This window comes from Cibotium barometz, chromosome 26 (assembly GCF_041138505.1).
Source record: "Cibotium barometz isolate CiBa-2024 chromosome 26, ASM4113850v1, whole genome shotgun sequence".
Lineage (NCBI taxonomy): Eukaryota > Viridiplantae > Streptophyta > Polypodiopsida > Cyatheales > Cibotiaceae > Cibotium > Cibotium barometz.
The window spans coordinates 31,082,691-31,154,779 of NC_141071.1; the positions used below are offsets into that span (position 1 = coordinate 31,082,691).

General features: G+C 42.0%; 1 protein-coding gene across 3 annotated transcripts; it reads right to left on the reverse strand.

Annotated features, from left to right (window-relative positions):
• Positions 1-6,756: 6,756 nt before the first annotated feature.
• Positions 6,757-48,928, reverse strand: LOC147623875 (serine/threonine-protein kinase Nek5-like). Of its 3 annotated transcripts, none has more exons than XM_086820517.1 (15): positions 48,466-48,928; positions 48,227-48,366; positions 47,869-48,134; positions 47,437-47,503; positions 47,277-47,342; positions 47,068-47,114; positions 46,871-46,916; positions 46,576-46,656; positions 9,784-9,826; positions 9,624-9,673; positions 9,444-9,525; positions 9,295-9,344; positions 9,107-9,180; positions 8,906-8,957; positions 6,757-8,813 (listed from the first exon to the last, which is right to left on the reverse strand). In XM_086820517.1, exons 3-15 carry the CDS (start codon positions 47,964-47,966, stop codon positions 6,954-6,956), a joined length of 2,616 nt encoding a protein of 871 aa, XP_086676643.1. In that variant the 5' UTR covers positions 47,967-48,134; positions 48,227-48,366; positions 48,466-48,928; the 3' UTR covers positions 6,757-6,953. The 3 variants fall into 3 exon arrangements, with proteins under 3 accessions (XP_086676643.1, XP_086676644.1, XP_086676645.1); XM_086820518.1 differs by having other exon boundaries at positions 47,424-47,503; positions 48,466-48,907; XM_086820519.1 differs by lacking the exon at positions 48,466-48,928 and having other exon boundaries at positions 9,624-9,687; positions 48,227-48,431.
• Between the last annotated feature and the right edge of the window lie 23,161 nt (positions 48,929-72,089).

Here is a 72,089-nt window from a genome sequence, read left to right on the forward strand (position 1 = left end):
TTTGAGACTCACTTATAGCCTTTTGTTGGGAAGAAATCCAACCACAAAGTTTGGAGAAGCTCTGTGTAGCATAGCCATGACTAAATACTAGTGCTAACGGAGTGGTTTCTAGTTTGAGAATGCTATAGAACCATTGGTGAGCAGGGAGACTAGTATAGTTTCATGGTTGTGATATGTGGGGGATGCCCTACAACATTCAGGGAGTGTAATCTCAACTATATCCAACAATGGTGTTCATCTTTTAGCACATGTTTGGCTGCTACCATAGAAATTATGGAAGTATGGAATGACTTTCATAATTTAAAGAATTAAATTATTTGTTTTCTTGGGCTATATAGTGTTTTAAAGTTCATGTCCTTGTAGAACCTACTAGTTTGCAAGGCACTAGGAAATTTGTGGATCATTACCAGTATGTGATGGGGTTACTACCTCGTTAAAGTGACAAGTACTTCACGCCAGACGAGCATGGTTATTTATTGTCATTGGATCCAACATAGTTTTAAAAACCATGACTGTGTTTAATAGAAAGGATTCTAAGCTCGAGAGCTTAGCAGAGTATTCTAACATGTCTGGTAAGTTTAGGACTAAACATGGTGGTTCTGAAGTAAGCTCAAGGTTTAAACCACACTATATTTGGCATTAATGAGAGTGATTACACAAATCTTGATCTTGATGCTAGTACGGAATGCCTAGCAGTTATCTTGATCGTTTTTTATACTTTGGCATGGTATTGTTGTATGCGCACGCACTTTCCATCGCCTTCCTCCTTTAGAAAAGTGTGCTAATTCAGAGTGATTAGTCGAGGTTTCTAAGAGAAGAAGAGTGAGGCTAATGCAGAGCGATCACACGAATCTCTTGGGTTATGTACTGAGAGAGACGGAGTGCTCAAGGGTGGACCCTTCATGCTTGCTTGATCTTGTGTCAAATGGGGGTAGTAAATTTATCGAAAGAAAGGCTATGGAACTTGATATAGTTCTTAAAATTATAGCCATGTTGTACTTTGGAAGCAAAGAGTGCATGGTGCGACTAGTGCAAGCACTCACGGGTGCATAGACATCCATATGCTTGAGATGTTTTCTCAAGGAGAGGAAAAGAGTCTACTTGTGTATCACGGTGAGCTTCATGCTCATTTGATCGTGTGCGACATCAAATGTTCATGAAGATCATTGTGGTCTTGGTGGTATGGGACACCAAGGCTCGTACACTCAAAGGTTGACCTTTGATTGGTTATATACTTGTTCCGTAGTGATCAAGTGTTTGGACAAGATTGAGTTTGAGACTCACTTATAGCCTTTTGTTGGGAAGAAATCCAACGACAGCTCATAAAGGCTCTGTGTAGCATAGCCATGACTAAATACCAGTGCTAACAGAGTGGTTTCTAGTTTGAGAATGCCATATAACCATTGGTGAGCAGGGAGACTAGTATAGTTTCATGGTTGTGATATGTGGGGGACGCCCTACAACATTGAGGGAGTGTAATCTCAACTATATCCAGCAATGGTGTTCATTTTTTAGCACATGTTTGGCTGCTACCGTACAAATTATGGAAGTTTGGAATGCTTTTCCTAATTTAAAAAATTAAATTCTTTGTCTGCTTCGGCTATTTAGTGTTGCCAAGTTCATGTCCTTATAGAACCTACCAGTTTGCAAGGCACTAGGAAATGAGTGGATTACCAGTATGTGATGGGGCTACTACCTCGTTAAAGTGAGAAGTACTTCACGCCAGACGAGCATGGTTATTTATTGTCATTAGATCCAACATAGTTTTTTAAACCATGACTGTGTTTGTTAGAAAGGATTCTAAGCCCGAGAGCTTAGTAGAGTATTCTAACATTTCTGGTGAGTTTAGGACTGAACATGGTGGTTCAAAAGTAAACTCAAGGTTTAAAGCTAATCCATAGATATTAGAGGCAAACCACACTATATTTGACATTAATCAGAGTGATTATAGAAATCTTGATCTTGATGCTTGTACGGAATGCCTAGTAGTTATCTTGATTGTTGATTATACTTTGGCATGGTATTGTTGTATGCGCATGCACTTTCCAACAATCATCGCCTTCCTCCTTTATAAAAGTGTGCTAATCCGAAGTGATTAGTCGAGGTTTCTAAGAGAAGAAGAGTGAGGCTAATCCAAAGCGATCACACGAATCTCTTGGGTTATGTACTAAGATGGAGTGCTCAAGGGTGGACCCTTCATGCTTGCTTGATCTGTGCCAAATGCGGGTGATAAATTTATTGGAAGAAAGTGATAGATTCATTTAACCGATATAGGTGTTGGCTTCCAATGAGCATAATTTTTATGGAAAGTCACAAATATTAGGTGCTTGTTATTCTAGATAAAGCCCGAACCTTGTCAATTTGTTGCTAAACCAAATTGGTAAGAGTGTTCATTGTTAGTTAAGTATGTGTGCAATTGTTGTCACGCTATGCTCAGGCTTGGTAGATGGCCATGAGGTGGTACCACAAAGTTTTGAGCAACGTCTTTAGGGACTTTGTTGTTTATATTCACATTGAAAGTTGAAGTCTAAGGCTACTATCATGGCCTAGTAGGACTCATGGTTAGATGCTAATCATAGAGTTTAGAGATTGACATAGTTGTTGAGTGAATGTCTTTGAATCAACAACAATTGGGTGCTAGAATGCCCCATACATTGTGCCATAGTGCCAAAGGTTTTGAGTCAATCTAGATGAGCACTTCGCGCAGGATAAGTGGCTCGAGCGTCTTGTTAAAGACATCTATATAAATATCCCAAATTAAGAAGAGTATATTCTTGGGTATAGAGTTACTGTTAGAGAAGTACGGAGTTACTCAACCAAATCGAGGAAGATTTGGTGTTTTGATAGACAAGGTAAAGTGGATATTGTTCCTCTTTACTTCGCTAGCAAAAATAATAATCATACACATTTGTGTTTTGTAATATGTTTATGAAGTGCATGTAAGGAACCATTATTTTTTAATGACATCGATTACAGTTGGGTAGTATATTGCCACCTACTATGGGTAGGTAGTGCATTGCCGTTGTAATGAGTAGGCAACAAAGATTTGTTATACACCAGACTTCATATTGGTATTGAACACAAATTGGATGTTGTGTTATTCATGTCAAAGAAATCTCAAAGTACAGAGATTTATTTTTTTTGTCTATTAGTATAAGGTGTGTTGGAGGCATACCTAATCCACATATCATAGCATATGTATATACAGACTGAGTAAGTGATAAATAATTTCTCATTTATTGCTTAATAGTAACTCATTTTCCATAATTGAAATTGTGTGCGATATTGTTTCACATAGTAGAGGTGTCCAGTGAGACCACACTTGTAGTGGTGTGTCTAGATAGTGCTATTAGCTTTTGCCATAAACATGTCCGTAAATACATAGATATGTATTGCCAAGCAACCAAAGTGGTTGCATGAGTAAACATGTGGATAGGCATGTATCTACTTGTGGGTTGGGAGTGGTACTCTCATTGGTGCACGTTACTCTTGATTTTCTAGTAGTGCATAGACACTATACATCACATAGATGTTGTCTATTTGGAAATCCTCTTCGTGCAAGATGTGTAAACGGTTATCGGAAGAACGTAAGAACTTTTAGAGAGAGTAAGTGTAGCTTTCCTTAAACTCTGTGGTCAATTGAACTTTACCACATTATAGAACAATTTGCTAAAGACTTATAACAGTTGCACAAATTTGTTGAAGTAAAGTCCATGTGGTTTCTAACCACAAGAGGAAAGCATCTTTGATTTCGTAGAACGTGCAAAGGAGTTCCTTGCATGTCAGAGCACATTCATCTCATGAGGTTCTTGAGGATTTGAGAATTTATGGCGTATACTCAAGGCATGATGTTATTCGATGGCTTAGTAGAAATTTGTGTTTTATTGACATCCGTCATAGTTACAAGTGGAAACCACGGCCCAGCATTCCACATGAAATACGAGTGTTGCATATTTCCTTGGTCGTAGTACTTAAGGAAAATATGTGATGTGTGTCATGCTTTCCTTGTCGTATTATGAAGGAATTATAGACGTAGATGACTATATGGTCTACATACAAACACTTGTTTACAACTTTCTGAATTGTTTTTGCACACGAAAAACTCTTCTTTAACGAAAAAGTAAAAAAGTCAACATTTAAGCAATTAATAAGATGTGAAAACATATGAGCTCGCTAGGCTCTTTAATATCAAACATCTCTACGAACTATACGGCTTGCCCGTAGATATAGCATTGGGTAGAGATAGAAAGTTTGATAGTCGTCAAAGGCTAAATACCACTCTAAGTAAGAGTGAGGTCAACTATTCGTAGATTGATGGTGGTCAGACTAGAAACCCAACGAGGTTCTAGAGAATATGCTTGTGCATAGATGAATAATCTAGTGGAGAGGATTACCTCTCACCTTTGGAATCTATTTTTTGTTGTTCATGACTAGATTTGCTCCATTTACGTTGTTTTTTGGACTCTAGTTTAGATTTCCTATGGCCGTAGAGCTATGCAAGGAGAAGATTCAACAAGTTAGTAGCATAGCATGGTAGCATAGTCTACAAATATTTAGTAGCATAGTCTACAAATGGTTGGTAGCATAGTCTATAAACTTGAGTTGCCGGAGAGCTCTCGAGTATACATAGTTTTTCATGTCAATAGCATGTGAAAGCAATGTATCACTAAGACAACGTAGTTTATCTTAAAGTTGTAGTTGAGTCATTGGAGTCACCGCATTTCCACATGAACCAAGGAGAATTATTAGGTTCAAAGACTGGAACACAATACATGAGGTGTATTGTGTACCATTGAGAAATTGTAGAGTGGAAGGATGGGTCAAAAAATGTCTCAAATGAGAACAACTATATATGCTTACCAACAACTTTCCCCAATTTGTTTTCGCAGACGAAAACTCTTTAGAAGGGAGGGATAATGTCACGTAGCTTGTAATAGCATGTGGGAGCTCGACCGGATGCAGAGAGTATGTATGCCAGAGCACAGATAGTGAGTGGTGCATCCGGGGTGTAGGGCTGAGGGTGCCCAAGTCGGAGCACATGGGCGATCGGGTAGGCTTATGTGCAGGCAAGCCCCTATAGGCGTCCGGGAGTATAGTGTTATTCATATTCTCCTCTATGGTTGGGTGGTGACTAGAGCTCCTTGCCCTCTTGTGCTATGGCGGCGATTACGACGATGTAACAGTGGGTGAGTGGGTGGGTGAGGAAGGTGTAGGGAAACAAACCTAGAGAGTGGGAGACAAGCCTAAAAGTTGGATCAATGAGCTTTGAGACTCCTTTCCAACTGTGGGTAAAATGTGCACTCTACCTCCCCTCCCCTTGATCCACCTCAAATCAATGTTCATTAGGAGATGGATTAAAAAATAAGCCATTCTTAGTTCATATCTCCCCTATTATAATGAAGTAGCCTTATATAGTCATTTTGAATGTAGAGATATATGAGAGGAGTTATAGTTTCTTGAAGAGTCATTGAGATGCTACTTCATTTTAGGGTATTTGAGGGTAATTGTGATCCACCTAATTTGTGAACCTTTTCAAGTTAGTTAATTTGTTAATTTGTGAACCTTTTCAAGTTAGTTAATTTGTTAACCTTTTTTTAGTTAACGTCCACCTCTAACATGACATTCTACATATAAAAGGGAAGAAGACAATAAGAAGAGTGCTTAATATAATATTGGTAGAATATGCATCACCTGATGGTTGGAAGACATGTCTATAGAGCCTTAGGATATTATGAGGATTTTAGCATTTCTATTAAGAACCCATGCGAAAGCTTATATGACGCTTGGAGCTAGCTATTGAATTAAGCTTTCAACATTTGAACTTAAGAAACGTGCATATAGTGAGGTTCAAGGTGAGTTGCATATCTATTCGTTTAAAGCTTGGTCATTACTTAGAGTTTAGTGCCCCCTTGGTTAAAAAGTACTAAATGGCACGGAAGGTTAATACTAATGTATTTGATGAATAAATAATCACTTGAAGATGATGATTAAGAATTTATGTTGACCCTACTCTCTAGGATCTACAAGGTTTTGAACTCGTGGAGATGAACTTATTTATGAAAATAATTTTCTTATGTTCGGATTCTAAAGTTATTTAAATCTAATCTTGGATGAGTTTCTGATTGTGTAAATTTTTGGTCACATTAAAAAGGGTAAAAGATCAACCTAACGCAGTTTAAGGATCTTTGCTTCATCTTAACCTGTCCATTTGTCTTTTTATCTACGCATTGAGCTCCCACACCACCCCATCATAAAATGGAACTATAGACTAACAAGAAAAACGAGAGTAAAATGAAGACAATGCAGGAGACATCATTGTATATAAAATACTGAAAGGGGTTTGACACAGAAGAAAGGGCATGAATGCTAGAGTGATTGAATACTTACCTATATTCTGTCTTGGAAGAAAGAATCACCACCATAGTGATCAGAGCTCTTCATCACCACTCCATCCCAGCTAGGATATTTCATGTTCAAAGTATGATATGTCGGGTTTTCCAATCAATGTCCAGGAAAATACTCGCTATGCTCTGCACCAGTAAGAACTCCAAGAAACGCAGGCCAACCTATGGGGTGACAGCAATATGTCTTCTGCAACCCCATATTTCCTAACACGTTAAGATCCATGGGGTGGGATTGTTCACAGCCTCATATTATCCACAAACAGTTGATTTCTCTCTTGTAAAATTGGATTGAATGGCTAGTTTTATGATGAGCTTTCAAGCAGATAACAACATATGTAGCTTTTCCTGGTTCTTTAAAAGAAAGAAGATAATATAGCTTTTCCTGGTTCTTTAAAAGAAAGAATATACTATGTACATGCTGAGCTGATTACATGGTACCTGGTCTGGTGTAAAGAAATCATGAACTTTTACTAGGGTGACAAAATCAATCTGCTGTGGAAAACATTACTCACCATGCCCATGATGCATGATCAGCTGATGCATACAAGATCAATGCTTCTTGGATTCTTGCATGACAGATGCCAGGCTTTTGGTAATCCATATGGCAGTCTCCCTAGATGACACATTAGATTGGTTGGGACCAAAAGGCTGAAGAACAACGCCGAGCTCAGGCAGGCGCTGCTGCTGCAACAGCTGTGCGCACAGCTCCAGAAGGCCCTCCAATGCCTCTGCTCGTTGCTTATACCAGCTGGTGTCCTTTTCTGCAACTTGGCATAGCTCATGCTGGTCCATCCCCTGCTCAACTACCTTCCCCACCATGATTTCTTGCTCCTGTTGTTGTTGCTGCTGCTGCTCTGATCCTAGTCTGAAGGTACTGTGCCTTATCACATGCACTACATCATTTACCACTGGTGATGTATGGACCGGCTGTTTCTCATCGACCCGAATTGTCCCCTTCTCTTGCGTCCTAAATTCATGTTCAGTGCCCTGGTCTATTGATTCATCACAGCTGCACATTAAGGTGTCTGATTGACTCAAATCAAACTGTGAACATTGATAGATGTTTGCACTTGTGGTCATTCCAGAAATGTTGCCTGCCTGTTCTAGCACCCTTTCTTCCTGCAAAGGAAACTTATTATGATATGCCGACTGCTGCTTACATAAAGAGTTGCCTGCTGAAAGAAAGAAATGTGGTATCAAGTCTAAGCGTGGAGCATTAACAGATACATCAGGGGATTCAGAGTAGATAGGGTCGCTTGATGTTTCTATATCGCCTGCCTGTGTTTGTACGCCAGTGCCTTTTGTCGCAAAACTGTCATCTTTTACGTGTTTGTCCAGTTCCTGTTCCGTTTCATAGCTCTGAAATGCTTGCCCATTTTTGACATCACTGTGAGCCATAGCACTGCCCTGGGTGTCCAAATCAAGGAGCAACAATTCACTTGCAGTCTCAGACGACTCTAAAGTGTTGCTGGGCTCAGTTTCTTTTATCTCACATGAATACAAGGAGCTTGATGTGCCTTTCAAATCAGCAATGCACTGAGATTTACATTGTTCAAGTGGGGAAGACAAAGTTTGAGTGTCAAGGCTATACCGTGTTAAGCATTCAGTGGCCTCTGATTGATTCAAAACAGCTGCCTTTTCTTTCCCATGCTGCCTTTTCTCCTCCAATGCTTGATAAGAAGAAATGTCTGAAACTTCTGTGTTTCGTGCTCTTGCAGTACCAAGTGACAGTTCAGTACCTGATGACTGCAGAGATGTGAGTGTATGAAAAAGTTTTCCATCTTTCTCAGAGACTGGACTACGGTCATGAAAGAGATGGTGGTCGGACTGTTCAAGCCCAGTAGAAGGCTTCATGATTGAGATTACAGGGCATTCACTGTCATTTTTATCCCATTTGATGTCCCTCTCTAACAAATCTGCATCCATTCTAAAACGGGAGCTTTTCACTGGTATGTTAAGACGTGCATCTAGATTCAACCTGTTGCTTTGCAGACCCATGCTGCAATGCTTCTCTGAAGCTCTTTCACTTTCCCAACTAGAGGTTGCATCCGCTTGTGTGTTTGTTTTTGGAGAGAGATCCTGGCTGCTGCATTCAGAGGATGCCTGTTCACGTCTGTTGCTTAAAGCCCAAGTAGCATCTTCTGGATGGCTGACATTTCTGGCTGTTTTTCCTGTTCCACCAATTCCTTTCAGAACCAATGCTGTCAATTGACTATCTTTTGGACTCGTGTTGAAGCCACCACTTTCACCACGTGATTGCCTGCTATTAGGGCTTTCAGATCTGCTCTGCCTGTCAAGAAAACGCTTTCTGATGTGAAGGTTGGGAGAAGGGCATGTAGAAAATTCCAGGTTCTTCTTTGATTGGGCAACATAAGGTTGTAAGTGGGGATGCTTCAGCAATTCTGCAGCCTGTATTAACGATTGTGGGGGGGATCTTACGGTGTTATCAATGATCAATCATGTACGAGATTAGCAAAGATACAATACACCAGACAACTTACAGTAGGCCTGTGCTCTGGATTCTTTCTAAGCATAATCTTGATAAGTCCTTTGCTGAGAAGATAGTCACAGAAACTCATCATAATACAATTGATATAAATATGAAGTAAAGAAACTAGGATTTTACAAATGTGATTCCAAATTGGTCATATATCATATCAAAGAGTGAAAAAAAAAAAAGCAAGGACTCATGAGGCGCTTACAGAGCAGGGGAGTAGCCACTAGGTAGAGGGGCAACTGTTGATCTGTTGATTTTAGAGATGAGCCCAGTCATATCCTGAGTATAAGCCCAATATGCACTCCCTTAGATCCTTAAGCTACTGAGATAACAAATACTAAACTTCTAATTAAGAAGGTTTAAAGCAATCATATATCAGAGTATGATACTTACAAATGCTTTGAAGGCAGGTTTGTGGGCAGTTATTTCAAACATGCAGCATCCTGCACAGTAATTCAAAATCCCGTATGGTTCAAGTAAACAAAAGTGCAATACCAAAGTGCGTGGCCTTATCATTTACAAAGCTGCAAAGATGAAGATACCTAATGACCAGATGTCCGATTTGAAACCATAAGGTATGTCAGCAAGCAGCTCAGGACACATGTAATTCGGAGTCCCCACAACCTTTAGTGACAAAAGAGAAAATTGTTTATTGCATTCGAACAGCACGTGAGTATGCAACACATGCATAAACATGCTTCCAGAGGACACAAGTGCCTTACCGATGAGGCCAGATCATCATCCTTCAGCAGTTTTGCTAAGCCGAAGTCTCCTGCAGAGTTTATTCTTACATCATACACATGTCAGAAAAGGCCACTTCCAATGAGTGGCAAACTAAAACAGCCAAAATGTCATGAGCAAAGTAGAGAGTGTACTCCTTACCTAGTCTTATGTCTTGCTCTTTTGTGAGGAATATATTCGAGCACTAAGTGTATGCACAGCAAGGAAAAGACGGACTATATGTAAGTAATGCAAGCTTACTCTTGGATATTAAAACTGAGATCTCATGCAGCCAATGTATTTAATCTAATTGGTAAATATTCCAGTTAAAGGTAATTCTTCATGTTTTGTCAGCACATTTGCATCAGATTCAATGCTAAGAAAAAATGTTTGGAAAATAGAATCAAGTAAAAAATAAAGCTGGTCTCTACAAGATACAAAGCTTCTATATATATATATATATATATATATATATATATAGAGAGAGAGAGAGAGAGAGAGAGAGAGAGGAAAGTTATATCAAAGGACCAAAGGGTCTATGAAACCAGAAGTGCTACAATACATCAATGAAGTAAAGCAACAAAGATGACCAGGAAAATAAAGCAATCTAGCTTTAAAAACAGAACATTCATGCGTATGAATGTTCCGTGTATCCATGTAGTAGCTGAAACATGTAGTGAGAAAAACTGCTTAGCTAAACGGAGGGAGGTCTCAGTATAAGCGCTATATCTGGCCAACAGGGATCAATGTGTCTCCTCCGCATCTGTGACATCTCCACAACCACCCCCTGTGGGGTAACACTCTTGTGTCTCTGAAGGATCTCTCAGATCTAGAGCTGTCATTGAAGGGAGAGAGTTAGGGTTTCATGTGGGAGACACACACATAGAAGAAGGGGGAGAGAGAGAGAGAGACATGTGGGGATAAGTCAACTCACAGTATGAGTGTGTGACTCCCCTATCACACATGTATATTTGCTCTAGTACACATAGTGCACTTAGTACATTAAAAGTACTAAGTGTACTATGTACTATAAAACTTATGGGCTAGTACACACTATAAGGGTGGGCATAATGCCTTTACCCCAACAACCTCCCACTTAAAGGCAAAGTGCCGTTAAATGAAGGAAAAGAAAAAAATCAGCATGTACATGATAATATACAAGGCCACATCAAGGCTGAAACTGGCCTCATCCAATGCCCATCAAGTGTCTGCAATGAGCAAACCGCTCTGGAGGCAAACTCTTTGTCAACAGATCAGCCGGGTTGTCATCCGTATGAATCTTGACAAGCTGAATCAGCTTGTTCTCTATCACCTCTCTGATGAAGTGATACTTCACATCCACATGCTTCGTCTTTGCATGAAAAACAGGGTTCTTTGCCAACTGGATGGCACTCTGACTGTCACAATGCAACAATGGAATATCCCCTGTATAACCCAAATCAACCACTAACCGAGATAGCCATAATGCCTCCTTGCAAGTCTCTGTGGCTGCAATATACTTGGCCTCTGTAGTAGATAAGGCAGTGCACTTCTGCATCCTGGATATCCATGACACAGCACCTCCTGTGAATGTAAACACATAACCGGTAGTAGACTTCCGGTTATCTGGATGACCGGCATAATCCGAATCCGTGTAACCATGCACTAATGCATCCTGTTTGCCAAAGCAGATGCACATATCCTGTGTGCCCTTCAGGTATCTCATGACACCTTTCACTGCTTCCCAATGCTTCTTGCCACGTTTGGCCATGTATCTAGTAACCACTCCCACTGCAAATGCAATGTCCGGCCTGGTAGCAACCATGGCATACATCAGACTGCCACAAGCTGAAGCATACGAAATCTTGGCCATATCAGCCCTGTCACTATCCGACTGTGGGCTGTCCATAGCACTGAGTTTCACATATGGAGGTAAAGGAGTACTAGTCTTCTTCCCCCCTTCCATATTGAACCTCTGCAATACTTTGCCAATGTATTCCTTCTGAGACAAATACAGCACATGCTGATTTCTGTCCCGAAGTATCCGCATATCCAAAATGTGATTTGCATCACCCAAATCCTTCATATCAAAGGTCTGATGCAGCCTCTTCTTCAAGGCATCCATCTCTTTACGAGATTTCCCGGCAATCAATATATCATCAACATACAAGATGAGGATCAAGACTGCCATCCAAAGCTTTCTTGGTGTATAAGCAGTGATCTATGTCACTCCTCCTGAAATCCTGCGATTTCATGAATGTATCAAATTTATGATACCATTCCCTTGGTCCCTGTTTGAGCCCATAAAGACTCTTTTTCAGCTTGCATACAAGCTTCTCCTTTCCATTCACTGCATAACCCTCTGGCTGTTGCATATATATCTCCTCATGGAGATCACCGTGAAGAAAAGCAGTCTTCACATCCATCTGAATCAAATCCAGATCATCATGAGCAACCAAAGCTAATACAGCTCTAAGTGTGGTCATTTTGACCACTGGAGAGAAGATCTCATCAAAGTCCACACCATATTCCTGCTTGAAGCCCTTAGCCACTAACCTGGCTTTGTATCTTGGCTTTGCATCAGGTGCAACTTTGAGCCTGTAAACCCACTTGCATGGCAAAACCTTCTTGCCTGTAGGCAAATGCACCAACTTCCATGTTCCATTTTTGTGCAGAGAATCCATCTCTGACTTCATAGCACGCTCCCAAAGAGCCTTGTCTGCCCTCTGTAAAGCCTCCTTATAACAAGAGGGCTCCCCACAGTCAGTGAGCATCAAGTAGTCAACCCCTGGAACAAACCTGTCAGGGGGTCTGGAGTGTCTTGTGGACCTCCGTACCCAATGATCATCATTTGCAGGTTGCTGTCCAGCCTGCATATCACCTATTGGTGGCTCCTGTTCCATGCCATAAGGTTGAAAGATCATGCCCGGTATCTCCTCTAACTGTGGGATATCCATCGGGATATCTTCTGCCATCTCTGGCTGTCCATTTGGACCATTTTCAGCACCATGTAAGGGCTGGTTTTGTTGCTGTAATGGCTGATTTACAGCCCTTGGTTGTTGTCCATGATGTCCATCATCATCAAAGATGACTCTGCCAGGCTCCTGTTGCCTTGCAGGCTCCTTATACATGCATGTTTCATCAAAAATGACATCATTGCTGCGTATAATCTTTCTATTCACTGGATCCCAAAGTCTATACCCCATTTCACCTCTGTCACCATATCCTAGGAATATGCATTTGTGAGACTTACGATCAAGTTTGGTGCGTATGCGTATTTCCCTGCGTATGTGCACGTACGCAACACAACCAAACACTCTCAAGTGCTTGTAAGACGGAGGCTTCCCTGTCCATACTTCCTCTGGCACTTTCCCACCAAGCCTCGTGTTAGGTGACCTGTTTATAAGATGAACGGCTATCATAACAGCTTCAGCCCAAAAACCATGAGGTAACGCAACATGTGACAACATAGAACGGACCTTCTCCTGAATGGTCCTGTTCATCCTCTCTGCTGTCCCGTTTTGTGGAGGATCATAAGGAGTAGAGAGCTCCCTCTTGATGCCTTTAGCATCACAAAAGTCCTGAAACTGTTTGGACATATACTCTCCACCATTGTCGGAACGCAAAGCCTTCAGTGTTTTGCCAGTTTGATTCTCAACATGAGCAACAAACTTCTCAAACACTGAGAATGTATCACTCTTCAAACGAAGAGGATAAACCCACACCTTGCGTGTGGCATCATCAATAAAAGACACAAAATATTTTGCCCCTCCCAAAGAAAGCTGAGGCATCTCACATACATCTGTATGCACAAGCTCTAACTGAGCATCTTTCTGTCCAAGAGCTTTCTTGTGGGGGTACTCGAGTTGCCTGCCATATATACAATGCTCACAAAACTGAAAACTTGAGAACTTTAGATAAGGCAAGTAACCAAAACGAGACAATTGCTCCATTCCTTTGACACTCATGTGTCCCAACCGGCTATGCCACATAGAGATTTCCGGCAGCTTGGTTGCATTTACATTAGCATGGTGACAAACATTAGCATGCATGAAGTAAAGAGTGTCCACCTTAGAGCCTCTGGCAACAACGAGTGAGCCCTTACTAATCTTCCACTTTCTACGACCAAATGTGGTAACATAACCAGCATCATCAAGCTGTCCAGTAGAAATCAGGTTCTTCTTGATCTCAGGCACATGCCTGACATCATGGAGCATAAGCTGTGAGCCATCTAAAAACACAAGCCTCACATCACCTCTGCCAAGAATCTAGCATGCATGATTGTCACCCAAATAAACTACTCCTTCATTGCCAGCAGTATACCTGACAAACAAGTCTCTGCAACCTGTGACATGAAAGGAGGCACCTGAATCAATGATCCATGAGTGCATACCATGACCATCTCCTGCATGAAGTGAATGGGCATCAAGTGAAGACATGAATAGGACTTCATCCTCACTGTCACCTGCATGTGACACATTGACTTCTTCAATCTTGACTCCACTTTTGCCCTTTGGCTTTGCATCTTTGGCTTCATCTTTGTCTTTGTCTTTGCCTTTGCCCTTTCCCTTTTGATCATTCTTCCATTTGTAGCATTGCTTTTTGAGATGTCCCTTCTTGCCACAATAATGGCATTCCAAGTCCTTTTTGGAGCGGGACTTGATCCTTCCCCGTTCTTGGCTTTTACCCCTTTGCTGGGATCTCCCACGTGCATTCATTGCATTGGACTTTCCAACAGAGTTGTTCTTCCTGTTCATCTCCTCTTGAAGGAGAGCACCCTCCACATCTGCATATGACAGCATAGCATTTGAATTGCTAGTGGCTGTCCTGAATGTGTCCCAACTCTCTAGCAAAGTGCATAAGAGAAAGGTGGCTTTGAACTCATCGTCCATTGCCAACTTTGGATTGATGACCTGGCTGACAACACCATTAAACTCATTTAGATGGGCTGTCATAGACGCCCCTTCCTTCATTTGAAGACCTATGAGTTTCTTCAACCAATACACTTTGCTTGAGGCACTTTGCTGGGCATACAAGTCCTGCAATCTTTGCCACATTCCCCAAGCTGTCTTCTCTTCACGTATGCTGAAAAGTAAAGTGTCTGACACAGACAACATGATGGTGGATCTTGCTAGCTCATCCATATCTTCCCATTCTTCAGCAGTAAGAGAAGCGGGCATTACACCCCTTTCTTTGATGGGCTTGTGCTGCTTCTTCTGGAGCAACACATTATACCACTGGGTTTGCCAAATGTCATAATTATGTGAGCCTTCAAGCTTTTTGATGTGAAGCAATGAAGAGCTCTCACCTGTGGTTGCCATAGCAATATGCAACCTTTGACACAGTCAAGGCCTGACTCCCTGCAAGATGTGCAAACACTACACCAAAGCACACAAAGTGCTCACAGTTGTTCTCCCAAAGTTTCTCTCCCACTGCGGAAGCACGAATGCAACTCTCCTCCCACTGAGTGTGATAAAATCACCAAAATCTGGTTGCTGCAGATTTATGACAGCACCTTAGATGTGCTCTGTTTTCCTTCCAAAATACTGTACAACAGTTCTAAGTGCTCACCAATGATGTACCAAATCTGTACCGGCAAGTACAGCAGCTGAAAATAAGCCTTTTCCTCACTCAAATCAATGTACAGCCATGCCAAAACTTGTACAAAGTTGTACCAAATCTGTACCAACAAGTACAGTAGCAATAAATGCTCTCCTGGCTGTCCAAATGAGTGAAAATCAGACCTTGACAGTCCCCACCACTGCATACAACAGTCCCGGATAGAAATTGTGCAAAAGCCCCTTGACTGCAAGTGGATTTCTGAGGGTTCAAGGCATAAAAGTCTTCCCTGCTGCTTTGCCAAGCTCAACAAGCATAGAATCTTGAAAAGCCCCTTGATTCAAGATCAATTTCTGATCATGAATGGTACATTAATGCACATGAAGGCATCCAGAGTCTTCACAATGCTTCCCCTTGACACATATACATCCAATACATAAAAGCCCCTTGATTTACTGGCACATTGAGTGCTTGACAGGCATCAACACATTGCCCAAACCATCAAATGCCAATGCCTGCATGCAAATCAACCCAATTGGCACAAAAGCCCTTTGATTTGCACTCCAATTTCCTGCAATTTTGCCCCGAATGTGAGATTGCTCACATCATACAGCATGTATGAATGCCCAATGGCACAATTACATCAAAAGCCCCAAATGTTGACACCCAATTTCCTGCAAATTGACCCGGAATGTGACCAATGTCACCCAATGTTGCCAATTTTGCTCAAAATCTAAGCCATTTGGACCTGTACCTGCTCAATTGATGAAAATGGACATGCAAATCCCAAAATTGAAGCAAATACCTCTGAAATCAGCTGATTTCTGTTGCAGAAAAGGAGGGGCGTCAAATTTGCTGCTGCTGTGCAGGTACGGATGCTGTATTCGTGTGTTGTACGGCTGTTGTCTGAAAACTGGTGCAAAAGACATCGGGTCCAGAGGCGTCAGATGGCTTGCTGGTCGGGCTTCTACAGTTAGTGCAACAGGGCACAGGTGGGTTGCTGCAAGAGCCACAGGAGGGGGGAGAGGGAGAGCTTCAAACCCTAGCAAGCAAACACACACACACAAGAGAGAGCAAGACACAAGAGAGAGATGGATGGCAACGACAGTCACAGCTGGCGATGGTGGGCACAGCGGCCACAGGTGCAGGCAAGGTAGTGGGCGACGGGACCTCCACGGGGACACGTAAACGTAAGCGACGGATACTGCTGCCACGCTTTCTTTGAAAACGGCGATCGCAAATTGGAGCTGCTTTTACGTGTTCGCCTGAGTATGCATACCCGCTTGCCTGCATGCGTATATCCGCCCACCTGCCTGCGTGCGCTTATCCGCCCACCTGCCTGCGACTGGTTTAACGCAGGGACACATAGTCGCTGCCCAACGTAGGGACACACAGTCGCTGCCCAACGCAAGGAGACACATTGGTTTCAACGCAGGGACACACAGTCGCTGCCCACTGCACACACAGACTGCGCCTTACACACACGCAACCTCTCTCATGGGACTGCTGCACCAGACCATGCGTTGACTCTACACCTGACAACACACAAGGCTGCAAGGGTACTACTGGAAGACGCCTGTCCTGCTGTCTCAAGACCACACACAGAGCTCTGATACCAGTTTAAGGGAGAGAGTTAGGGTTTCATGTGGGAGACACACACAAAGAAGAAGGGAGAGAGAGAGAGAGACATGTGGGGATAAGTCAACTCACAGTATGAGTGTGTGACTCCCCTATCACACATGTATATTTGCTCTAGTACACATAGTGCACTTAGTACATTAAAAGTACTAAGTGTACTATGTACTATAAAACTTATGGGCTAGTACACACTATAAGGGTGGGCATAATGCCTTTATTACCCCAACAGTCATGCGGAGGGTTGCCTCAGTCCAGTAGTACTTGGATGTTTGGCACATTTGTAAGTACAGTACTCTCTCCAATATCACCCTTGGGAGGTGTGGTGGTCGAGAGAGATTATCCACCACCCATGGTGAAAGGCTCTTGTGTGTCTGAAGGATCTCACAGGTCTAGAACTGTTGTAAGGAGTGGTCTAAGTCCAGTAGTCCTCAGATGACTGGCATATTGTAACTAGCACACTCTCTCCAGTGTGACCCTTGAGAAGCATGGTGGTTGACCTATGAGAAGGTAAATGAAAAGATCCTAGTGTCTGACAGCATGTGGCTGTCATGTCCTGTAAGTACTTTGCAGTGAGAGACCGAGCAGATACTTGTTGAGAATGCCCAGGTTTTCCTAATATTCACGCATGCTTGCCTCACATCCTTGAGGGATGTGTTGACATCCATACATTTCTTTTTGCATAAGGGGAAGAACATTGGCATAATCCATTGCCACCTTTATCAAGGAAATGTTGGAAAGTGTCCACCACTTCCATTGGCTGATTTTGATAGTACAGAGAGGCGAAGCCTTTTCAGGATTTTTACCAGCATCATTTTTTGTCTTCTGCACATTGACCACGAGTCCATTGTGCATTCCGTGACAGACATTGTCCTCTAGGAATATCTTCATAGCAGTGAGTCGAGAGTGAGTCATGAGGCAATTGCTTGGGCCACGGAAGTGGGAAAAGCTCTACTTTACAAGGATAGCTTGCCCTTCAGCACATACACTTTTGGATTTCGGCAATCCCTACCTCCTTGGTCTCGGTGCCCCAGGGAGCAATGTACCTTAGAGTCCCATGTGATCCAGAGTGAGGTTGTTGGGTAGTAGTACATGTTAGAATATTGTGCATCTCAGTGTATTCGGATCTGTGCCTTTTATTGGGGTTTTATGTATTTTCTCACATTTATGCAAGCCGTGTGCAGTTGGCCAGCTCCATGGGGCCAGTCATTCAGCTTCCTTGCATCCCTATATAAAGGGCCTCCATCATCACACTTCTTGTATCCAATCCCTACACATTGTATTGTATTGCCTATTTGCTGGCTATTGCCATTGTAAAAGCCTCTTGCTTAATAAAGGTGATCTTGTCAACAATTGCTCTCTCTTTCCTTGTCTATGCTTCCGGCTGTGCATACTCCAACATGGCATCAGACGACTAGGTCCCAGCTGCCCATCTGTGTTTTGATCCCCTTCTCTCTCCTGTGTTTCTGGATTCAGTAGGTGGCTGCGTTTTCTCATCTACTGGCTGCGTTTTCTTCAGGAGATGTTGCTGCGTTTTCTTTCTGTGCCTCTTCACATGAGCGTTCTCTCCTATGGTGCTCTTTCCCCGTGCAACCCTTGCAAGGCGACAAGGTGCAAGTACAAGGTTGCTGCGGTTTGCTTTTTCTAAGCATTTTCTGCAGTGGCTGGTGGTGTAGTGGCTGTTTTACACAGTCAGGACAGCTTCTAGAGGTGGTTTATTCGCATGTGGTACAACCCACCAAGCGGCCCCAACAACCCTGTTTGTTCCACGGCTTCCCCTCCCTCTGATTGGGTGTTTCCGGTGTGTTTTGGTGGACTGTTTTTTCTGCTGTCCAGCCTCTTTCTCTCTCAGATTTGAGAGGGGGCTGATTGATCCTCGTGCTTCAATCTGTTGGAAAGTCCGAGAGACGTCTTGGAGAGCTGAGATTTGTATTTTTGCGGCGTACTTTGTTGCTATGGATATGCCTCCCCCCTGTACGAACAAGGAGGACAAGTTGGATGGATACCAACTATGCCCATTGGAAGTTGCATATGCCGATCTGGTTCATCCGTAAGGGTTTGTGGGAGATTGTTCACGGCAATGAGAAAAAGCCTGAGCACCCTCAGAACTCGTGACGCGTAAGGGTTTGTGGGAGATTGTTCACGGCAATGAGAAAAAGCCTGAGCACCCTCAGAACTCGTGGCGTTGGACCTAGGTTCAAGCGGATGAATTCCTTACAGAATTACAAGACTGGGAGGATCGTGATTCGAAGGCGCACTCAATGCTTGTGCGGAACATTACGAAGGAGGTCTCACCAGCCCTGCAAACTCTTGCCAATGCACACAAGTTTGGTCCAAGTTGGAGGATCTCTATGCTCGAGATTCATCGATGAGGGCAGTTACTTTGCAACAGTAACTCTACAATCTGGTATTTCCTATTGGTAGTTCTATGGAGTCGTTCCTTATGAAGGCCAAGGTTATCCATGACCAGTTACTGGCAATGGGTGTTGCCTTGTCCTCTGCTCAATTGATTGCAGTTATCCTCACCAAGCTTCCCCGGAGTATGATTTGAGGTGCCAGGTCACAACAAGTCAACTAGATTTTGATGACCTTAGCTCCCTTCTCTTGGAAGAAGAGTATGTCCTCGTTTCTCAGGGTAAGATCAAGGTGTTTCTCATTAGTCCAGATCAGGCACTTGCTTCAAAAGAAAGATCAGAGTCGTTGCATCTCATGTGGGAAGAGAGGGCATTTGTCTAAGGACTGCTTGTCAAAGAAGAAGGACAAGACAAGGGTAAGTCTTCATCTCAGAAGAAGGGCAAGGACACAACACAGGATAGTGATACAGATACTTCTAGTGACTCATCTAGGACTCCCAAGGTGCTTCCGGCTTGGGAGGACTCTAGTTATACAGATAGTCTTCCCCGTGTGCTTCCAACCAGAGGACGCTTGTGGGTGCTAGAGAGGGCTATTAGCAACTCCATTTTTTGGTGCATGGGAACCATTAGTCGGAGTTCCAAGAATTAAGAATCTGGCACGACAAGCTCAACTTTGGTGTAGCAGAGACTATGAATTGGATGTTAGAATATTGTGTATCTCACTGTATTGGGATATGTGCCTTTTATTGGGGTTTTATGTATTTTCTCACATTTATGCAAGTTGTGTGTAGTCCAGTCCACCAGCTCCATGGGGGCAGTCGGCCAGTTTCCTTGCATCCCTATATAAAGGGCCTCCCTCATCACACTTCTTGTATTCAATCCCTGCACATTGTATTGCCTATTTGCTGGCTATTGCCATTGTAAAAGCCTCTTGCTTAATAAAGGTGATCTTGTCAACAATTGCTCTCTCCTTTTATCTCTCTCTCTTTCCTTGTCTATGCTTCTGCCTGTGCATGCTCCAACACATGCCCCTATGTGGCTCTTTCCTCCCCCTCCCCCAATGTAGCCTCCTTCTAAGAGCAACCAGCCGAAAAGGAATCCCTCCTCTTACTTTTGTTTTTTGGGTTTCTTTGGACCTAGCATAAGAGACCATTGTATCTTGTTGCCTCTATTGAGGATTGTAGTCTGCATTATGCAAACATTTTCTTTCGACTTAAAGAAGGATCTCTTTATGGAGAAACCCATGCATGACCTTATATGTTCTCTTGCCTAGCATAGTCGAGCACCATGGCTTCAAGTCTACCAATGCAGAGATCAAATGGGCTTTAAGGCTCTGAAAAGAGGGAGAAGCATATCGACCTTTGGATACAAGGGCAAATATACCAACACAGACGTTAACAAGAAAGTATCACCATGTAAGACTTTGCATATGATTATTTGTTTTGTTGGTGATGGTCCAAAAGGTGTGACGCACATCTGGATTACCAAAACCCAAGCTGTCATAGACAAGCTAAAACCTCCCTAAAAACCCTATAAAAATGGCTTGTCTTTTGACATGTGAGCAACTAACTAGCTGTAGGCTGGCCCAAATTTGGCCGCTTTGGTCTGCACACCTATTTACTGCTCTTGTCTATGTGCTTGGCTATTGGCTAACTTCTAATGTCCAATACTTGTCCACGCACGACCGGTGCCGTGGGCAGCCAGCGGACTAGCCCACGACCTGCAATAAAACAAACAGCCAGCACCTGACCTGCAAAAGTGAGATGATTATCTACCTATAATGTAACATGTACCCATGGCACTTGGGTGGCATCTTGGCATAACTATACTATAAGTGCAAGTATTGGGTTAGACATGTGCGCACTTTGCATTTTGTGAGCCTTAGTTTAGAAGGACTACCATGAGTCGCCATCAGGGTAGGTCAACCAACCACACACGCACCAAGTATCTATGCGTAACAACCCGCACAATTTTTTAAACCATCTCAAGCTGAAGTGTGTACAATGTCCTAGGAGACCAATTAGGCCAACTGTCGAGTGTGCCAAACAATACTTTAAATGAGTTTGGCCGCCTTTTCATAAGTCCCAATTGTAGGAAACTGGGGTGCACCAAGATCTATGGAGGTCCGAGGATGGAAGATCATCATCATGAAGTGCAATAGAGAGATGAAGATTGATGATTGTGCTTGCAGTACTGATGGCTAAAATCGTTTTTCGCACAACGGTGGCCAAGGTAGAGGACCCGAGGAGAAGGATAAGCTTCTCCATGTTTCTTTATCTCAAAAAGTTTAGGATACAATCAATGTAAACCGGTTATTGTGGCTATTCCGAAGAAGCACAACGAAGCACCCAAAAAATAGGGAAGCTTTAGGATTATGATGACCTTTGTACCTTTCTTGATGATGTTAGACCGTTGATGATGTGGATTTGATGCTCTCACTACTGCTTAAATATTCATTTTTTTGAAACTATGAAAGTTTGTAACCTTAGAGTAAGAAGGTTTGAAACAATGGTGAGAAAACACTACTGTGTAGAACATGGTTGTTTCTCGTACTAGTACGAGCCAATTCGTACCATACGATCGTACAGTACGGTACCGTACAATATCGTATGGTACGATAAGTCCCCCCCCCTCCTCCTTCCTTGAGAAATAGATCCCAAATGCTCAACAAAAATAGAAATCCTGTTCAACAATTAAAGACGCAAGATCCCAATGCCTGCAATACTTCGCAACTTTCGTATCCACTCAACATTCCATATGGGGTTGTCGAGAGACCCAAGAAATCTGGCAAGGTAGAGTAGTAGTGTACACTTGATTGGTAGAATGAGGAGAGAATCTTGCTACATCACTTGGAGATCCCTCTAGACAGTCAGATCCTCAAGTTATGCACGAGGTAGAAGATTTGGACAAGGCCATTTTGTACTATATGAATATATGAATATCCCTGATGGCGACTCATGGTAGTCCCTGATCAACCATTTTGTACTATATGAATATACTGAATATACAACCATCTCTCACTCTTTATTATCTGTCTATGTTGATTGTTCTTGCATCAAGAGTTCCTATGCAGTGCTTAGGACTAAAAGAAGACTACCCATAGCTTCCGCATGTTACAGTGGTATCAGAGCATCAGGTTCAGCTATGCTTAGTGCTGTCAGTGTTCCAAAAGAAGTGCACAGGTCCAAGGAGAAACTCAGCATGTGTCAAGACCCCAAGAACCCCCCCAAAAGAAGTGCACAGGTTTGCTGTTGGTCGCCTGCCTCTTCCAGGCGCTTCTCCATTGCAGCCCGAGGTCACTCCATTGCAGCCCGAGGTCATCCTTTACAGGTTTGATCCCTTCTTCACCTGTCGGCTGCTCTGTTTTCAGGGCAGCAGCACCTTGGAGTGCTGCATTTTTCTACAGGTGTTGTCTACAGCAGTTTTGCAGCAAGTCTTCAACTTTCAGCAGCATCTTACCCCCCCCCCCCCCCCCCCCCAATGCTGGCTGCCTATTCTGTGCAGGACAGCAGCACCCTACATGATGCGTTTTTTTTCCTACAGGTTTTCTGATGCTGATTTGCTAATTTGAGGCTTAGAGTTTGCCCTTTCTATTGCCCCAAATACCTCTGCATTTTCAGATATGCAGCCATGGTTGCTGCATTTTTCTGAACTGATCTTGCTAGTAGGTTCACCTGGGCTTCATCCGTTGGACCCGAAGGTACCTTCTCTTCAGCGTTTTTTTCCTCATAGGAGGTGTGGACACTGGTTGGCCTAAATTTTCAGGTTTGTAGCCTCTTGTTTGGCTGCGTTTTCTTCTCCAGTGGACACACATCACTTGCAGAGGGGGTTTTTTGTTTGGATTGTGGCTTTGGAGGCAGTTTGGTACTTGACGTGGATACTGAATTTCTGATTTCAGTCAGCGTTTTGCTGATTTTGCAGAATCTATACCTGTGTTTTGTTCCTAGCCTACACGTTTCCCGGTTTCTTCATGTTCCTTGCCTTCTGTTGGCGATGCAGTGCTGTTTTTTGCTGGACAGCAGTGTTTTGGCTGTGTTTTACTTCCCAAAGGAGTTTTCTACACTCAGAGGGGACCCATCTCCAGCTACTTCACTTGAGGATCAGTTTCGGGAGCTGTTTTGTTTCTGTGGAGACTTTCTTTTGTGACAAGAGTTTATAGATTTTGGAGGAGAGCAGTGATCTTTTCAGAGATACTGAGCAGAGTTTATTTTTTTCGAGCTTGTGTTCTTTGCAGTGTTTGCAGAACAAGGAGGGTGTTTTGCCTGAGAGGTGTGATCAGGCGTGATCCTTTCACATGGATCACTTATTTGTTACTAATTCTTGGGATCTGATTCTCCTTATGGAACAGTCTTCTGCTATCAGTGATGCTTTTGAGGACTTTGTTTCCACTGCAGTTTATATTCATGCTTCCCTTCCTCATTGTGAGGAGTCTACCTCTGCCTCTCTTTATGATGCTTCAGAGGATGCCCCTCCCCCTACCTGTGGTTGCTAACCGTGTCTAGGGCACAGTGGTACTTGTTTTTTTGGATTTGGATCAAAATTAGGTTGGGCTTGTGTACTAGTCCGACGACATCTTTTTTCAGAGGGGGATGTGGATTCCTTTCATCTTGCGATGCCCACCTCAGTGGACTGTGCTCATGTACAGCTTTGGGCAATTCATGGTACGGAGTTTGAGCAGATGGACCCCATCTTTTCTAAAGAGTCTTTACATCTTGTGATGCCGATCTTTTCAGAGGATGCTTTTGCACAGCATTTGGCTACTCTTGGTACAGAGTTGGAGCAGATTGACTCTTTCTTTTGAGGGTTCCAATGAGGATTGATTATCTACAGGATCTGATCTTGGTTGGTTATGAGGTTTTTCATACCTTCTCTAGGCTAGATACACGACATTCGACTTCGGGGAGTGTTCTTACACTTGGGTTTGGAACCATTATTTGGAGCAGCACGTCATAGCCTACTTGGTTGTTTTCTTCCAGAGGAGCGGTGTACCTGGCAGCTTGTTCTCTTGCTTTTGTAGTTGAGTTACTGAAGAGATTGCTTGTGGAGCTTTCTTGGTACCTGTTTCTGCAGTCTTTTATCTTTAATCAAGGACGGCGTCTCTGGCTTCTTGGAGTTCACTCAGCATCCGCTGCTGAATGTGGGTGTTAGACATCATCTCCTTGTTGCTGGCTTCCTGTTTGGTGTCCTATTTTAGCCTCTAGGGCTGACCATGTTAGCTAGAGGGGCTGGTCACCCCTCACATATTTTTCCTCTATTTTATCCCCATTTTTATGGTGTCTTGGTGGATATTTATCCTTTTCGTGGACATTTACCCAGTCGTGTGGATGCTAGTCAGCTGCCTACGTTTGGGCATATATATAGCTGGCTTGCCTCCCTCAATTCTTCACTGCTTGCTTAGCATTGTTTGCTGCAGTTCCTCACATACAAGGTTTTCTCCCCTCTTGCTCGGGACATATATTCCTTTTGTTGATGATATTGAGAGCAGGTTGTCACCTGTGTTTCCTCTCCATCTCTCTCTCTCGCTTTCTCTCCTGTGTTTCCACTTTCCTTTCTTCCGCTGCACATTCTATCAGCTAGTCGGCAGTCTACAAAGGCCTCCATAGTGCAGTCAAAAGCATTAGGGCCCCTTTTCATCAATCGGCCAACATGTCTTGCAAGCAACAGTAAGTCGGCCATCATCCAATCCATCAGCATGTAAGTTGGCCAACACCTGCCAATCGGCCAAGCATCAGGGGCAGCAAAGAAATTATGCGCAACATTTAATGCTGAAAATTAGCATTTTTTGTCTATGATAACTGGCCGACAGCAATTGTGTGGGCCGACCAGCAACAAACAAACATATATGTTGGGGTAAAGGCGTTATGCCCACCCTTATAGTGTGTACAAGCCCATAAGTTATAGTACATAGTACACTTAGTACTTTTAATGTACTAAGTGCACTATGTGTACTAGTGCAATATACATGTGTGATAGGGGAGTCACACACTCATGCTTTTCATGAGTTGACTTATCCCCACAACTCTCTCTCTCTCTCTCCCTTGCTTCTCTGTGTATGTCTCCCATGAATGAACTCTAAACCCTAATTGACAAGTTTCTCCCCATCAACTGGTATCAGAGCATAGGTTCCCTCCCTCTTGCACCTTCATGATGGCTGCACCATGCTCATATTCTACTGCACCTGTTTTGCTTGCCCTAATCTGATTTGTGAGCTGCTCCGTCATTCAATTGCTGATTTCTGTGAGCCCTCCATAGAGCTGGTCGTTTTGCTGGTCGCCTGTGTATGCACAGCTGCTGGTCGTTTTGCTGGTCACCAATAACTGGTCGTTTATGCTGGTCGCCTTGCCCTGTTCACGTCGCCTGCAGCCCATAAGGCAGCCACGTGGACTGCCACGCTGCCATTAGGCAGCCACGTGGGCTGCCACGCTGCCAGTAGGCAGCCACGCTGCCCAACTAGGCAGCGCAGGGGCTGCCCAGCAGCAGCAGCAGCAGCCACACGGGCTGCACAGGAGCCCTACGGTACAGCAAATCAGCACGTACGCAATCAGCCAGAGCATCCCGTATCTGCCCAGGTCGTGCGTAACCAGCCAAGCGCCTTCTGTCATACAAACACGTGTCAGCACAGCCAGTACAGCAGGAAAGAGGCAGCCCGACTTCTTTTTTTTTGGAAGAGACTCGTGGTGCAGCAGCAACAGAACAGTGCCCCCCCTTTTCACCTGCAAGGATCAGAAATCAACACACACAGGAAGCATCAACAATCAACAAATCTTGCAACTGCAACAGCATCAATTGCCCTTTTTTTTTCAAATTCAGCCCGAAAAAATCAGAAATTTCAGAGGTATTTGCCTCTAATTTTTTGCGAATTTCTTATCAATTTAATCAATTGAGCAGGTACAGGTGCCCAATTGCTCAATTTTTGAGCAAAATTGGCAAAATTGGGTGACATTGGTCACAATCAGGCTAAATTTGCAGGAAATTGGTCAAATCAGGATCAATTTGCAGGAAATTGGATGTCGAAATTTGGGGCTTTTGATGTAATTGTGCAATTAAGCATTCATACATGCTGTATGATGTGAGAAATCGCACATTTGGGCAAAATTGCAACAAACTGCAGTGCAAATCAAGGGGCTTTTGTGCCGATTGAGTTGATTTGCATGCAGGCAATCGCATTTGATGCTGTGGATAATGTGCTGATGCCTTACAAGCACTCAATGTGCCTGTAAATCAAGGGGCTTTCATGTATTTGATGTATATGTGGCCAGGGGGAAGCATCGTGAACACTCTGGATGCCTTTACGTGCGTCAATGTACCATGTATGATCAGAAATTGATCTTAAATCAAGGGGCTTTTCAAGTTTGTATGCTTGTTGAGCTTGGCAAAGCAGCAGGCAAGACATTTATGCCTTGAATCTTCAGAAATCAGCTTGCAGTCAAGGGGCTTTTGCCCAATTTCTGTTCGGGACTGTTGTATGCAGTGTACGGGACTGTAAAAGTCTGATTTTCACTCATTTGGACAGCCAGGAGAGCATTTTTTGCTATTGTACCTGCTGGTACAGATTTCGCACATCTTTGTGCATGTTTTGGCATGGCTGTACACTGTTTTGAGTGACCAAAAGGTTCAATTTCAGCTGCTGAAATTGCCGGTACAGGTTTGGTACATCATTTGTAAGCACTTGGTACTGCTGTACAGTACTTTGGAGAGGCAAAAGAGGACATTTAAGGTGCTGTCCAAAATCTGCAGCAACCAGATTTTGGTGTTTTCATCACAAAAAGTGGGAGAAAAGTTGCATTCTTGCTTCCGCAGTGGGAGATAAAGCTTGGGAGAACATTTGTGAGCACTTTGTGTGCTTTGGGTGCAGTGTTTGCACATCTTGAGTGCAGTGTTTGCACATCTGCAGGGAGTCAGGCATTAAAGGTTGCATATTGCTATGGCAACCACAGGTGAGAGCTCTTCATTGCTTCACATCAAGAAGCTTGAAGGCTCGCAGAATTATGACATTTGGCAAACCCAGTGCTACAATGTGTTGCTTCAGAAAAAGCAACATAAGCCTATCAAAGAAAGGGGTGTGATGCCCGCTTCTCTTACAGCTGAAGAGTGGGAAGATATGGATGAGCTGGCAAGATCTACTATCATGTTGTCTGTGTCAGACTCATTACTTTTCAGCATTCGTGAAGAGAAGACAGCTTGGGGAATGTGGCAGAGATTGCAGGACTTGTATGCCCAACAAAGTGCCTCAAGCAAAGTGTATTGGTTGAAGAAACTCATAGGCCTTCAGATGAAGGAAGGGGCTTCTATGACAGCCCATCTCAATGAGTTTAATGGTATTGTCAGCCAAGTTATAAATCAAAAGTTGGCAATGGACGATGAGTTCAAAGCCACTTTTTTGTTATGCACTTTGCCAGAGAGTTGGGACACATTCAGGACAGCCACTAGCAATTCGAATGCTATGCTGTCATATGCAGATGTTGAGGGTGCTCTTCTTCAAGAAGAGATGAATAGGAAGAACAACTCTGTTGGCAAGTCTAATGCAATGAATGCACGTGGGAGATCCCAGCAAAGGGGGAAAAGCCAAGAAAGGGGAAGGAGCAAGTCTCGCTCCAAAAAGGATTTGGAATGCCATTATTGTGGCAAGAAGGGACACATTAAAAAGCAATGCTACAAATGGAAAAATGATCAGAAAGAAAAGGGAAAAGGCAAAGAAAAAGAGAAGGATGAAGCCAAAGATGTAAAGCCAAAGGGCAAAAGTGGAGTCAAGATCGAAGAAATCAATGTGTCACATGCAGGTGGCAGTGAGGATGAGGTCCTCTTTACGTCTTCACTTGATGCCCATTCACTTCTTACAGGTGGTCATGGTATGCACTCATGGATCATTGATTCAGGTGCCTCCTTTCATGTCACAGGTTGCAGAGACTTGTTTGTCAGGTACACTGCTGGCAATGAAGGAGTGGTTTATTTGGGTGATAACCATGCATGCAAAATTCTTGGCAGAGGTGATGTGAGGCTTGTATTTTCAGATGGCTCACAGCTTATGCTCCATGATGTCAGGCATGTGCCTGAGATCAAGAAGAATCTGCTTTCTACTGGACAGCTTGATGATGCTGATTATGTTACCACATTTGGTAGTGGAAAGTGGAAGATTAGTAAGGGCTCACTGGTTGTTGCCAGAGGCTCTAAGGTGGACACTCTTTATTTCATGCATGCAGGTGTTTGTCACCATGCTAATGTAAATGCAACCGAGCTGCCGGAAATTTCTATGTGGCATAGCCGGTTGGGACACATGAGTGTCAAGGGAATGGAGCAATTGTCTCGTTTGGGTTACTTGCCTTCTCTAAAGTTTTCAAGTTTTCAGTTTTGTGAGCATTGTATATATGGTAGGCAACTACAGTGCCCCCACAAGAAAGCTCTTGGACAGAAAGATGCTCAGTTAGAGCTTGTGCATACAGATGTATGTGAGATGCCTCAGCTTTCTTTGGGAGGGGCAAAATACTTTGTGTCTTTTATTGATGATGCCACACGCAAGGTGTGGGTTTATCCTCTTCGTTTGAAGAGTGATACATTCTCAGTGTTTGAGAAGTTTGTTGCTCTTGTTGAGAATCAAACTGGCAAAACACTGAAGGCTTTGCGTTCCGACAATGGTGGAGAGTACATGTCCAAACAGTTTCAGGACTTTTGTGATGCTAAAGGCATCAAGAGGGAGCTCTCTACTCCTTATGATCCTCCACAAAACGGGACAGCAGAGAGGATGAACAGGACCATTCAGGAGAAGGTCCGTTCTATGTTGTCACATGCTGCATTACCTCATGGTTTTTGGGCTGAAGCTGTTATGACAGCCGTTCACCTTATAAACAGGTCACCTAACACGAGGCTTGGTGGGAAAGTGCCAGAAGAAGTATGGACAGGGAAGCCTCCGTCATACAAGCACTTGAGAGTGTTTGGTTGCGTTGCGTACGTGCACATACGCAGGGAAATGCGCACCAAACTTGATCCTAAGTCTCACAAATGCATATTCCTAGGATATGGTGACAGAGGTGAAATGGGGTATAGACTTTGGGATCCCATAAATAGAAAGATCATACGCAGCAATGATGTCATTTTTGATGAAACATGCATGTATAAGGAGCCTGCAAGGCAACAGGAGCCTAGCAGAGTCATCTTTGATGATGATGGACATCATGGACAACAACAAAGGGCTGTAAATCAGCCATTACAGCAGGAAAACCAGCCCTTAAATGGTGCTGAAAATGGTCCAAATGGACAGCCAGATATGGCAGAAGATATCCCTATGGATATACCACAGTTGGAGGATATACCGGGCATGATTTTTCAGCCTTATGGCATGGAACAGGAGCCACCAATGGGTGATATGCAGGCTGGACAGCAACCTGCAAATGATGGTCATTGGGTACGGAGGTCCACTAGACCCTCCAGAGTCCCTGACAGGTTTGTTCCAGGGGTTGACTATTTGATGCTTACTGACTGTGGGGAGCCCTCATGTTATAAAGAGGCTTTACAGAGGGCAGACAAAGCTCTATGGGAGCGTGCCATGAAGTCAGAGATGGATTCTCTGCACAAAAATGGAACTTGGAAGTTGGTGCCTTTGCCTGCAGGCAAGAAGGTTTTGCCATGCAAGTGGGTATACAGGCTCAAAGTTGCATCAGATGCTAAGCCAAGATACAAAGCCAGGTTAGTGGCTAAGGGCTTTAAGCAGGAATATGGTGTGGACTTTGATGAGATCTTCTCTCCAGTGGTCAAAATGACCACACTTAGAGCTGTGTTGGCTTTGGTTGCGCATGATGATCTGGACTTGATTCAGATGGATGTGAAGACTGCTTTTCTTCACGGTGATCTCCATGAGGAGATATATATGCAGCAGCCAGAGGGTTATGCAGTGAGTGGAAAGGAGAAGCTTGTATGCAAGCTGAAAAAGAGTCTTTATGGGCTCAAACAGGCACCAAGAGAATGGTATCATAAATTTGATACATTCATGAAAACTCAGAAATTCAGGAGAAGTGACATAGATCACTGCTTGTACACCAAGAAAGCTTTGGATGGCAGTCTCTTGATTCTCATTTTGTATGTTGATGATATGTTGATTGCCGGGAAATCTCGTAAAGAGATAGATGCCTTGAAGCAGAGGCTGCATCAAACCTTTGATATGAAGGATTTGGGTGATGCAAATCACATCTTGGGTATGCGGATACTTCGGGACAGAAATCAGCATGTGTTGTATTTGTCTCAGAAGGAATACATTGGCAAAGTCTTGCAGAGGTTCAATATGGATGGGGGGAAGAAAGCTAGTACTCCTTTGCCTCCATATGTGAAACTCAGTGCTATGGACAGCCCACAGTCGGATAGAGACAGGGCTGATATGGCCAAGATTCCGTATGCTTCAGCTTGTGGCAGTCTCATGTATGCCATGGTTGCTACTAGGCCGGACATTGCATTTGCAGTGGGAGTGGTTTCTAGATACATGGCCAACCCTGGCAAGAAGCATTGGGAAGCAGTGAAAGGTGTCATGAGATACCTGAAGGGCACACAGGATTTGTGCATTTGCTTTGGCAAACAGGATGCATTAGTGCATGGTTACACGGATTCGGATTATGCCGGTCATCCAGATAACCGGAAGTCTACTACCGGTTATGTATTTACATTCACAGGAGGTGCTGTGTCATGGATATCCAGGATGCAGAAGTGCACAGCCTTATCTACTACAGAGGCCGAGTATATTGCAGCCACAGAGGCTTGCAAGGAGGCATTATGGCTATCTCGGTTAGTGGTTGATTTGGGTTATACAGGGGATATTCCATTGTTGCATTGTGACAGTCAGAGTGCCATCCAGTTGGCAAAGAACCCTGTCTTTCATGCAAAGACGAAGCATGTGGATGTGAAGTATCACTTCATCAGAGAGGTGATAGAGAACAAGCAAATTCAGCTTGTTAAGATTCACACGGATGACAACCCGGCTGATCTGTTGACGAAGAGTTTGCCTCCGGAGCGGTTTGCTCATTGCAGACACTTGATGGGCATTGGATGAGGCCATTTTCAGCCTTGATATGGCCTTGTATATTATCATGTACATGCTGATTTTTTTTTCCTTTACTTAAGGGCACTTTGCCTTTAAGTGGGAGGTTGTTGGGGTAAAGGCGTTATGCCCACCCTTATAGTGTGTACAAGCCCATAAGTTATAGTACATAGTACACTTAGTACTTTTAATGTACTAAGTGCACTATGTGTACTAGTGCAATATACATGTGTGATAGGGGAGTCACACACTCATGCTTTTCATGAGTTGACTTATCCCCACAACTCTCTCTCTCTCTCTCCCTTGCTTCTCTGTGTATGTCTCCCATGAATGAACTCTAAACCCTAATTGACAAGTTTCTCCCCATCAATATATAAGCAAGCGCTTATCATCCATTCACAAATTTGTCTACGGCAGAGGAGTGCGCCTAGAGCCACAGGTTTTCTTGTGCGTACTTTTAGCACTCAGCACTTCACTGTGCTTCAGTCCCAAGGCTTCCACAAGGAGTTTCTTCAGCATTCAGCCAGCATATGTGCATCCCTCAGTTTTGGGCTTGCATAGTGGTCATTGAAGAGCTATTCAAAGGAGCTTGGACAGCATCTAGATTAGCCTACATTCGGTCTACTTTGTCCTTGCGTTTGTCAATCCTCAATCATCATTCATATTCATTCTAAAAGTTCTCCAAAGAAATATAAACAAATACTCCTGCTTGCAAGGGCAAGGAGGGGGCGCTTTCAGTGGGTAATTGGGACCCAACATTGTGTCGACTACTATCTTCTCTCCCTCTCTCTCTCTTCTCTACTCTCTCAAAGTGGAATTGAATAAACTCACACGTATAAAGAAGGCCTTCTTGCGCATTACGACAATCAACCTATTGCATGCTACATTGTTATCATAGCTGCAGGTTGGAACCCAACTTGGCTACCCTAAAGTGAGAGCATTTCGTGGATGGCAAATTTGCGGTCAAGAAAAACCACCCAGGCCTCCACAATGTCAGGAGAGACATCGTCAGCAAGCTACAAAGAAGATATGGAAGAAGAGATCAACAAGGAAGACACAACCACTACAAAAACACTTCCGCAAAGCAGTGAAGACTTCATCAAATTGCTCTTGGAGAAAAACAAGTTGCTAAGGCAACAAATAGAGGCCAAACAAGATGAAGCGGCCAAAGAAAAAAAAAGCCAAAGCGATAGCTAAAAAGCCAAAGAAGAAGCATAAAAGCCAAAAGAGCTCTCAGAATTGGAAAATTTGTTCCTTCTCATGGAGCAACAACGACAAAAAGAAGACGCCAGAAAGACGGAAGAAAGACGGGCCAAAGAAGCTCAACATGAGGATGAACAAAGGGCCAAGGATGCTAAATGCAGGGCTGAACAAGTCCAAAGACGGGCAAACCAAGCTACCAGAGAAAGGCTTGAACATGAAGCTATGCAACTCCAAAACCAACACTTGATAGCCGCTTGAACATGAAGCTATGCAGCTCCAAAACCAACACTTGATAGCCGCTATGTAGGCAAATTTGTTGTCTCTTCTCCCTACAATAGCGAACCAAGGAGCGAGTTCCTCCAACCACCACCGTCATATGAGCTCAACTAAACTTCAGTAAGTATGATGGTAAGTGTGATCATGCTGCAATAATGCAATTCATTCATCAGTACGTAGCATATTTTCCATTGGCTAAGCTTTCAGATCCTCAAGATCGAGTCCACCTAGCGGCACCTCATCTTTCCGGTGAAGCAGTCACTTGGTGGCAGCATTGGTCGAGTCTACATGTAGACCCATTCACAGGGGCTCCTTAATATGTATGAGACACCTTTGTGTCTGACCTAAAAAAATAGTTTCTATCTCCACAGTACATGACAAACCTTGAGGATGAGTTTTACAAACTCTCCCAAAATGGGTCACCTGTATTGACATACTCTAATAAAGTAATCACGTCAACACAGCAATTAGGTATATCCGAGGAGGATAAGTTGAAACAGTTTATTAGAGGTCTAGATACTAACATTAGGTTTACCGTACGTATTTTTGAGCCATAGTCCTATGACAAGGCTCTCACTCTTGCTCAGAATCAAGAAATGATGCTAAACAGAGGTAAGTCCAAGAAACTCCAAGCTAGCTCCAAACCCCAACAGCAATCATCCACCACCCAATAGTCATCATCTCGGGGGGAGGTGGGGGGGAAGGGAGCTCAGAATAGCAAAGATACTAAGAAAGAATCCTAGAGCACCTCAACAAGCAAGAAGGATAAAATCTTCACGCCTAAGAAAACACACGAGGAAAAGGCCAAGGAGGGCATCACTCGTGGATATCTCCAACCAGAAGAGTAAAGGGTATAAGGGCGAGAACAGATGTTTCTTCTGCCACACTGTTGGGCATGGTAAGAAAGATTGTACCAAGTGGCAAGCTCCACAAGCTGCCAAAGCCTCTGCCTCTACAATAGCCACCGCCACAGCTACATCTACACCTCTCGCATCGGCCACCAACACAATCCAACTCTTACTTGCCTTAAGTGCAATATCCACAGTGGTATTTGACAATAAGCAGGAGGGTGAGGTTGAGAAGCAAAAGAAAGCCCTAATTCGTGCTTATGGCAAAGCAAAAGGACAACAATTCATTGTTCTCTTTGATATGGGCAGCTTTCAGGATGCCATTTCTTCTCTATTGGCTATGAAGATCAGTTGTTCACTTGTACCCCATCATCTGGACGTAGATGGGTTCGTAGTTGGTCTTCGCACTCACAGATCTCATAAGGCTCAACAATTCTCATCCATGGTTCAAAAGGACACATTTCGGCGAGACTTCATTGTCTCACCTCTTTTGGGGTGTGATATGATTCTCAGCATTCAGTGGTTTAGGGATTATGCCCCCATTCCTGATTGGAGGTAGGACACTTTCACTATTGTTGATGGTGTTCCTGAGCCTCTCCTAATTCGCAGGGATAGGAGCATTCAAGGTATTCCCCTAATCTCACACATCCAAGCCCAACGAACTATCAGAAAAGGAGACGAGTGCGCATTAATTTATGTACATAGCCAACAATCTATTGTTCAGTCGGCAACCCCATTAAAGTTAAAGGCTGGACGATCTCCTAGCATAATTTCAAGACCTCATGTTAAAGGATGATCTTCCACTGCAACTCCCACCCAATCGTCCTGAGGATCATTGCATTGAGTTAGTCCTTGGGACAAAACCGCCTAGTAAGTTCCCCTATCGCCTTTCTAAGGCATTGGAGGACGAACTGGAACAGTAGCTTTCCCACTTACTCCGAGATGGATTTATCAGACCTTCATCCTTGCCCTTTGCTGCACAAATCTTGTTTGTGCAGAAGAAAGACAAGTCCGCACGATTATGCGTGGACTACATAGCTCTTAACAAGCTCACAGTGAAGAACACATTCCCAATGCCGAAGATTGAGTATATCCTTGAGCGCATCAACGGTGCAAAGTTCTTTTCGAAGATAGGCCTCAAAAGTGGCTATCATCAAGTTCGGATCTTTACAGCTGACATTCCAAAAACAGACTTCAAGACTAAACGTGGCCATTACGAGTTTGTGGTGATGCCATTTGATCTCACCAATGCCCCAACGACGTTTAACAAGATGATGTCTCCAGTATTTTAAGGAGCTCAAAGGAAAGTATGTGTTCATCTTTTTAGATGATATACTCATCTTTTCTGCTACTACAGAGCAGCATGAACACAATGCCGAAAAGGTCTTACAACTTTTGCAAGACAATGCGCTCTACATCAATGCCAAGAAGAGTGAATCTGGAGTAGAAGAAATACATTATCTGGGATATGTTCACAATCAAGGTTGTTAGAGGCGTCAGAGGCGTTTGGTACGAGGCGGGTATGGTACGCACCTCGAAAGACTCGTATTTTTTAGAGACGTTAGAGGCGTGTAAGAGGCGTCTATTTTATATATATATATATATATATATAGTGATAGATAGATAGATATAATATATATAGCGAAAGTTGAGAGAGAGAGAGAGAGAGAGACTAGAGTGAGTCCCTTCGCCTACTTCTTTGGCTCAATGGCGCCCAATCTCACTTATGGGTATTATGTATAAAATCTTTACAAAGATTTTTGCCAATCGCTTGCATAAGGTGCTTCCCACTCTTATTCATCCATATCAATATGGATTTGTGCATGGCAGGAATATTTTGCATAATATTCTTAATGTTCAAATTGGAGTGGATTATGCCAAGGCAAAGAAGCAAGAGATTGTGATGGTGCAGCTGGATCTTGAAAAAGCTTTCGATCATGTCAGCTGGTCTTTCCTTTCTCAGTTAATGACAGCCATGGGCTTTGGTCCCAAAATGGCTAATTTGGTGCATTTACTTGGCTCTGGCTCTATCACGCGGATTATGCTCAATGGAGGACTTTCGGATGGTATTTCTCTCACCCGTTCTCTCCGGCACGGCTGTCCTCTTAGCCCTCTTTTGTGATGGTGCAGTTGGATCTTGAAAAAGCTTTCGATCATGTCAGCTGGTCTTTCCTTTCTCAGTTAATGACAGCCATGGGCTTTGGTCCCAAAATGGCTAATTTGGTGCATTTACTTGGCTCTGGCTCTATCACGCGGATTATGCTCAATGGAGGACTTTCGGATGGTATTTCTCTCACCCGTTCTCTCCGACAGGGCTGTCCTCTTAGCCCTCTTTTCTTTGCCATTGCCGCTCATCCTATGTTATCTCGCCTAGATGCTATGGCATCGCATGGTGAAGTGGTTGGTTTGCATCTCCCTCATGGCAAGCAATTGGTTGCTCAAGCCCTTGCGGATGACACTTTTATGTTTCTCAAGGCCGAAAAAGCCAATATAGATCGAGCAATGGAAGCTTGGAATAATTTTGCATTGGCTTCTGGGCTGAAAATAAATTCAACAAAATCAGTCCTCATTGTATGCACGGAATTTGATCTTGAGGCATTAGGGTGGCAAGGCCGTGTGGTGCATACAGGAGACATTGTTCGTCATCTTGGGTATCCGGTGGGTGTGGATGTGGACCCCCAAGCGCCTCTTGCTTGGATTTCTGCTCGGATCTCGGATAAATTTGTGTATTGGAAAGCTCAAGGGTGGCCTATGCACGTGAGGGTTAAGGTAGCTCACGTTATTATGCTTAGCATGATTTCCTATTTTTTGCCTTTGCTACCTTGGACGCACAAATCTCTTCTCCGTTTGATTGCTCCCATTCGGTTTATGCTGTGGAAGAGGCAAGGAAATATTATGGGTCAAACAAGGATAGCTTGGAATCACATTACGACGCCCAAAAGAATGGGTGGGGCTGCTTTACTGGATGTCCGCTTGCATATGGTGGCGCGTAGGTGGGCGCTTTTTCAGGATATGTGTTTGCAGGAGCAGCCTTGGGTATTCATGACTCGTGACTTGATTGAGTTGGAGGGATTGTCACATGGGACGGACACATGTGCAGGCTTCATGGTGGGACATTGTGAATGCGGCTCATCCTGTCCGTATTCGCTCATCTCACATTTTATCGCATATTCTCCTTTGTTGGCATGAAGTTCTACTATTGGCTCGGTGGGATCCTGGTCATGAAAGACTACTTTTGAACTCTTTTCAGTTCGAAACATTTGTGGAGTCGCGTGTCATTGTTTGGCCAGACAGAGATGCTTCACGCATACGACTCAACCACATGGTCAGGTTAGGCTTGGTTAGAATCCGAGATGCTGTGATACTTGGTCGTTGACAGGCCATATTCGTTTCGTCGTATTCGGCAGCACTTTAGGTTCCTCGGACATTTCAGCCACTATGGGTTGACATCATGCATGCAGTTGAGCCTTTTACTCCATTGCCTCGGCCATCTGCAGATCAACCTTGGCTTGATTGGGCACTATGTAAATCTGGTGACTTGATATCACTTTCAGCTAACCAGGTCTATCATAAGCTCGTATCAGAGAAAGATTGGGTTTCAGCCAAGGCCAATAAGGTGTGGGGATTGCACAAGTCTAAATCATGGTGGCAGAAAACTCTTATGCGTGGTTGGCAGTCTAAACTCCGTTACCAAGGTAAGGTTTTCATTTGGAGGATGTTGGTGGGAGGGTTACCTACACAGGATCAGCTCAGCCATCGTAAAATTACATTGGCCTCTTACTTCTTCTGCACGACATGCACTGAAACAGTTATGCATCTGTTTGTGAGTTGTCCAGTGGCCCGTCAGATTTGGTCTTTTGTCTCTCGCGTTTGGGAGGCAATAGAGAGGTCTACTCTTTCGGCTCATCAGTGGACATTTGGGATTTGTCCTCAAGTCATTACTTCGGACAGTCACCTTGTGATATTCCATTTCCTTAGATGGACAGGACTTTGGCATATTTGGACTACACGGAATGGGTTCATCTTTGATTCCTTGTCTGGAATACATGGGCACATTCTACGTATCCGCGGTTTGCTGCTTTGGCAGTTTTCTTCTCTTCTCTTAGCTCAGCTATTGGATGCAGATGTTATTTCGTTATGGTCTACGGCGGCTCGGCTGGCTCATCTTTGATTCTTTTATCTGGGATGCTTATTTGGCTAGGAGGCTTTCTTATTAGTGTACAGGTTTGCATGGTCATGATCCTTTAGAGGATCTTTTGTGGGTTTTTTTTTTTTGGGGGGGGGGGGGGGGGGAGGCCATAGGTTCTGTGTGAGCCATGTGGCTGATGTACATTTTTACATATAATATAAAACACCATTTCACAAAAACAAAAAAAAAAAGAGAGACTAGAGTGTGTATGTATGAGCCTTGAGGGAGGGAGAGAGAGGGTGTGTATGAGAGGGAGAGAGAGAGAGTGTGTGTGTGTGTGTGTGAGAAAGAAAGCTGTATTAAACGTCTGCAAAAGGCCAAAATGACCTATTTACATCATCAAGATTCAAGGGTACAAAGTAAAATAAAATGAATTGAAATGAACCGGTAGAGTATAGAAGAGCTCCCAAAGTGGGTATAAAAAACATCATCATCCTAGTGTGTTTGAAGTTTGAACTTTGAACTTTGGGTCTTGAGAAAGGCTTAAGGGAGGGAGGGAGAGAATGAGGGAGAGAGAGAGTGTGTGTGAGAGGGGCTGCCTTGGGCCCTTAAAGCTCCCGTCTAAAGACTCAAACTAGCACCCAAAAAAAAAAATGTGGACGCCTCGATCAGGCAATCGTACGCCTCGAACGCCTCTAACCGTTAGAGGCGCACCTCGTAACAACTATGTTCACAATGCAAACGAGATTAGCCTCGACCCTGAAAAGGTAAGGGTAATTCTCGAATGGGATGTTTCCAAAAATGCTTAAGAAATCCGCTCTTATATCAGTCTCTACCAAGCATACAGTACCCATATGGACAAATTTTCCAACCTTGAAGCACCTCTTACAGATCTTCTCAAGAACGTGAAGACGCATCGATAGCAGGTGTTCGTCATGGACAAAGCACTCAAGGCATTTCATGCAATGGAAAGAGTTGCCTCTGAGTCTCCAGTTCTCAAATAGGCTTCATAGGATGATCTTTTCGAGGTAATCACCAATGCCAGAAATCTAGCCATAGGAGCAATCCTCCAACAGGAACGGCGCCCAATGGCTTATTACAGCCGAAAATTAAATGATGCAGAAAAGAACTATTATGTGTATGACTAAGAGCTATTGGGGGTGATGACAATGCTTAAGCCTATACAAGAGCGATTTCCCAATTCAGACAGATCATCAGGCACTTCAATGGTTGCAAACCATGCCTAGTGCCCAATGGAGTGACAAACAAGCCAAATGGAGTCAGATCTTACATCCCTAACTCAAATAACTCCCTTGTCGATGCTCTCACAATTCAAAATTTGCAAGAATCCACTGTGCTTCAAATACATGGAAAAGATCTTGACAGTATGAAGGCACAATACGAGGATTCGTTGGAATTCGGAACTTAGTATAGATTGGCCCTATAGTCAAAACCGGGTGTGCATTCTCAAAGAAAAGCGATAGGCACTTCTCCATGATGCCCATGACTCAACAGATGCATAACTGTTTCAGTGCATGTCGTGCAGAAGAAGTAAGAGGCCAATGTAATTTTACGATGGCTGAGCTGATCCTGTGTAGGTAACCCTCCCACCAACATCCTCCAAATGAAAACCTTACCTTGGTAACGGAGTTTAGACTGCCAACCACGCATAAGAGTTTTCTGCCACCATGATTTAGACTTGTGCAATCCCCACACCTTATTGGCCTTGGCTGAAACCCAATCTTTCTCTGATACGAGCTTATGATAGACCTGGTTAGCTGAAAGTGATATCAAGTCACCAGATTTACATAGTGCCCAATCAAGCCAAGGTTGATCTGCAGATGGCCGAGGCAATGGAGTAAAAGGCTCAACTGCATGCATGATGTCAACCCAAAGTGGCTGAAATGTCCGAGGAACCCTAAAGTGCTGCCGAATACGACGAAACGAATATGGCCTGTCACGACCAAGTATCACAGCATCTCGGATTCTAACCAAGCCTAACCTGACCATGCGGTTGAGTCGTATGCGAGAAGCATCTCTGTCTGGCCAAACAATGACACGCGACTCCACAAATGTTTCGAACTGCAAAGAGTTCAAAAGTAGTCTTTCATGACCAGGATCCCACCGAGCCAATAGTAGAACTTCATGCCAACAAAGGAGAATATGCGATAAAATGTGAGATGAGCGAATACGGACAGGATGAGCCGCATTCACAATGTCCCACCATGAAGCCTGCACACGTGTCCGTCCATGTGACAATCCCTCCAACTCAATCAAGTCACGAGCCATGAATACCCAAGGCTGCTCCTGCAAACACATATCCTGAAAAAGCGCCCACCTACGCGCCACCATATGCAAGCGGACGTCCAGTAAAGCAGTCCCACCCATTCTTTTGGGCGTCGTAATATGATTCCAAGCTATCCATGTTTGACCCATAATATTTCCTTGCCTCTTCCACAGCATAAACCGAATGGGAGCAACCAAACGGAGAAGAGATTTGTGCGTTCAAGGTAGCAAAGGCAAAAAATAGGAAATCCAGATCCGAGCAGAAATCCAAGCAAGAGGCGCTTGGGGGTCCACATCCACACCCACCGGATACCCAAGATGACGAACAATGTCTCCTGTATGCACCACACGGCCTTGCCACCCTAATGCCTCAAGATCAAATTCCGTGCATACAATGAGGACTGATTTTGTTGAATTTATTTTCAGCCCAGAAGCCAATGCAAAATTATTCCAAGCTTCCATTGCTCGATCTATATTGGCTTTTTCGGCCCTGAGAAACATAAAAGTGTCATCCGCAAGGGCTTGAGCAACCAATTGCTTGCCATGAGGGAGATGCAAACCAACCACTTCACCATGCGATGCCATAGCATCTAGGCGAGATAACATAGGATGAGTGGCAATGGCAAAGAAAAGAGGGCTAAGAGGACAGCCCTGCCGGAGAGAACGGGTGAGAAATACCATCCGAAAGTCCTCCATTGAGCATAATCCGCGTGATAGAGCCAGAGCCAAGTAAATGCACCAAATTAGCCATTTTGGGACCAAAGCCCATGGCTGTCATTAACTGAGAAAGGAAAGACCAGCTGACATGATCAAAAGCTTTTTCAAGATCCAGCTGCACTATCACAATCTCTTGCTTCTTTGCCTTGGCATAATCCACTCCAATTTGAACATTAAGAATATTATGCAAAATATTCCTGCCATGCACAAATCCATATTGATATGGATGAATAAGAGTAGGAAGCACCTTCTGCAAGCGATTGGCAAAAATCTTTGTAAAGATTTTATGCATAATACCCATAAGTGAGATCGGGCGCCATTGAGCCAAAGAAGTAGGCGAAGGGACTTTGGGCAACAAACAAAGTATGCCCAACTTCCAATCGGCAGGCATATATCCCTCATCCCAAACCCTTTGACAAATAAGCGTCAAAGGCTCTGCAAGCTGATCAGCATATTTTCGGAAAAACTCATTTGTCAAACCATCCCAACCAGGGCTCTTTCCCATGGGAAGTTTGGAGAGAACAGCTTCCACTTCCCCTTGAGTAACAGGAGCATTAAGCTGAACCGCCACATCAAGGTCAACTTGATATTCATACTTCAACAAATAATGACTCCCTTGCAGCCAGGACAGCCGGCGAGACATCCTCTCGAGGGGCAAGCAAATCTTCATAAAACCTGATGCAATGCTGAATAACCTCAGAAGGTTGAGTAACAAGGTTTGCCTTGGGCATCCATCAGCCTAACAATATTCTCACGCATATGTTTTTGATGCAACTTATCATAGAAGCGATGAGATTGACAGTTAGCATCCCGCAAAGCATCAAGACGTGCAAGTAGTTTAAAGCGAACATATTGTACTTCCTCCACCCTAGATAGCTCCTTTTTCAACCATTCTATGGCAACCACAACTTCAGCATCCATAGAGTCAGTAAACATGAACGCCTGCAAGCCCTTTAAAAGCGACTCAAGAAGAGCCACATGCTATTTTTGTATAGAGACATTAGCAAGACCATAATACCGCGCTGATTTCCGAGTGTTGGTAAGGAACACTGGCCAAGCATGATAATCAGCCATGGATACTCTTGTGGAGAAATGTCGTATCAACTAACGCATATAAACATCAAAAACTTCATGCTCCAAAAAAGTGTGATTTAAGCGCAAAGGCAAGCGTCCCAACAAGCCTTTATATGCATCCACAGGATGATAGACCATTTCAAACACAAGCGGCCAATGATCCGAGAAAACCTGTTGCTGATCAACCATCATTGTAAGAACCTCTGGCAAAAAGAGATCTTGATGTAAAATATACATCCTATCCAATCTAGCATAAGTGCCCCGAAACTGTTGTGAGGCATAAGTGTAACCCCTTTCATCTGGATGCAACCAAGACCACATGTCTTGTTTTAGCGACCTTGCTGCAAAAGCTTCCCACGCCATTCTCTCCGGGCCATCCATTACAAAATGAGGCGACGTGGCTTGCTCCCTGGAGACACATATTAAAGTCTCCCGTCACAAAGCCAAGATGAGAGATTGAAAGAGCACACAAGTCATTCCATAGCAAACGGCGTGCACGAGCATTATTTGGAGCATACACCCCTAACAACCATAAAGGTGTATCATCCCAAACAATCTGTATCACTAGAAATCTTCCATGTACATCTTGAATCACAAGAGAAGGCTGAAACTGCGAACGAATAGCAAACATAACACCTGACTGCGAGGCAAGATGTCCATTGTAGAAAACATGAAACCCCTTATATACGCCAAAGCTTGAACTACTTTATGCGCGAAGAAATACCCTTTACATTCCATTGTACAATTTTCATAGGCCTTCCCAGAAAAGGAATCAACAAGGCCGTGTACTAGGCCCAGGACAATCTGCCAAATCACGAACCTTTTGAAGCATTGCATTTTTAGACATGGTATTTGTGATCTCAGACTGCCCTTGGAGTTCCCGAGCACGTGCCGAAGGGTAATGACCATCCCATGGCGAGATGACCTCACCCTTTGAACCAAACACAAGAGGCAATTGTTGTTGTGCTTCTTTTGTTAGGCGACTTCTAATAGGATAGCATTCTACTCTAACAGGATAGCATTCTACTCTACCCTGAGAAAGTTGGCCTCCCGGCCTCTCAATCCTGGTCTGTTGCTGGGCACCTCAACCCAAAGGGCGACGAGCATATGTATGTAAGGGCCCCTGATGAGTACGCAAAGGCCCCCACCAAACAGCATCTGAGAAATCCCCCCACGGGACAACAAATCGTGTCTTTTTACCACGTACTTCCACCCATGGCTGCTCAACCTCATTCTGAACATCCACATGTACATCCATGTGCTGGGCATCATGTAAAGGAGCATCATGCTCATCTTCCACGAGCAACTGGCCATCAACGATATCCTTGGTAGCAACAACTTGTTCTTTCTTAGGACATTCGAAGACAAAGTGGCCCATCTCACCACATTTGAAACAGTGGCCAGCAAATATATCCCACCTCAATTCATACATTAAAGGTTGCAGCCCAGCCATATTGACACGCAAATGTGTCGGCCTAGGTCTCCCAGTATCCCACAACATGCATAGACGATTTCAGTTTCTAGATGTCATTCGAGGCACCACCAAGACATCACCGATACCTCGCATGAGACCTGGTAAAACACGCCAAAACATTGGTGGGAATTGTTTCACTTCAACCCAAACTGGGCAAGCCTGGCGCAACATATCTTGGTACTCTGCCATAGGCTTCCACGGAACCACATGAACCAACTGCCCATCCAAAAAGAGTGCCACCTGCTCCAAGACTGCCCTACGGGATTCTGAAGTGCGAAAAAGTATTCATAAAAGCCTCTCGGACCATCATAAATCTCCTCAAGTGCCTCAGGCGACACCAAGTGGCCCAACCATGCTCTAAGACGAGGCAACAACGGAATACGCCCAATAAAGAAGAAGATAGCAGCACGATCATGAAAATTTGCTAGCTATTGTAGCAACAAAGGAGTCTCCATGCATACATCAACCACACCACCATTATCTACTGCAGCCATTTGCACGCTATTTGCCTTCACATATTCTTGCAGAAGCTCACCAGTGATCTGCAGCAAACGTGCAAACTCCGGAGAAGGTACCTAAGAACTTTCCTCTGCATTCTCTCCAACATTCACCGGAGTGTAGCTTGCATCAACATCAATCCTTTGACGTTTTTGTTGCTCCGAGGCATCTGAAGCATAACCCACATCCTTCTCGATCATCTCCTCAATAAGATCCATGTTAAGGTTATTGGCAGCCATGCCACCAACAGCAGCAGTCGAGTCATCCAAATCCATGTACAAAAGCAAAGAAAACCCGTTCTCTCTGAAAACCCTAATTCAGCACCTGAAAACCCTAATTCAGCACCTGCAAACCCTAATTCAGCAATTGCAAACCCTAAATCGGCACCTTCATAGATCGATCCACGTTTTGGTCTCTCTCTCTCTCTCTCTCTCTCTCTCTCTCTCTCTCTCTCTCTCTCTCTCTCTCTCTCTCTCTCTCTCAAAGTGGGCTCTAGTGTCTTCCAACTTTATTTGGTTCGCACGGCTGATGGGTGTTGCGTTCTTGAGGTGGGAAGGCCACCTTCGACATCACGCCATGTCTTGCTATGGGGAATTGCCACAAGGCAGTTCTAAAGCAGTTTGTACTGGTGGATTACCAATTTACCATCAAGTTCAAGCGGCAATGGGAGTGCTTTGCTCAAAAGCAATGTGAGCAGGTAACTGACTACATGGCCCGTTTCTAGATACTCCGCCCGCCTCTATGACCTCTCAATTGTGGTGCGTATGGTTGCTACCCACAAGAGGTAGGATAGTTCCAAGTCTAGGACTCGACAAGTCCAGCACCAAAGGGGCAAGGATATTGGGTTGTTAGGGCCATGGAGGATAACAACAATTCTAGTGGGAGAGTGTTGCGGACACGACTCTCTCGAAGAGTTCCAAGCCAAGCGACTAGCCAGTCAATGTTCCGAGTCTAACTCCACCAAGCACATTGCAAAGTATTGTCCAACAAGACATTCAAGGAGGAGGCTTCTTCATGAGTGTGAAGGATATACATGTGCGCGCATCTCGGCTTTTTTTTGTTTCTCGGCTTGAGCGCACACCAAGGATGCTTTTTTTTGTTTCTCGGCTTGAGCGCACACCAAGGATGTTGAATTGCATCAAAATACAAGCACAAGTTTCCAGCCAAGTCTCCAAGGGAGAGTCTTCACAAGTACTTATTGAAAGAATGTGCACAAGCGGAAGCAAATAAACATGAGAGAGAGAAAGATTGCAAGCAAGAACAAGAGCTTTATTAGCTTGAGGTTACAGAGTACAAGAGCCAGCAAATAGGGCATTGTAAGATGATTGAATGAATAAAAGAGAGCAACTCTTATATACTTGTGCATGAACCAAGTTGGCTGTAGAAACAAGCCGATAGGACCTCCACGACAGCATAAGAAGATGCAATATTTTAACACCCCCTCTGCATCTTGAAGTGTGCAAAAAAGTCAAAAGAAAACTGATGACAAAGGTGCGACCATGGACACCTCAGCATGGCCAGTACTGAGTACACCTCGGAAAATGCACATGTCAACTTGTTGTCTTCAGAAAACATAATGCCACTGTAAAGAGCAAAAGAAAATCTGCTTGGCTCCAAACTCAAAAGTAGAAATGTGAACACATCACATCTAATAACCTCGAACAAATGAATAGGGAACACATCCTGTCCATAGTCTCTGCTGACCAATAGTTCTGGAACTCATCTGAACCATGAAGGAAACTTGGTTGATCCTGGAACTCATCCGGACCATCAAGTGAACTTGCCTGTCTTTATACTTGGAACTCCGACACACAGGTCCCATGCTCCAGATTTAATATAAGAGAGCTTTTGAACGCCCCCTCTCCCGCCCACAAGCCGTTTCTGGAAGACAGCACGCGGGGGGATGCCCTTAGGATCAGAGCAGGACACCAGTCATGTTCTCTCCAGTCTGTAAGGCCTTGGGGGAGCTGGGGTTATCACTAGACGAGTCTGTGTCAGTGTCTTGTGACTTGTTTTTGCCCTTCTTTGAAGACTTGCCCTTGTCCTTGGCTTTGCCTTTGTCCTTTGACTGACAGTCCTTTGACAGGTGGCCTTTCTTACCACACTTGTAACACCGACTCTGAACTTTCTTATGCACCGTCGTGAGTGCCTGATCAAGTCCAACAGACGATGAAACTTTCAACTTCCCCTGTGAAACTAGGATGGATTCCTCTTCCAAGAGGAGAGTACACAGATCATCAAACTCGAGGGAACATGTTGTGATCTGAATCCGCAAAGCTCGGGAAACCATGTCATAATCTGCAGCAGCAGGAAGCCTAATGAGGAGGAGAGCAGCTAACTGAGAAGAGGTCAGGGCAGTACCCATTGCTAATAATTAGTCATGGATTACCTTAACCTTCATCACAAACGACTGCATGGGAGTCCCTACTGTAAACTCCAGAGAAAAGAGCTGACCCAATAGGTTGACAGACCGCATTGTATCTTCTCTTTCAATACCTCACGAATTTGCACAAGGATGTGAAGACACAAAGGTAACACATCACCATGGCCCTATGGCAATGCAAGCCTTCCAAAATCTCTCCCGATTATGAGACCAAAGACACCGATATCTTGGCAACCCAGAGTACTGGCTGAGGAAGCTGGAGCTGCAGTAGCTGCGGAATCTTCCACAGGTACATGGACCACTGTATGGACAGATGGACTTACCAGTCTCGATCGCTACAAAGGTCGATGCTATAAAAAATTACAACTCAGCAAGAAAGATCTATCTTTGAGGGCACACGTAGCCGTACTCGCTATGTAAGCCAAATTCATGCACATGCGAGACACACACATTGTCGTATAATTAAAGGATATGTTCAACATTGCTAAGTGAGATAAATCACGATCAAGAGGTAGTGTACCTTGAGATCTCGATGCATGATGTGTTTGGAGTGCAAATACTCTAATGCCAGTAATAGCTGCACAAACCACCTACATATCTTCTGCAGGCATTTCAGGTGACAGTCAACGACTTAATTTAAGAAGGTTCAATAACTTGAAGAACAAAGGTAGACTTCATGCTAACGAAAAAATTCTTAGTTAGCTGTATCCAAAAGGAGAGCCAAACAGGGCCCAAGTTCCCAAGTATTCTGAAAATTGTAATCTATAGAACAGTAGCCCAAGCATTCATATAATTAAGCTCAATAAGCCATTCACCTCTTCTGAAAATAATACCCCGTTAGCTTTTCGAATAGCCTCAGCTCTGAAAGCAGATAGGGGTGAATAAATGCAGTTAGAAATGAATTAGGGCACGAACAGGTTCTCTGAGTGCGTGTGTGCGTGCATACGACTCAGAAGTCACTGCCTCCACAAAGTCCTGTATATGAAAGACACAATATGTGATCTAAACTTACAAGTCACCGCCTTCACAAAATCCTGTGACTATACAGACATAACAACCCTGAAAACAAGGATGGCAATTCATTAGCTCTCAGATGCAGGGTTAACATCAAGAGTAAGTTTCGGTGTTAAGATTAGCTCAATTCTAGCCCTAACAATCTTCCTCAAGTTCCAAAAAACACAGAAATGCAGTGAATACAGACACTGAAATTGCAGCTCACACCTTCTCCACCCAAGATTCCTTGTGCTCCAATATATAAGGATGTTGCACTTTGGAAATCAGGTCCATCTGCATGGCAAGCATTCAGAGAGGAGCTGTAAGGTAGCTAAGTATTGAAAACTTGGGAATATTACTGGGCTTTTGGCATACTTGGATGTTTAACCTCTTGGTGTGCAGAGCGTCTACATCGGTCTGTTTGTCGGGCCAGACGGATTTTCTTCAATACATACCTTCACAGAGACAGCAAAAGAAACATTAGGGATGTTTTGAGCGGAAAGCAGGGTCACCAAAGCTTAAAATCAAGCAAAATTGTACGACACAGTGCATATATGAATGACAAAGTGTGTGTAAGCTTTGAACCAAGCTTCAGAAATTCTACCGTTGATACTTGTACAACACAGCTTCAGAGACTCATTTAGCTAAAGGTAAACCCTAAAAGGTACAACACGGTGCGTTTTTAAGGTGAAAGCACACCTTCAAGTGTACGATACAGTGCGATTTGGGGCGAGCTTCAAATGTAGACCCTAAATCATTGAGAAAAAAACCCTAACCTGTTCGGAGTAATGATGCAGAGCAAAGTAGAAAGATGGCTTACTTTTTCCGCTCAAGTTTGTGCGTCACGAGGATGGCGTTTCCAAATGCACCTCTGCCGACCTGCTCCATGATCTCGTACTGCTCCATCCTCGACTCCATGGAAGCTCTATGCTACTACTGCTGCTCTTCAGCCTTCACTCAGAGACCCAATGCTTAGGCTCATTAGAGTTTAAGTTAAGCAAGGGTTGGAGTGAACGGAGCAGTCATGAGACTGCATCTTAGAGTGGAATATGGAGTGCCACGTTGCAGTTTAGAAAGGAAGTAGGCCTAGCATGTACATGAGAAGCAGATTAGGGTTTGATAAGAGAGGGACAAGGTTTGCACAGGAAAAAAAAAGGTAGTCTAGGTGTCGGACTTGCCAGTAAACTGTAGCCTCTGCAGGAGGTGCTGGAGTGTGTCGAGCGTTTCGGCAGGAGAACGGCACATTCCATGCTCGTGAAATGGCGCCAGGAAAAAGCTGCTGCTGCTTCATCTTCTACATTTCACCTGCTGCACAGGCCTGCACATGAGAAAGCAGCAGCAGTAAGGCTGGGCGCTGGCTAGCCTTAAGGCAAGCTGCCAAAGGGGGGGGTGGGGGGTAGAATATATTGAATGCTACCAAGCTTTTGTCAGAAGGAGACGGGCGCAGGCAGCTAGCTCCACATGCATGTCATTGCAACAGGTTTTTGCTACAGAAAAAGGCCAAAACAAACAGTTAACCCATAGATGCAAGGTCCCACCATAGCCCGGGGGCCTTCAAGGGCCATTGCCACAGCCATAGCTTCAGCCTTCAGCTGAGCTTCGAACCAACTGCCATCCTTCAACACATTTTGCAATGTACATTGCAGAGAGAGCCTCTTTTATGTTTTTAACCAACATTTTGCCTCGCGCTGTGCAAGGCGCCATCGTCGATGATGAAGGTCCTGTAGACACATCCATACATGGACTCGTGAGGCGTCGCTTTCCTTATACAGGCTATGTACTCTGCTGGTACGCACATGCACCCCATATGCCACTTTTCCTTGTCAATGCCAAAACACACACTTTTAGCCCCCCACAATACCGGGTACTCGAATACCCACGTTATGAATACTCTAGTGAAAGTCTATTGGCAATTTGGCACTTGGTAAGTTGGATGCCATGGCCAAGGGGTGCCTTCACATGCAGTGGCCCTCCACTCATCAAGAGCAAGGGCTTGGACGGAGCACCCATCCTGTATCCACCCCCTTTGAATCATGCCCAAGGGTGGCATTTGTCACGCGAACGTGTGAAGCCACCATATGTTTTTTCTTTCCATTGCTCCATGGCAATTAATTATATCATTAATCAAATGTAGAAGGAGAGGCGTCACAACCGCTCATTGCTCTTGGATGAGAGTTCTAGAGTAGCTAGCCATTGCTCTTGGATGCGAGATTTAGAGTAGCTAGCCACAATGACTTTGACTCCGGTGTTTGAAATGATTTATCATCGCCAAGACAACAAATTCCAAATTCGTCCACAACCGTCGTCAACATGCAAAAAAAAGTGAAGAATGCAAAATAGCCCGCCCTTAGGACTTTCCAACTGACAAATGGGTTAAAGGTAGTGACACCACCACAGGAGATTCAATCTTGGGGGTGTGGCCTAACATTCATTGCCTCTTTTCTTATCATTAATATCACCTTTATGGATTACATAGTGATACATGCATATATTGTGCCTTAGTGTAGGTATAAGCAAATGACAAAGACATTAAATAGTTTATGCTCATAAATGGGTAGCTCATATGCACATATTGTGTCTTAGTGTAGATATAAGCACATGACAAAGACATTAAATAGTCTATCCTCGTAGATGCATAGCTCATAGTATGCACATCCACATGGGACTTTAACTTATATGTCAAAGGGGGAAACTTCAGTTGTCACCTATTGTCAAAGTACATATTGTTTTAAAAATTAAGCTCCAATCGAAAAGTGTGTGTGTACGTGCGTGTGTGTGCGTGTGCATGTACATACGCATGTGTGTGTGTGTGTGTGTGTGTGAACTTGAGCTTGTATGTCAAAGGGGGAAACTTCAGTTTTTGTCACCTATTATACATATTGTCAAAAAGTAAGCTCCAATTGGAGTGTGTGTGTGTGTGTGTGTGTGTGTGTGTGTGTTTTCCCTAGGTCATTGGAAAAACTCCTTAGAGAGTCAATTAAGGCCTAGCCCATGTGGGAGGCACACATGTGTCTTGTAATTGGTTGTGTACCATGTGTGCAATAAAAAGTCACATGGAATTTACTTGGTGGTTGGATCATGTAGGTTCTTAACATTATGAGGTGTTGTCCTCAGTTGCTCATTTGGGTAGTGGAAGATGAGAGTTCAAGTAATAGAATGAAGTAAGTGTTTTGGTCTCATTGTGTGCATCGCCTTCTCTAGCTTTCTTCTTATTTATGCAACAATGGTGCCCTTCTTAGCTTAGTAGTTTGCTCTTCATCCACTAAGATTATTATTTTTTGAGAATTTTTTTATTTTATGCTACAGGATAAAATGGTTACATCAAAAGCTCAACTCTCAAGGCAAACTTCACAATCTAGGCCCTCCGATAATAGTGTGGGGATCACCATACTCAAGGCAAATTTCACAATCTCGGCCCTCTAATAATAGCATGGGGATTACCAATACATATACATATAAATTTTCACATATTATCTTGTTTCATTCCGATTGAAACAACTTATTTGCACCCAAGTTAAACGTATTCACATTCAAACTCATCTTGGCTTCAAAGTATAAATTGTACTTTTAAAAACTTTGTCTATCTTTTAAAAAAAAGACATTATCGTGACATCCTCTAGCCTTTGTGGGTGGCTTTCAAGTAAGAGGGTCCTACCCACATAAGCAAAGTAGATACCTCTTAAATTGCTTCTAACTTACCAACTTCCTACTCAATCTTGCATCTAGTGTGATAAAACCTCTTAGAACTACATCCCCACATGCCTTACAATTTCCCACTCAAACAACCACAATTTTAATACCTCTTAAATTACTTATGACTCCCTACTCAATCTTACATCTAGTGATAAAATATCTTAGAACTGCATCCCCACATGCCTTAGGGTGCATGTATTGCTTTGCAATTTTCTTTTCTTGTCCAATCTTACATCTAGTGATAAAATATCTTAGAACTGCATCCCAGGGTGCATGTATTGCTTTGCAATTTTCTTTTCTTGTCCAATTTAAAGAGTCACCTATTTTTTTTGCTAAAATGGAGAATATCCTATAGCCACAAAAAGTGGTGGTTAAAAAGCTGACACTAGCCTATATTTTTGCTAAAATGGAGAATATCCTATAACCACAAAAAGTGGTGGTTAAAAAGTTGACACTAGCCTATATTTTTGATGTAGAAGCCCTCCCCTTTTTGATACCTCTTAAATTGCTTATGACTCCCTACTCAATATTACATCTAGTGATAAAACATCTTAGAACTGCATCCCCACATGCCTTAAGGTTTATGTATTGCTTTGCAATTTTCTTTTCTTGTTTAATTTAAAGAGTCGCCTTTTTTTGCTAAAATAGAGAATATCCTATAACCACCAAAAGTGGTGGTTAAAAAGTTGACACTAGCCTATATTTTTGATGTAGAAGCCCTCCCCTTTTTCTCCACTAGTATGTCTTCTGTGAATAATTACAAGCCATTGGATATTTAATCCTGGGACAATAGGGGTTTGCTTCCACTCAAGGGTTGTCAAGACTTGTGGATTATGTCTCTTAGTGTGCAAGTGTAGTCACTAATTTGACACCTACATTACAAATCAATCTCTCCTCTCCCTTGGCCATTGTCTCTTAGTGTGCAAGTGTAGTCACTAATTTGACACCTACATTATTGTACATCACAAATCAATCTCTCCTCTCCCTTGGCCATTGACATCCTATGCCTTACTTTGCACTTGAATCAATAGTTTTGACTAAGTTGGCCCATTTGACCATCATGGTGGGCATCCATCAAGTAAGTTACAAGCCATTTCTTCATTATTGGGGATAACATCAACAAGCATGTGACGAGAAGGCTCCCGACCATGTACATAGTCATAGCTTAAAACCTCGAGAGATGACACAAAAGTATGCTTACAATTGTGCCTAGGCTAATATTGGTTGATAAAAAATAAAGGAATATAGTAGAAATTAAGGTATAAGTGGACTAAGGATCATATAACCATATGTAAATTCACTGTATAAACTTACATGGTTAGGGTTTCATGGAGAACTAACCTACTTCTTCCCCTTTTGTTGATGATTCTCATTTCTCTCTTTTGTGGTATGCTTTTGCTATGTTGCAAGTTCCATGGAAATTGTTAATCAAGCTTTTTTTTGAGTTCTCATTTGTGGTTTTAGGAGGAAAGCTTCTATGGTCATTGAAGATAATGACTTATGTCTAGTTGGGGGAACTAGCATAGAGGTTGTCTGGAGAAATAGAACCTCCATCTTGGTTGAAATATCAAATTGGAGTTAAGGATGGAAAATGAGTGGAGCTTGTGATGAGTGGTAGAGGCTAGCATAGTGCGTGGATAGAGAATTTAGTATAAAGATGTGTAGGGACTAAATGGTACCAACGTGGATAGAGAATTTGGTATAAAGATGTGTAGGGATTGAATGGTAACAATGCTAGATTGAATTCCCAATAAAGAAAAAATTTCTTATTATGTTCACCATTGTGAATCACAAGGTGGAAATGTGTGGCTAGAAACACTTATCATGAGGATTCTTCTGACTTAATTGTCTTTTAAAATTTATTTTTAATGAGACCTTTTGTCAAACTACTTAGGTGATTCTATCTTTAGATAAATAACTCTTTAGATTACTTTATAGCTCACCTTCCACCCAAGATTTTTCCAAACCATCGTTTTGCCATAGATTCTATTAAGGTCTTGCCAAAAACTTGCAAAAAGACACATTAAAGTTCTCTTTTGGGCTATGAGTAGACCACATGAAAAATTGTGACACAAAACATCTTCCATATATATACAAGAAAATGGAAAATAGATTGAACAAGAAAATAAAGTAGGAGTAAGATTAGCTATATTTGTGATTTGGAATTAACATTATGTTAAGTATACTCTTTCTACAAATAGTTACCTAGCATAACATTGTTCACAAAATCTCAAGTCAAAGGGTTGTCTTCAAAAGGTTGAACAAGAAAATAGAGTAGGATTAAGATTAGCTATATTCGTGATTTGGAATCCATGCTATATTAAGTAAACTCTTTCTACAAATAGCTACCTAGCACAACATTGTTCACAAAATCTCAATGCAAAGGTTTGTCTTCAAAAGGTTGACCATAAGACCTTGATTAACAGACCTTATTGTGGAAACCTTCTCAAAAGCAAAGTTTCACATGCACCCCCTATAATTGTGTGCGACGTTGATTCAGTACACTCAAGACACCTTTTTGATGGGTGTTAGGCAAATTTTGGAGCCCTTGTCTAGGGACAAATTGCCAAGCCCAATCTAGGTCATTGCAATGCCCATCTAGGTCTTCGGGTATGTCACTGTTAAGTCAAATGTGCAAGTCTCGCACATGAAGGATGTAACCCACTCACAAGATATAATGACGTGCAAGGACACTTAAAAGACCCATTGTTGGGTGCTCATATAGTTATATAGGAGTCTTTAAGTATATGACACATTAGAACTATTATTAGGTGTTGTTGGGTGCCCATATAGTTACATAAGTCTTTAAGTATAGAACAAGTTTTGGGTTATGTCTAAATCCACTTTTGGGGTTAGTTATTAGACCTATTGTTAGGTGCCCATGGATATAGTTATACACGAGTCTTTAGGTATAGGTCAAGTTTTGGGTTATGTGCAAATCTAATTTTTTTGTTAATGATGGCACTAACAATAACCTTGTTAAAAAAGAGCAAATGATACTTTAGGGCAAGAGGTTGTGGGCTTGGGGGGGGGGGACTTTTCCCAGTAGCACTAGCAAGCCAACATTTAGGGTGCTTAATTGGTGCACATATTTTCATGCACATGGGGCACTCCTCCCCATCCTAGCTCTGGTTGGTGGACAATTTTGAGCTCTAGCCAACCAGTATACACACTATAAAAGGGGCCCAAGAGATACCCCAGAGGGTTGGACCCCACCAAGGGACACATTTGTTATTCAAGCTCATGCTCATTTCAATGCAAGATAAACAACACGCATCTCTAGCCTGTGTAGAAGAAAATGTAAGGCTTTGAAAGTTTATCCTCAGTGGCAAGGGGCACAACCAGTTTAACCAGCCTTCACAGCCAAAGTCAAGTCTTTACAAGTGTTCAATTTTTTAGTGAAGAATGACTAATGCAAAATTTGGAAGCTAAGATGTGGGAAAATCACCATGGATTCTTGCATGTATTAAGAAAATAATCTCATATAAAAGCCATGATGCCTAAGTGAGTTAACCTCTCACCAAGAGGATGGAAATAGCCTTCCATAAGCCAAAGTAAGAAAGCCAAAGACTTCAAGATTGTCCAAATGATGAAATGTCCAAAAGATACAATAATGGCCCATGAGCCCCCTTTTATACTTGAGCCCATGACCGTGATCCCTAAATCTAACTAATGAAGTTGCTACTTCATTACAAACCATCCCTTCCTAAAGATTTTGTCCTCAAAACCTATCATATGTACAATTATGCATCAATGAGAAGTGAAGGTTCCATCATGCCCATAAGACCATAAAAAGTAGATGGAAAGATCCCCAAAAGTAGCCACGTCGATAGCATAGTCAATGCAGAACTAGATCCTCCAAGTATGAGAAGAGAAATGTCCTTGGTCTTCCATATGGTCCCGTGAATAAAGTCTCCAAGGAAATGATTGAGTGAGCATTCGATCAATCTTAGAAAACTTCAGCCTATAAGCTTTGACCGTTTGATGAAGAATAACCATAAACTCATTTGACATCCATGTCATAGTTGAAAGTCCTTGCAATTCCTTTAGGGAAACACCTTGAAATGGCTCTAAATAAGTTATACACCATTTCAAAACATCCTCTCATCACATAAGTCTTCATTTGACGTCCATGTCATAGTTGAAACCCCTTGCAATTCATTCAGGGAAACACCTTGCAATTCATTCAGGGAAACACCTTGAAATGGCTGCAAATAAGTTATAAACAATTTCAAAACATCCCCTCGTCTCATAAGTCTTCATCATAATAGCCATTGGGTCCATTAAGATAGAGAAAAGACCCCTAGAATTGCCTTTGCAGAATTTGTCCAAAAAATTATAGAATGTGTATCTCTCCATATAAGAGGCAAAAATTATAGAATGTGTATCTCTCCATATAAGAGGCAAAAAGTCCATTGAATCATGCCACATGGTCAAGAAACATCCTCCATAGATAGACCTTATTGTTGCACATAAGAAAGTGGTTGCCATGTAGCTTCATCCAATGGTAAATGCTTCCATTTGATAAGGAACTCTTCTATGAACTCTCTTGTCCTTCTTCCCACAATCCCCTCCGGCTCATAAATGATTTCTCCTTCTTCATCCATAGGTGGAAGCACTTCCAACATATTTCTTGAGATTAGATTCATGGAATATGGGTTCTTGTAGAAGAAGGAAGGGCAATTTTGTAAGCCAAATCAGCAACCCTTTTGAGTACTAGGTATGGACCATAGTACCTATGAGCAAACTTGGATTGGTAGAACGCTTGAGAATGTTGTGGCGGCTCTTTGGTAGCTTCAAAAGTACATAGTCTACTTCTTAAAACTTCACATCATGCCTATGCTCATCCGCATTAGTCTTCATAACCTCTTGGGATTTCTTCATATTGTCCTTGCATAGTTGAAGAAGTTGCCTCATTATTAACCCCATTTTGGGATTAACTTAGCATCTCTCCATTACATATGAGAGATAGCATAATAAGTGTCATGTAACGGCACTCTAAATGTTGTAATTATGAGAATAGCTGGCTATGCCACAAAACCATGTAATTTGTAAACATTAAGTCCATCTTTTATTGAGTTTTGCGCACCCAAGTGTGAATATGGGCCAGTTGTATAAATAACATTATTCTCACAATGTAAGACACAATCTCCCTTTGTACCATTTGATTCTAGTCTTATGTCCTTATTATGGTGCTTGTCTATGGTGTGTGAGAGAGAATTGAGAGGAGAGAGTTATATTCTTGCTACATGTTCCTTTCATGCTTGTCTATGATATGTGAGAGTTGAGATGAGTAAATGTCCTTGTGTGAAGAATGGAAACCTCATGGGTGGTGACAGCTTGAGGAGGAGGTAAGAGAGTGGTGCTAGCTATCACTAGCAAGGCTTAGAGTCTACCGAGATACGAGCTTGGACACTAGCAAATACCCCAATGACAAGTTAAGGTGAGCATTGTCCCTTGCATTAGGGGATGGATGGTGGTACCAATAACATTTTTGGCACCACTGTCAGAGAACCACTAGTCTTTTCTACTCTATTTGCACTCCCTAACATCTTATTACAAGTATCTTTTCCTATAATATGGTTGTTTGATGCTGTGTGATTGGTAGAGAAGATAATAGGATGTGGATAATGTTGTGAAGAGAGAGAGAGAGAGAGAGAGAGAGAGAGAGAGAGAGAGAGAGAGAGAGAGAGAGAGAGAGAAGGACTGTTTTGCATAGATTAAGCATTTAAAGTCGTTATTTGCATTGTTTGGAAGTTAGGTAAATAACTACATAAGCATTTGCATCAATACTTACATGGTGAGAACTCCATAATCATAGTCGTGATTATGCAGGGAACACCCTTTTGTTGCATTTTTTCAAAATTTGAAAAATCAAAAAGATTAAGAGCCATTGATTCTATTGCTTATTGTCATTGGAATATTCATATTGCAAGGACTCAAACTAGAAAATTAGAACTAAAAAATTTAAGATTTATACCCTTAAAACATTATTTTTTTATACAAACTTGCAAAATCACGCTCACGTGATTCTATAGACTACAAAATCAAGGCCGTGATTTTTATTAATAGCGTGATTCTCAAACAACTTATCCCTTCTAAAATTTATGGGATTGCGTGTTTAATGTACCCTATTTTTGGAAGATTTCATCTTATCCAATCGTGGATCATGGTTAAAGAATCATGGCATGCTTCAATCACATCCATGACTAATATGTCATAAATCATGGTTGAAAAATCATGTCACAATTAAGAATCACAGCATGATTATCAATTATGCCATGATTGCCATGTCACCAAAAATCAGAGTAAAATAGAACTTGACCATTTGATTTGATAGACCTCTAAAATAGGGTCTAGAGGTATCAGGAGACTCATTTGAATAATTATGGGACCATTTTGGGTAAAAACCATAGCCATGATTTTGTAGAGGATCACGGCCGTGATTCTCAACCCTGCAAAATCACATCAATTGATATTTTCCAAAGGAGAATTGTTCAGAAAGGTCCCTTAGGGATTCTTGACACCATAGGAAGAGTGAATAGTTAAGAATATAGTGAAAAGTTCTATTAAATTTGTTAGAATCATGCTCTAATTGTCAATCACACCATGATTCTGCAAAAAAACTATCAGATATAGATTTGAAAAATCCAAGTGTGTTCAATTTTCAAACTTTGGCTAGTTAAAACTATTTCATGCACTTAAGGTCGGAAGACTTGTCACCTTTGACATTAGTGCATCTAACTAACCGGGATCCATCCTCCTACTACTAGAGAAGCCTTGGGTCAGCTCACATGGTTAGCACACAAAGAAGTGTGTTTGCTTTGCATAGGCTAAACTCTTTTGGGTCATCAAATAGTAAGGAATCCATGGAAAATCCTCTTAATGAGGAGGTGGTGGGGGAGAAGGGCACTTCTTCTCCAACACTTTCCGGAGGGTTCATGGGTTGGCCCGAGGATTCCTTGTCTAAAAGAGGTGAAGGATACACCCGTGAACCAGTATTTATACCACCCATGAGAGTTGGTGTGGTGCTTAATATTCGATAAAATTATACAAGCATTGAGTGTCCTTAGTTAAGGCCTCACATTGATGTATTGTGTGCACTGTATGTGGCTTGGGAACCATGATACAAGAATGTGTAGGTACTCATGTCTACACAACAGGTGCAAGTACCTCAAGTGCCTTAGTTACCTATGTCGTGGGCTTGCGCAGTGGTGTCAAATCTTTCAAACGTGAAAAACTAGACAAGGGGAATGTATAGAGTACCCAAAGTACCTATATCGGGCCGTCACCTATTCTACCACCATAACTACCAGCACCTCGCATAGTGCAAGTCAATCAAATGATCATGTTGTGAGGAGGTGCTAGAGGAAGGAGACTATGCGCGAGAGTCTTGACCAACTTTGGAGGAGATAGATGACAATTGGGAGGTTTCCCCGAAATATTTCCTAATATAAGGGAATACACTAGTACTAGTATTCCAAGTTGTAGTATAATGGAAGGGCCAGGATATTAGTACCATAAAAACAAGAAGAGCCCCATTTGTAATGCTACCACTATCAAGGACCTCACCACAAGTAGCTGAGTGTCCTCATAAGATTAATGTAACAAACCCGCAAACTATTTAGGTCAATACACACCCTAGTTTGAGTTGCATAAAGTGCAACTCAAACTACTTAGGTCAATACACACCTTATTTTGAGTTGCATAAAGTGCAACTCAAACTACTTAGGTCAATACACACCCTAGTTTGAGTTGCATAAAGTGCAAAATTGACCATCTGATCAAGGGCTATCCTTACAAGGTCATTGGAGAGTCTTCAACAACCACAAACTTGACCATGGGACTCAGAATGATTGGGGTAGGATCTAGGGTGGTGACCACACCACTCAATGTCGTAACTCATGCACAAGCATTAAAGACCCTGAAAGACAAGAGAGAACCATTTCTACGCAAACGCGACTGAGAAGGAGAAGAAGAGCAAAGAAGGTGGAACAAGGAGGCTCTATAGTAGTAATTTAGGATAGTTCGGATGAGGGAACGGTTGAAACCGCATCCATTGAGTTAAACCAAGAACAAATATTGACAAGAAAAGATGGGAAAGTAATACAGAAGGAAAACCAAACTGGTTGAGGAGCCACAGACACCGAGAGGAGTGGGTGAATACCCAAATGCCCGGAAGGAGATTGAAAAGCTAGAGGCTGCACAATCCTTAGTCCGGGAAAGTCAAAGTATGATTGATGAATGGCTATAAGCTAGTTGGGCAGATTGCAAAATAGTCTATCCTAGTAGGCAGAATCTCACGAGGGAAGCTAAATGGCTGAATATGCTGGAGATTGTTTCAAAACACAGTGAGGGTGAAATTGACTCGACTATGGAAGGAAGGAATGACCTATTTGCACGGATGTTTGATAAAGGAGGGGAATATCCTCTTTTTTATCCTATTTTAGGCTCATACATTAATGGGGTTGGGCGAGATCAAGCACCCAAAAGTCAAGATGCCAATTTGAACCTGGCTAAGAGGAAATCCCAAACTCATAATTCTCTTACTCTCTTACTTGAGTATAAATCCCCTTGTATAAGCCGAACATCCCTTGTATGACTCTCTTACTTGACTATACTTCCCCTTGTATAAGCCAACCATCACTGTGATGTTCTCATTGAAAAGGCATAGCACTAATTTGCTAACCATCCCTTGTATAACTCTCTTGCTTGACTATACTTCCCCTTGTATAAGCCAACCAACCATCATTGCGATGTTCTCATTGAAAATGCATAGCACTAATTTGCTCCATCCACCATCACCCAAGTCTTTGAAAAAACTCCCTCTTGGCAATAGCTAGTTGCCCCACCTCTTCCAGCTTTTTTATTATCACGGGGATCCCTCCTTCCATCGCACCTTTGATTTAACCTAGCACATAGCTGATTCTAGATCTCTCACCATCAAGTTTTTGACCAACAATTTGCTCTACATCTCCTTATACATTTTGTGTTGGGAAATCCACTCTAGAACATTATTGTGTGTTACTTTAGGAACTTCAAAGGGACAACTGACCATCAAATCTCCTTCTCTAATTAGACTCTAAATGGAGGTATATTTGGTTTTTCCTTGGCAAGCCATTGCATAATCCATTAGTGTCACACTTACCCTCTCTATCTTGAATCCTTTCACACTTACCCTCTCTATCTTGCATCCTTTTACAATTTAACACTCATTTAATGTCAAAACAAATTTAAGTGTATCTCGAAAACCTAGAACTCTTGTGAAAAAATCTCAAATTTGTAGAAATTATAGGTCAATAACTTAAAGATAACATGACAACAACTTACACACCTTCAATAAATAGAATCTTATAAAAATGAGTCGTGGCACACTGAAGCTTGATAAGATCAAGATTAAATTTGGTGCAATTAAACATGATTCTTCTTCCACTTTTGTTCGTGTTACTTTCATTAGGCCCCTCAATGAAAACGTATTCCCCCATGAAGTTTATGTGACTAACAAGTTTTGTCTCCTCAAGCTAGCCTAGTCTATGTGAACAAGGTCAAATTTTAGACCTTACACTATTCCTGACAAGGGAATTCTTTATAATATCAAATATCGTTTGGTAGCATGTAGCATGGCAAACTCTAGTAGTATCACATGTGCTATATGAAGTTCATCTACATCTAGATGCCTCAAGACATCACCTATGACTTCATTTAGTGTAGCATGTCCAAGCCTCTTGCGTTGTGGATCTCTAAGAATAGATAGTACATGTGACTACTTTAAATATGCCTTCAAGGGCGTATTTAAAGAATAGGGGACCCGATTTGATGTACCAATATGAAGAAAATGGTTAAGAAATAGTTGAGGATAGATCTTCCTATTGTCTTAGTTGTAGCCATGGTCTCAAGGTTTGCACACAATGAAGAAAATGGTTAAGAAAGTCCCTTTTATAAAGAAGAATAAGGTCCTTTCATACTGGGATTAACTTAAAAAAAGAAAAGCCTTATATAGAAAAAACCTAAAAAATAGTTAACTCATAAAATGACTTAATTTCACTCATATAAAATTAAATAAATGGCATAATCTTCATATAAAATGACTTAATTTCACTCATATAAAATTAAATAAATGGCATAATCTTCATTTGAAAAAATAAATTTTAAAAACATGGGTAGCAATACAATTATGTCATTATATGCAAATCTACTTTGATCCTTGGCACTCCATTCTTGCACGCTAAACTAAATGTGGTCTTTCATCAGGACACATTTTGTTTTCCCACTTGGCACTATTTCTCATCTTGGTTTTCTTTGTGTATAGTTTTGGCTAGTATTAAAGATTGTGCCCTCTCCATAGTGATTGACCTTCCCATTTTACAATGAAAGAACTAATCAAACATTTCTATGAGGTGACTTTCTGGTGTTCTCTCCTCCATGCCCAAGTAATTTTGAAATTACACACCTAGCTCAATAATGTGATTTTTTGATGCCTTCAGTACTCCACATTTCCACATAACAACCATACTTGTTCATGTAGAATGAACCCTGGATATATACAATATGTTGTAAAAGAAATTTAATGTAGAAATAAAATCATTGACCACAACGCCACCATACATCAAAGATGATGTCTTCTTGTAAACCTCGCGTGAATAGCTTCAATTGAATCAAACCATCAATGAAGACAAGCCTTCCGTGTGAACAGAATCGACAGCCAACTCTCAAGATGGAAGCGAGAAGAAGTTAGAAAAACTGAGCTAAGTTTCTATTACAAAGGAAAACTCAGATATTAAGTAAAGCCCTCCAGCACACAAGGGCATGAGCCTCAAGATAGATAGCTACAAAATCCTTCACACCATCCCCACACTACTTCTAAACTTCATCCTCACAATTAAGCAATATAGCATTTGACAGGCTTACAGTTAGCGCCGTTTCCTTAAACAATCTTGGACATTCAAAGAGACAGCATCTCCTCCTCTTCTCAGTGCTCAATCTATTGCCAACATACCTTCTGCTCTATTAATAGTGATACAAATTCAAGCAAATTCTTAGGTGGCCCAGTTCTCCATGCCTTCCGCCATGTTGCCAACGGTGACGCTACTGCACATGGTTGCCCTATTTGATCAGACGCTTGCCTCTTTCTATTTTGATTTTAATTGCTTCTTCTCAACATTCTAGAGAGTCCACCAACTAGCAGCTCTTTGCTCTTTCATCACCTTGTGCTTTCAACATTAGCCATGGTTGCCCTATTTGATCAGACGCTTGCCTCTTTCTATTTTGATTTTAATTGCTTCTTCTCAACATTCTAGAGAGTCCACCAACTAGCAGCTCTTTGCTCTTTCATCACCTTGCACTTTCAACATTAGCCATTAAGGGATTATACACCTTAATAAAGGCTTAACAAACCTTTTGTTTAACCTTTATATACAAGGTTTTAAAAAACCATTACAACCTTTGCCCACACCTTGATATTACCATTCTTTGGCCTAATCTCATTAGAAGAGGTCCTCAACCCCATTAGATCCTTACTTCCCAAAGTACTGCTCTCAAAATTTGCTATTCCTAGATATTATTACCCATGTTCTACTATGGGGTTTGCAACACATCCAACATGGAAAATTTCTAATAAAATATATCATAATCACTTGAGCTGTGATGTTCCCCCACACACCATGCATAATGCTATATATATAACATGTAAAAATGCACTTCAAAGCACAATCCCCTCTACTCAGATCAATAAACATGCTGTGATTCCCACCCTAAATACAAACCAACGATCAATGTTTGACACACAAACTCCACAGTTTTATACAAATATACATGTTTTTCTAGTTCATTTTTTTAGCCTCACATATTTTCCCTCCTCCCAAACTGCTAAAGCATTCATGCTCAACAATAGAAAATAGGATACACATGCCAAAATCTCCTTCTTCTTCATGTTGAGCAAAACCTTCATTTGCAACTTGTTCCCAAAATAACTCATCTTTTGTTATGGTCATAAGATGAGCTATGTACTTCTTCAATGTATACCCCTTTAATCTCTTCTTATGCCACTTCCCATCTAGATTTGCAAGTTGATAGGTTCCATTTTTAAAAATTTCTATCACGCAAAATGGTTCTTCCCACTTGATCTAAAACTTTGTTTGAAATGTACTATCCAACTTATTGTTATATATGAGGGCAAGATCCCCCTCCCAATGTCTTTTTCTTTGACTTCCTGATTGAACCTCTCTTGATTTCCCAGAAACACTTGAGCATAATGCTCAAAAGCTCAAACTCTGTCAAGTTGTAGTTCCTGCAAATACAAAAGTCTTTGTTGTTGTAAGCCATTACTACCTGCTTCTTCATGTTTCATTAGTACCTTTATTATTGGTATCTCCACTTCTATAGGTAGCAAAGTCGGGAAAAACCTGGTTCCCTCATTGATTGCAACCCTGTAAGCCCACAAAGTACCTGGAAACTCTAAATCCCAAGTTTTACCATAACCTTCCATCATTTTGGTCAACATCTTTATAAGTTCACCATTGAACCTTTCATTCATCCCATTACATTGGGGATAATAAGGAGTATTGTACTTATGTTGAATTCTCAACTTAGCATACAAATGAGTCATAAGATTCCCTCTAAATCCTGGTCCATTATCTGAGATAAGATCAAAAGGTACACTAAACATACAGAGAAGATGTCTTCATATACAAAACTGGCTATTTCTCTGGCTTCAACCTACTTCATAGCTTTAGCTTTCGCCCATTTTGAAAGATAATCCATAGTAGTAAGAATGTAGCATTTTCCTCTGAATGCCATGGGAAAAGGCCCTACTACATCAATACCCCATCTTTCAAACACATAAAAAGAGAGAAAAGTATGCCTGAGCTCATACTCTAACACCCTTTTACCCATTTAATGACATTGCATACAAGACCTGCAACAATGAGATACATCTTTTTGGATACTAGGCCAAACAATACCCCATCTTTCAAACACCTCAAAAGAGATAAAAGTATGTCTAAGCTCATAATTTAACACCCTTTTACCCATTTGTTGACATTGCATACAAGACCTACACCAATGAGATACATCTTTTTGGATGGCCAAACATAACCTTCCAAAAACACTTTATGCAGAGTTATCTTCAAAGCATAATGACCACCACATGCTCCTTCATGATTGGCTTCAGGGATCCTGTAAATCTTCTCTCTCCATGGTACCCTCCTTAGTACCAAATCTACACCCTTCATATACAAGACATCATTGATTAATATGTACTTTGTTGCTCTCTTAACTGTTAGAAATATAAGCCCAACTTGTCCCTTAGCCATAAATCAAATGTGCATAGGATAAAATGTTAGCCTAAGCTAAAATCAAAATGTGTAGCATCACTCCACATGTCCATCCATATGTCAAGGGGCATCCCTACGTCAAAGGAGTCATGGAGCATCTTTAGGAGAAGCATCTAGCTCATCTACATTATCAGTGATGTCATCTAGGATTGGATCCAAAGGCTATATAAGCCCATGTAGCACTCACTTTTGGTAATGAAGCAATCCAGTGATTTCTCATATTATGAATGGCTTAAATCTCCTCCCACCTTGATTTCCTTCATGGTATCAGAGCCAATTATGTTCCCAAGGCCCTCATTAAGTTAATTTAATAGTTACTTAGCATATTTATTAAGTTATTAATCACCCACTTGTGGAAAGACGAATAATCCATCACAAAGGTGCTGTCTCAAAGGACAAGAAGAAAGAGAAGGTCAACACTGTTGAAGAAAATCACTTTATAGAAGTCTCTGGTTTTGTTGGACCTGGAGATGATGATGATTCCTATGCTTTGTAGTAAAAGGTTGTCGTTGTCCACTCTTGTATGGTCAAAAAGCCTTAGTTGTCATTGTCCACTCTTGTATGGTCAAAAAGCCTTAGTTGTTTTCTTTCCCTTTTTGTTTGTAAAGAGTACTCAAACCTTGTTATTATATGGTTGAGACTCTAATGTATCAAGGGGGGATGTTGTTAGGCTCAAAACTTTTACTAGAGTGCCAAATTTGGCTTAAGGGGGGTGTTAGAAATATAAGCCCAACTTGTCCCTTAGCCATAAATTAAATGTGCATAGGATAAAATGTTAGCCTAACCTAAAATCAAAGTGTGTAGCATCACTCCACATGTCAAGGGGAATCCCTACATCAAAGGAGTCGTGGAGAATCTTTAGGAGAAGCATCTAGCTCATCTACATTGTCAGCGATGTTATCTAGGATTGGATCCAAATGCCCATGTAGCACTCACATTGGATAATGAAGCAATCTAGTGATTTCTTATATTATGAATGGCTCAAATCTCTTCCCACCTTGATTTCCTTCATTAACAAAAGCATATTTCTTGGATTTCTCCAAGTTCTCTCAAAGATGACCTGTCAACAAAAAATGCTCCTGTGATGCTCTAAGCTTTCCCTTCCTAAATACAAAGGAGAGTTAGTCTTTACAACACAAACACCTCAGAAATGCTCTGCTGAGCTGCTGCATAAGCTTCTTCATTCTTTTGCCTCTCCACATGTCTTAGTGACCATGCTTCAAACTTGTTTAACAATCTTTTAATTTGTTGACACATTTTTTTCAAAACCATGTTTTTGCTTTGCCACACTCCCGATACTTGTTTTACCACAAGTAATGTATTACCTTTGATTTTCAATTTCTTCATACCCATTTCAAGTGCAAAGGGCAAACCTTTTTCCAAAGTTGCATATTTGGCTTCATTTGTGACTTGTTACCTGCAACTTCATAGTCCATTTTTTATGTTATTCCCTTTAGGGTCATATAGAACAACGGCTCTTGAAGCTTCATGAGATGAGCCTTCCTATAAGAACCATAAAAAAACATGGTGAAAGCATCGTCTATCTTTGCATCCTCAGCTTCTTCCATCATTGGTTTCACCTGTTTATGATTAATGGGGCCCTCCTTGTTGTTGTAAGTAAGTATATCAACAAAAGTAGCTCTAGTTGATTCCTCTACTAGGAAAGAGTATTGGAACTCTTGCAATTCTACAACCCACTTAATCATTCTTTTAGACAAAATCACATTTTTTATAAGTTGAGGAAGTAAGGCATATCTCATTAAGAACACAAAAGGCTTTGGAAGGAGATAATGTCAAAACTATCTTTAAGCAAAGATCACACTAATACTTGCTTTCCTTCACTATAGCCTCTTTCCACTGTAGCTTTCACCTTGCTTGCATAGTAAATAGGCTTCATGTAAAGACTTCCTTTCCCTTGTCAAAGTAAGACTGCTCCCACATCATCAACACCTATTGAAGGATTCACATAGAACACTTTGTCACATAGTCTCAGGAGCTTGCACAGATGAAAGACTATAAAGCACCTCTTTGACCTTGCTGAAAATCTCTTTACATTCATGAGTCCACTTCAAAGGGTCATGCTTAACAACTTGTTGGAGAGAATACAAGACTTGAGAGGCCAAAGGAATAAATCTTCCCATATACTTGACTTTGCGAATAAAAACCATTAATTTCTTTGTGTCTTTAGGAGGAGGTAAAAGCACTAAAGCCTTCACCTTGTCATCATCTGCTTCAATACCATTTTGTGAAATAACATATCCAAGCAGCTTGACTTTACGTCGAGCAAGGAAACATTTTTTTGGGTTGAGTTGACTATCACTCCTATCCAATCTTTCAAAGGCAAGCCACAGCTTTTCACAATGCAAGATTCTACTACTACTGTATATGTAAATTGAAAAGATGCAGGGGAGAAGAGAGCTTGAGCTCTTCGAAGCACACACACACCCTCACACAAACCCTAGAAGAGAACACACAAGGTGAGAGGCTGAAAATTCTTCTTCTTCTTCACACAACAAAAGAGGTCTACCAAGAAGATAAAGTGACTAACACACATAATAGAGTATATACAAGCAGTCCATAATGTGAACACGCTAAGTGGAGTGGGTAGATGTGGACTAGTTAGTGTAGTCTACCAACTGTAGAATCTCTGGTGGAGATATGTCGGTGCCAGCTACCAAACCCGCAGTGATGTAAATGTCGAACGGTCATGCACGTACCTCGTGAGTGTTAGCTCATGTTGAGCTTGACATCTCAAAACTCCCCCTCAAGCTCAACTTCCCAGCTCATGAACTCCAAGCATATCTCAAAATCTGTGGAGCTTCTCAGCTCCTAAGGCCTTTATGAAGATGTCAGTGACCTAATCCTATGTGCTGACGTAGGCCAAGTTGATGTCGTCTGCCACCCACCAAGACTCTCTCCTTGATAAAGTGGTAATGTACCTCAATGTGTTTCATCCGTGCATGGAAAACTAGGTTCCTGGACAATTGTATATTGCTAAGATTGTCACAATATATGACAATCTTTCTCTCCACATACAACCCTAAATCAGCAGCAGCGGTACTATACTACACCCAAACTGTCACAACCAATGATCTCACTTTGCATACATACACCCAATGGCAACTTTAAGACCTCTTTACATTGCACACAGTGTTTGCACACCCAATTGCCCTTCCCGCAGTTCCAAAAATAGAGTTTTGTAGAGAATCAAAACTTACCCGCAGTGCCTGTGAACGTTGCAAACTGAAAAACGGTGGTTGAGGCGCGCCCGCAACACGTTTTCGGCCTGAAAAATGTTGGCCAAAAAATAGTATAGGTGCTTTGTAGCTCTGCTCCCACAAAGAAAGGTCCTCAATCGGAGTTTGTTTGCTGGTGCCTTGCCGAAGAGCTCCCAACAAGGGTGTAGTAGCCAACTCAACAGGGGAAGAGTAGATGAAGCTCTCCTCGTACCACTTCCTATGCTTCTCTTGCTTTCCACTCAGCCCCCTTAGCATGAAACAGGCTTTGATACCATGAAAAGATGGTATCAGGGGAGAAGAGAGCTTGAGCTCTTGCAAGCACACACACACACACTCACACAAACCCTAGAAGAGAACACACAAGGTGAGAGGCTGAAAATTCTTCTTCTTCTTCACACAACAAAAGAGGTCTACCAAGAAGATAAAGTGACTAACACACATAATAGAGTATATACAAGCAGTCCATAATGTGAACACGCTAAGTGGAGTGGGTAGGTGTGGACTAGTCCGTGTAGTCCAACTGTAGAATCTCTGGGGCGAAGATATGTCGGTGCCAGCTACCAAACCCGCCAGTGATGTAAATGTCGAATGATCATGCAGGCACCTTGTGAGTGCATCTCATGTTGAGCTTGACATCTCAACACAAATGTCATCAATGAAAACTTTGATAAACTTCCCAAGATAAGGTGCAAACATAACATTAATCCTCCTTTGAAAAAATAAAGGTCCATTGGTCAAACCATATGGTAATACTTTGTAGAGAAGAAACATCCGCAAGGGGTTATGAAAGTGGTTTTCTTTTGATCCTCAAGAGAAATTTGAAGTTGAAAATAATTGAATAACCATCACAGATGCTATACCTTTCATGACATGTCTATTGAATCCAAAACTTCATCTATGTAAGGAAAACTTTATCTATGTAAGAAAGAGGATAGTGGTCCCTTTTTGTAGCTACATTAAGTGGCTTGTAGTCCACATAAATTCTCCATCTTCCATATTTTTTTGGTTAGATGATCACTAGACACCCATTTAGAAGTTGTGATTGGGTAGATGATGCTGGCTTTCAATAACTTTTCCACTTCGTCCTTTAAAGCATCTTGTTGACCTTTCCCCAAAGGCCTTAGCCTTTGGCACATTGGCTTGGCACCTTCCTTGAGCTCTATATGAAGACTCTCTCCTTAAAATCATCGAATATCTTCATATGATGTGATGAAGAGATTAGGAAACTCCTGCAACATGGTTTTGTATTGATGTTGTTCCACCAAAGTAAGATCAGGACTTAACATTTTGTCAGCAAAATCCATCTTTACATTCTTTTTTGGTTCAAGGAATTTCTCTATCTCTTCAAAAGATATCCTCTCACTACCCATCAATTGTCTCACATCCCCTTCACTCAGGGATTCTAAAGTAAGCATGGATACATCAACATCACTTGAGTACAAACATGTCCTTCTCTCATCACTATCTCTTTCACTCTCATCCTCACTCTCAGTATTCTCTTTTTCCGTTTCCTCATCTTCCCCCAATAGTTTTTTATCAATCATGCTAAAATTCCTCCTCATTCTTTTTTTAATCATAAAGTGTAATGGTACCCTTTTCCCATTCTTAAATTGCACCCACTCTAACCTAAGCCATGGTCTTCCTAAGATCAAAGGAAATGCACCCATCCCAGCAGGCATAATGTGGTGATTCACTTTAACATTTACACCAAAAACCTTTACATCAAGATCTTTGAGGATACCTAACACCTTACTTTAGCATGATTTGCAAGTTGGATTTTAAACCTAGAAACCCCACTTGTCTCTAATCCCAGCTTTTCTACACAAGATTGTGTGATCACACATATTTGTGCACCCCTATGTAAGCTTCTCCCATACCTTGTCCTTTGTGCCAAGCATCAATAACTGGGCACTCCACTGAATGCACCTCAAAAAATCCTTTCCTTGGTTCTTTACCTTTTGGATTCACCAACTTCTTCCACTCTCTTCTTAATCTTGGACAAACCTCCATGAGTTGGCCATATGAAATGTCCACCTTTTTGTTGAGAAGATCCTCCTTAAGCACATAATTTGTTTGACCATCTCCAAGAGGTAAGCCTACTGCTTGATAGTGTCTTCTTGGCTTGGATTTCTTTTTACTTGTTGATGCTTCCTCTTGTTGTTTCCCCTTCTTAGCCTTTTCTTGATCACCTTTAGACTCTTTCTCTCGAGTTCTCTTCATGGACATAACATCAGGCTCTTGATCTATCTATTTGTATTGAACTCACAGCTACTTTGCCTTTCTCTTCAGGTGCTTTGCCTTTATCTTTAGGTGTCAAGCCACTAGAGCCACTAGAGCTTGGATTGTCTTTGATCTCCACACTGCACTACGATTAGGCAAGGTTGAGGGTAGATCATATATATCTCCCCCTAATCTAGAAGGCTTATCATAGTTAGGGCTTGTGTGTCCCCATTCACCACAATTAAAATAATTATAAGGTTCAAACCTTCTTCTAGGCACTCCTCTACCTCTTAACCATTGAAATTGACTAGCTTTAGGCCATATTGCTATATATCCACCATCTTTGTGTTATACTTTCCATGTTATACCATTATGATAACTCTCTTACTCTCTTACTCTCTTACTTGAGTATATGTCCCTATGTATAAGCTAACCATCACTATGTTTCTATGATTCCAAAAGGCATAGCACTAATTTTCTCTAGCCACCATCACCCAAGTCTCTAAAAAAATCCACTCTCAGTAATTTTGGAACAATACCTATATGGAGAATCCTTATTAAAATAGGGAATCTGAAGGAATTTCCTAGTTCTAAAGCTAACATTTTCCTCCTTTCTTCTCAATCTAGGAAGTCTAGCTTTAATCTAGGAAGTTTTTGAATTCCTATATGGAGAATTCTCTTTCAATCTAGGAAATGCTATTGTGATCTAGGAAATTTTGAGAAGTAATATAATTACTATGTAGATAATTACTCTTAATCTAGGAAATGTGTTTGTGATCTTGGAAATTTTGAGAGTAATATAATTCCTAAATAGATAATTACTCTTAATCTAGTAAGTGCCTCAATTCCTATGTGAAGAATAATTTCTCAATCTAGGAATTGTTATTGTGATTAGGAAATTCTTAAGAAGTAATATAAATTCTATATAGGTAATCTTATTAATCTAGGAAATTCTTAAGAAGTAATATAAATTCTATATAGATAATCTTATTAATCTAGGAAATTATGGTTGTGAGCTAGTTTAATTCCTTTGTAAAGAATATCAATAATAGGCTTAAAATCATATAATTTTTAAAGACAATGTCTTTGTTATTTAGCTAGCATAAAATCATATCGTTCTCAATAAAATGATTACATTTTTTTCTCTATACATGGATGCAACAAAAGCAAGGAGAGATGGATGGAAGCACAACACTCAAAGTAGATTGATGAGAATGAGTGAAGTACAAGTGAAGCGACATGATAAGGTTACTTACATACTCATAAGAGTGCGTACATACGCTCAGGGAAAAAAACTTCATAAAGAGGAAACGTGCCCTAGACCATTATTAGCCTACGTCCACACATCACTACCATATAAATACTAAAAATCTCCCTTGTAATGTATGGGATCATGTGTGGCTGATCAATCCCAAAATGGAAATAAGCCCAAAGCTTTGCAAAAAGCTTCAAACTTCTCTCATGAGAGAGCCTTTATGAACATATATGCCACGTTGTTGTGTGTAGAGACATTAGCCAGGCTAATCTCTCCTACAATGAGCCTCTCCCTGAGATAATGAGAATGTACCTCAACGTGTTTTGTGTAAGCAATGAAACACTGGGTTCCTTGTCGCTCGTTAACGGACTAATGCACTTTGGCTATCAGTGAGGATGGAGATGGGGGGCTATTATCTAACACCAAGATCTGCCAAAAGGCATCTAAGCTATACACACTCGACAATTAGTGTAAAAGCCCTATACTTAGCTTCACATCTCGAAGTGGCCACTATTGGCTACTTCTTGCTAAGCCATGACATACACGAATCACCAAGGTGAAAGTAAAAGTCATTAGTGGACACTCGCACATCTCATAACATCCAACCCAATTGGAATCATTGAAAGCATGTAGCTAAACATTAACCCCCTTAGCATAGAATAAGGAAAGGGATTGAGTGCCTTGTAAGTAGATGCATAATGAGAACCTGCATGTGTCTTGCTAGATAAAGAAGTAGCTAATTTGTCGTCTTTCAACATCTACACCAACCATTTTGGCATTCTATTGTTGATCTTTCGTCATCCACGACATCATCTATAATTGCTTCATTAATAGGCTGATCTGTGGGCTGAAATTCAAGCTGATTTTAGCCACTGGACTGATTTGTATAACCTTTTCAACACCTTTTTGAGCATTCATTTTCTCCACATATGGATGCCCATCATTGTACAAATGTAAAAGTGTATCAAAGATGTGCTATGAGCATACATTTTGCTAATTTTTACAAAAAAGCAAGGGTTAAATTGAGTTCTCAACAAAGACAACATCTCTATTAACTAAAATCCGCTTTGTGTCCAAATGGTAGAGTCTATACCCTTTGCTTTCTGAGCTGTATTCCACAAAAATACATTTTACTGCGTTATCATCCACCTTATTGAATTCATTTTTAGGCACAAGATCATAAGCAAGACAATCAAATACATGCAAAGGAGCCGCATAGGGCTCCTTGAATTGCATTTTATTACCTTATCATCCAGCATGAATTGAGTCCTAAACATCTCTACTCACCAAAATCCTCTTTGTG

Excerpts from the sequence above, each read along its gene's own strand:
- LOC147623875 (XM_086820517.1), bottom strand. The coding sequence starts at position 47,966 with ATGGAGTCGAGGATGGAGCAGTACGAGATCATGGAGCAGGTCGGCAGA. Across the intron at positions 46,917-47,067 it reads TTTTGTGAAGGCGGTGACTT|AGCTGAGGCTATTCGAAAAG; the intron begins GTAAGTTTAGAT and ends ATCTGCTTTCAG. Across the intron at positions 46,657-46,870 it reads GGGTATTATTTTCAGAAGAG|AAGATATGTAGGTGGTTTGT; the intron begins GTGAATGGCTTA and ends AAATGCCTGCAG.